At 48.9% G+C, this 70,559-nt stretch overlaps 3 protein-coding genes across 3 annotated transcripts; all 3 read right to left on the reverse strand.

Annotated features, from left to right (window-relative positions):
• Positions 1-25,297: 25,297 nt before the first annotated feature.
• GOT1L1 (glutamic-oxaloacetic transaminase 1 like 1) lies at positions 25,298-32,845 on the reverse strand. The gene is made up of 9 exons (XM_034759541.1): positions 32,734-32,845; positions 31,066-31,247; positions 29,396-29,519; positions 28,638-28,750; positions 28,434-28,526; positions 28,177-28,327; positions 27,042-27,207; positions 26,037-26,179; positions 25,298-25,473 (listed from the first exon to the last, which is right to left on the reverse strand). Exons 1-9 carry the CDS (start codon positions 32,843-32,845, stop codon positions 25,298-25,300), a joined length of 1,260 nt encoding a protein of 419 aa, XP_034615432.1.
• Positions 32,846-33,556: 711 nt separating this feature from the next.
• LOC117871777 (nucleoplasmin-like) lies at positions 33,557-41,387 on the reverse strand. The gene is made up of 7 exons (XM_034759542.1): positions 41,306-41,387; positions 40,836-40,942; positions 39,532-39,614; positions 38,726-38,845; positions 36,729-36,822; positions 36,019-36,101; positions 33,557-33,619 (listed from the first exon to the last, which is right to left on the reverse strand). The coding sequence occupies exons 2-7, from the start codon at positions 40,900-40,902 to the stop codon at positions 33,557-33,559; spliced, it is 510 nt and encodes a 169-aa protein (XP_034615433.1). The 5' UTR covers positions 40,903-40,942; positions 41,306-41,387.
• A 3,874-nt stretch (positions 41,388-45,261) lies between these two features.
• On the reverse strand, positions 45,262-53,637 carry ADRB3 (adrenoceptor beta 3). The gene is made up of 3 exons (XM_034761965.1): positions 52,166-53,637; positions 49,626-49,692; positions 45,262-48,056 (listed from the first exon to the last, which is right to left on the reverse strand). Exons 1-2 carry the CDS (start codon positions 53,467-53,469, stop codon positions 49,659-49,661), a joined length of 1,338 nt encoding a protein of 445 aa, XP_034617856.1. The 5' UTR covers positions 53,470-53,637; the 3' UTR covers positions 45,262-48,056; positions 49,626-49,658.
• Between the last annotated feature and the right edge of the window lie 16,922 nt (positions 53,638-70,559).

Genomic DNA, 70,559 nt, shown 5'->3' on the forward strand with positions numbered 1-70,559 from the left:
CGCTTGCAGGTAACACTGGCTCAGAAGCTAAGCGTTGTGTCGAGAAAACTTCCGAGCCTGCAGAGGTTATATACACCGGAGGAGCTGAGATCAGGACCTGATTCCATGTCTGCTTCGCTGTTGCATTTTGATGTGTTCAATGTTTCTCAATCACAATGATTTCTTGTTGACTGTTTTCCTGACCCATGCCAGGGCAGTTGCCTAAAGTGTTCTATTGGTTTTATTTTTGCAAAGTGCTTTTGTTCGGGACTTCCTCCTGTCTGCCCGAGCTATTATGCTAAGGCTCTACACAGTGAGTGATCAACTGTTTCTATGGTAACCCCTGGGGCAGCGATACCACAGGGATGGAGAAGGGGATCATGCCTAGAGGTGAGAGAAGACAAGAGACTGAAGGAAAAGGAACAGACAAAAATTGAGGGAGAGGAGAAGTGCAAAGAGAAAACTGGGGAAGGTATTGACAAGAGAGGCCAAAAAAAAGCAAGAGTCCCTTGAAAGTGGGTATTACTGGGGGCAGAGAGTGGAGGAATTTCAAAGAGGTAAAGAAATGGTTAGTGGGCTCCCTTTCTAGTTCCAAGAAACCTGACTGCTGCAGCTTTCAAGAAAGATAATTGGTGTTGAGATTATTTAAAATCCTGGTCCAGGAACATTCTGTGCAGAAATAAACCAGGTGCCGAATATTCAGATACATTTTGTTTCGTTAGCCCCATGGACTTGTTTGTGGAGACACATGCCTCAGGCCGGGCAGAGGCACAGAGAAGTCTCTTCTCCAAATTCTCCAGAACTTCCGAGCCTCCAGACCTGGGCTGGAAATGGGAATGCTTCTTAGCATCCAGACGCAGAATGCAGGCTTGCTCCTAGTGAAGCCAATGGGAGTTTTGCCTGAGAATGAACGAACGGATCGAAAATTAAGGGCCTGATCATCTTCCTTTGACTCACATGCAAAGAGGGCCCCTCTGTGTGCAGACTTCACCCCTTTTATATGGAAAATGGGGGAGTTGTCTTTGTGATAGCATCCCCCTTCACCAGACCACCCATGTCTGGAGATTGAGGCATCTTCCATGACACCCAGTATTACTTCTCTGGAAGGTAATGCACACTGCAGCAGGTCTCCAAGGCTGGTCTCTGCTGGGGAAGCCAATGGATCTTGACTCCTGAGGAGCAAGACTCTGGGGCCCCAGTGTGAGCCCAGAGCCTCTGGCAGACAGCCCTGGAGTCTGGCATCCCGGCCTGTTCTGGGTGGTTACACCTTTCCCCAGGATAGGGCAGTTGGCTGGAAATTCACTCTCACTGAGTTCTCCTCCCCATCCCGCTGAGAGGAGGGCTGTGTGAGAAGTTGTCAGGATGATCAGAGGAATGGAAAACCTGTCATATGAAAGGAGACTCGAGGAGCTCAGGTTGTTTAGCCTGACCAAACGAAGGCTGAGGGGGGATATGATTGCTCTCTTTAAATATATCAGAGGGATAAATACCAGGGAGGGAGAGGAATTATTCCAGCTCAGTACTAATGTGGACACGAGAATGAATGGATATAAACTGGCCGTGGGGAAGTTTAGGCTTGAAATTAGACGAAGGTTTCTGACCGTCAGAGGGGTGAAATATTGGAATAGCCTTCCGAGGGAAACGGTGGGGGCGAAGGACCTGTCTGGTTTTAAGATTAAGCTAGATAAGTTTATGGAGGGAATGGTTTAATGGGATAATATGATTTTAGTCAAAGGAACAGCGTGCCATGGCAGGTAAATAGTATAATGGCTAATGAGGGTGAGGCTGGGGAATCTTGCCTACGTGCTCGGGGTTTTACTGATCGCCATATTTGGGGTCGGGAAGGAATTTTCCTCCAGGGTGGATTGGCAGAGGCCCTGGAGGTTTTTCGCCTTCCTCCGCAGCATGGGGCAGAGATCACTAGCTGGAGGATTCTCTGCTAATTGAAGTCTCTAAACCACAGGATTTGGGGACTTCAACAGCAGAGTAAAGGGAAAGGGTAGGGACGGCTTTGTGGCCTGCATCATGCGGGAGGTCAGACCAGATGATCATAATGGTCCCTTCTGACCTTAAATTCTATGAGTCTATGAGTCCCCAATAGCCTATGTCCCTACTACCAGTTTTGCTTCAGCATCCAATAACTCAAAGGCCCTGTATGGGAACCGAATGGAGCTTACCACACAGCCAATGAACCCCCTGAGCTGGAGGTGTGTGAAGTTGTTCTGAACTCTGTGGTTCCTGCCCTGGGATCTACATTAAAACGGGAGTCAAACATTTCCCCATTCCCCCCCCACCCCAGCCAAAACTATTAGCCAAACTTGACCTGACTCTGCATTTTTGGTGGATTGAATGAAAAATTGAATGAAAATCTCCCCCCCAGCTCTAGTCCAACCCTATCTGTTTAACTCTGATCAGTTCTGCTCTTGGGCAGGGCTACATGGGAACACAGCAGGGGGGGATATCTTGGCAAACTGAAGGAGGCAGCATCACAGTCAGACCCTCTTGCATGGAAATTCCTGGGAATTGCACCAGCTCCGGTGATACAGCAAATGGTTAATTACATGAGATGACGTCCCTCTCAGGAGTAACTAAACACTTACGTTAATTGCTGCAATTATAACCCCTTTAAGTGGTAGCTACGTGGAAATAATATTAAAAGAGTCTGAATGGTTGGTAGGGTGCAAGGCAGAGGAGCGTGTTGCTTGCAAACTGACTGATAGACCACAATAAGTCAGGCAACAGCTGGAGCTGAGAGGCAAAGAGAGACTCAGTTTGTGTGTTCGCTCTGCAGCTGCGAGCAGTGAGAAGCAGCCTGCAGCACCCTAGTTGTGGGTGGCTCATTCCCCCTCCCCCTTGAAAGAGGTGAAATGGCAACTTAAAACCCAACCACACCCACACAGCTAAACAACATAGACCCGGTTACCCAGACAGGCATGCGAGGGAAGGTGCAGGGGAGAGAGTGGACATGATGGCTTGTTTTCAGAGCAATGTCCCATGCAACATTGTGCTGCAGACTCAGGAAATAAAGACCCATGAGGGTCTGTTCTAGGGTGACCAGACGTCCCAATTGTTTAGGGACAGTCCCAATATTTGGGGCTTTGTTTTATATAGGCACCTATTACCCCCCACCCCCGTCCCGATTTTTCACACTTGCTGCCTGGTCACCCTAGTCTGCTCCCATCCCACTGAATTCAATGGGATTTTCCCACTGATGTTAATAGGAGCAGGACTGAGTCTGGAGCTGTACAAATAGAACCTCCCCGAGCATTTGTTATTTGAATCAGATTCGTTGCCTAACTCAAAGGCAGTCCATATCAGGGGCACCTTGGGCTACTTTTCTTAGTGCGCCAGTTTTTTAAGAATGGCAAATGCTGATTTACCCCGAACTCAGCGCTGTATCAATGGCTCGGCTAGCACCGCAGAAGGCAGATGTTATCATTATAGGAGGAGTTGGGAGTTTTCTCCAACCTGCCCCACACCCCAAGCACTAGCTCTCATAGGGATTCCTGTTCCACTACACCAGTCATTACATGGAGAGAGCTTCAGAGGCTGGAAGGGGATTTTTGGGATTCCCGCATAATGTGTGAACAATAGCAGGTGCTCCGGTGGATTATAATAGAGCTGGTTGCCAGAGCTGAGTAACTTGAGACATCTGGATAATCTTTGAGAAAGATCATTGAAACAGGGCCAAATTCTCCTCAGTTAGGCCCATGTAAATGCAAGGAAAGACAATGAAGTGATTCTAAATTTACACCCGGGTAACCCAGAGCACAAGTGGTCCCTTAATCTTGGTTTTTAACCACTTGTCCCCAGAACATCCAGGTCAATGCTCCTGTATCCTTACCGTATTGTGTGCGACTCCAAGGGATCTCATACGCCAAGTGAAGGCAGGGATGGTTAGAAGTGAACCCAGAACCTGCCAAGGCAAGCCCAGGCTTTGTGGGAAATGGACTTTGAATCAATGCCCTGGCGCAGTGCTGATGGGAACCCATGCTACTGGACGTGGGACCTTTCAGAGGAGACACAAAGCCAAAGCTCTGGTCACAAGTGGTTATTCCAGATCACCTGGTACATTCAGGTGGGGGTAGGGATGTTAACTGGTCTCTGCCAAATTCTGTCTTCCTAAATTTCTTCTGCAGTTGCCAGTGGGATACATTATTCTCCGTTGCTTACCATCCTTTACTGCTGTGTTCTGTTAACCAGGTGCCAGCCTAGAGGCAGCTGAATTTCAAGGGCGAGTGAAATGATACACATTAGGATGGGGGGATATGTATATTGAAAGACAGGGTTTCCTGCAAGGGCAGAGATGGAAGCCACATACTAGCCCAAAGGAAAGATTATGTCCTTTCCAGCACATCCATAAATATTAAAAACTCCTTCTTTAACTGGTTCAGCAGCTTTCTGTCTTTTCCCCATTCATTACTGCTAATGTTTTGACTCTCATTCCCATTTCTAAGACTGCAGAATCTTAAACAAGCTGGTAAATACTAGAGTGAGGAGTCCAGGAAAGCAAAAGAGATGCTAATTTTGGAGAACAAAAAAGAACATGAAAAGCATCTTCCTGGATGCCTGTCCCTGCATCTGGGGAACTTTGCTGAAATAGCAAATTATCAAGCACCTGAAGAAGAAAGGGGCTGGCTGGAGTGGAGCAGCAGCCATGTGCTGCCTCATGCAACTCTCCCAGAATCCACAGTCCCTTTAAAAATCTGGCCGCAAGTGTTTTCCTACAGGCCACTCAGAAGGGAACAGTTGTGCCTGGAAGCAGCAGCCTGTGGAGACCTGTCGAAGGGCAACTTTTAAACAACAGCCACATGCTGGGGACCAAAATAGCTTGAGAGCACAAGACTGTCCAGTTTGCTCTACAAGGCCATACAACACTGCACTGGAACAGGGCTGTTCTGGAAATCCTCCCAGTTACTACAGGACCTACAGAAAAACACATTCGGCCTCCATTGGCTCCTAAGCCCCAACCTCTGGGTCTTTCATTAACCATGACTGTTGGAAACCGTCTATGCACGGTATAAGTTATCCATCCATTTATCTATCGTATTTACCTGGCTCCCCATCACAGTAGCATTGGAGCACCTCCCAATCTATAATGTATTTATCCTCACAACACCCCTGGGAAGCAGGGCAGTGCTATTATCCCCATTTTACAGAGGGGAACTGGGGCACAGAGACTAAGTGACTTGCCTGGGGTCACACAGGAACTCTGTGGTAGAGCAGGGAATAGAACCCAGGTCTCAGGCTTGGACCCATTCTTCCTCTCCATTCGATTGAGCAAGCTCAGCTGTGAGGAATGGAGAAGAGTAAACGGCACCAGGAAACTCAGATTTTCTTGGAAGAGACAGGACAACAATCCTGCACTAAAAGGGGAGCTCAGGTGAAGATGATGAAGCAAAGCTAGGCATGCAGAACAAACAGATGAGGTCATTTTTGATCAGATCACCACAAGATGCCACCACTCCTGAGTGAGAACTCCTAGCCCCACCAAGGAAGAATATCCTGACAGTCATTCACTTCCCGGTGTTTTTAAGAGAAGCCCATTTTTACCAGGATTTCCCCACTCTTCCCTTCCTCTTGCCATTTCATAGACAAAACATCTTCCCCTGGGGTGGTGATCTCCTGTGTTTCTGGGAGACAGGCAGCCACACCTCTCAGTCTGGCTCTGCTATATCTTGGCCTTATGGTGCCAGCCCTTTGGTCAGTGATGAGGGTGACCAGATGTCCCGATTTTATAGGGACAGTTCCAATTTTTTTTTTCTTCTTTTATAGGATCCTATTACCCCCCCCATCCCCATCCTGATTTTTCACACTTGCTGTCTGGTCACCCTATCAGTGAAGGCTGACCCTGAAGCCTTCCATTCCAAGCAGCCAGTCCTCATTCATGCCAGACAAAGCCATGCTCGCCTTTGGCATGAAAAGACTTCCTAGACTATGGAGTGATTAGTTTCAGCCTCCCGGCATGGCTGAGGATTTGGGTCCGGGGAGAGGCCAGTAATGGGAGCCCAGCAACCTATGCAGATTTGCTGTGCTTCCCAGGTGTTGTATTCTGTTGGGTTACTCGCCTGGGATGTGTCCACATGGAAGCTACGCGATGTTTTCCCCCCAGACTTTGAACACAGCATTAGATGGAATATTTAATGGGATGGCCCTGACAGCAGGTGATCCCTCCCACGTTTTTACATGGAATGCCACTTCACCACAAGGGATTAACTGACAGCGATAGTGGAGCTAGTGTTGCGGATCAGAAGATATTAGAAAAGAAGCTAACGGAGCCACTGTCTTGTAGGGAAATAAAGGTCTCTCTTCGCCCTTGCAGAAAAAATAAGGCAAAAAGCTGTTCAATAACAGCACGAACAATGCTGTATGTCTAGACAATGCAGCCATCGCCTTGGGATCCGGGCATTGTTCATCTAGCCTTCAGTTCTCAAGAGGGGTTTCTCCGCTGAGAGTGGCGCTCTTATGAAGAGGGAACTGCAGTACTCAGCCCTGCTGCCGTCTTCTCTCTCCTCCCCTAATTATTGTTTTTGCTGAGCACCAAGCTGGTGTATAGACCAAAGGGCTCTGCCTACCTCACTTTACTTTGTGAGTAGTTACATTGCTTTCCATGGGGCTTCTCAAGAAGTAAAACATTACTCGTTGTGAGTAAGGCTGGCAGAATTGAGCCTTAGTAGACAAAAACAAACATAGGCGGCCTGTTCCAACTAGGGTGACCAGCAGGGCCGGCTCTAGGCACCAGCAAAACAAGCTGGTGCTTGGGGAGGCACATTTTTAGGGGCGGCATGGCCAGCGCCAGAAAAAAGGTGCCCCGGCCGCCCTAGCTCACCTCCGCTGCTGCTGCCACGGCACGCGAAACAGCTGATTCGCGTGCCGCTACTCGCCCTCCCTCCCAGGCTCTCAAACCTGGGAGGGAGGGGGAGATCCCGAGCGGCCGTTTCGCGCGCCGCTGCTCCCCCTCCCTCCCAGACTTGAGAGCCTGGGAGGGAGGGGGAGAAGCGGTGCCCCGCCGCGGCCACTCGGAGTTTCCCCCTCCCTCCCAGGCTCTCAAACCTGGGAGGTAGGGGGAGATCCCGAGCGGCCGTTTCGCGTGCCGCTGCTCCCCCTCCCTCCCAGACTTGAGAGCCTGGGGGGAGGAGGCAGGGCTGGGGATTTGGGGAAGGGGCGGAGTTGAGGCGGGGCCGGGGTAATTAAAGAACGGGGGGTGGGGGGGCAGGGCGGCCAAAATTGTTTTTGCTTTGGGCGGCAAAAATCCTAGAGCCGGCCCTGGTGACCAGACAGCAAATGTGAAAAATTGGGACAGGAGGTGCGGGGTAATAGGAGCCTATATAAGAAAAAGACCCAAACCTCAAGACTGTCCCTATAAAATCAGGACATCTGGTCACCCTAGTTTCAACTCCCATTAAAGGCCATGGACAGATTCCCCCAACATCACTGCAGGTTAAAGCAGGCCCAGAGTGCACACACAGCTACTGACACTCCTTGCTAGCATGGGGCTTGTATGAAGGGGATCTCTCTGCAGAGCAAAATCTTGCATTGTAAGCAGCACCCAGATTGGCTGAGTCAGCAACACATAGCACTGGGTGGTGCTATTCATTAGAGGTCAATGGGAAATTTTTGTCCAAGTTAGGAATGGGGGAACTCTAAGTAAGGAACTCAGGATCTGGCGGACAGGGAGAGGGAGGGAGAGATTGCTGTGCTGAGCAGCTGAAATTTCAAATGAAACTTACTAGCCTCACTGCCCTCCCAGCAAGTGACAGCTGGAATAAAGTTATACAAATCCTCCCTCTCGTTTTCAAGATTGATGTGTCACTCCTACTTGTTGGCATGTCTCAAGTACACGATACAGAACAGTGTCTTCATGCTTATCAGAACTGATCGTACTAACCACTGGAAGAATTTATGCACTAAGCAACATTTCATAGAGCTGTGACCACAGCTGCCTTGCCAGTCATCCCAAGTTATTGTGCTTCCCCGGGCTTGTCTAGCAGAGACACACAGACCTGATGCTTTTTTACAGCAGAGCTAAGGTTTAGGTTTCTTCTCCCGATGGCCTGGTTGAATCCAGCTGTTTAAAAAGCACCAAAGGTAAACAGAAACAGACTCTCCAAATAATATCTTGTGCATGGGATAGGATGGCAAAGGGGATATGCAGCTTTTTTTCCATTTCTTAGTCAGCCAGCTACTGACAGTCCTTCCTAACCAATGACTAACATTGAATGTCAGGGTTGGAAGGGACCTCAGAGGTCATCTAGTCCAACCCCCTGCTCAAAGCAGGACCAATCCCCAGACAGATTTTTGTCCCAGATCCCTAAATGGCTCCCTCAAGGATTGAACTCATAACCCTGGGTTTAGCAAGCCAATGCTCAAACCCCTGAGCTACCCCTCCCCCCAATATGAGGTTGGCTGAGTCAGCAACAAAACCCAGGGGCCTTGGAGACTGCATTGCTAATGGAATCTTCCAGCACAGCAAGGGAGGGGCATGGTTTGATATGGGGACCCCAGGAGGAATTTACCTGCTTCTGCCCATTCTGTGCTGATGCTAGGGAGACAGGACAGGACTGCCTATCTCCAGCACTGTTCATCCGCTCTAGAGCCAAGTAGAAACAAGCCTGCTGTCAATAGCAGCCTGGCAACAGGTTGCTGAGGGCAACCACCTGCACTCCTGGAGCTGCCCTGGCGATAGGAATTTGGAGTGGAGTAAGATTGTACGGTAATAATGCTGCTGCCCTTCACTGTTCCATGAACACACTGCACTGTGGCTGCCACTTCCTACACCCATAATGCTCACTCAGCAGGCAATGAAGGAACATTTGTCAATACAGGTGGACACAGGTCAGTTGCCTGAGAGATTATACATGGCTACTATGCAGTGGCCATGTTGTTAATGGGCAGCTGTAGGGTAAATCCGCCACTGGCCTAATCCCAGACTGATTGCAGTAGAGTTGTGCCAGAAACAGAAGCCACCTCGCATGCATTACCCCTCAGTATCTGTGCAATCAGCCTGAGTCAGTCCTACACAATTATGGGTCATTAGCTCATGAGGAGACAGGCCAGGTTTATAGAAGGGACAGTAAAAGGGGACTAAGGGCTCTGTACATTTCAACCCCGCACAGCCCATTAGAGAACCTTTGAACACTCAGAAGCTTTCGAGCAGGGAGATAAAACCATCATTAGACTGGCTTAGGTCTGACCTGTCCCAACTCCGATCATGGAAGCAGATTTGTTTACTCTGTCTTTGTTCACGCTATAGCAGCCAAAAGCACTCCGGGCCTTTTATCCCCTGGTTTTACTGCAGGTCAGAGCAGCCCGAAGCCAGTTCTGATGAGATTTCAGTAACCTGCATGGAGGTCTCAGATCAGCCCCACACCAGTCTGCATTTAGAGTGCAGCAGCACCCAGAGACACTGGGCAGGACCAGGCCCCGCTTGCACTAGGTGCTGCCCAAACACACAGGCAGGAACATCTCTGGACACAGAGAATTTACAAACTGATGGAAGACAAGATACAGCCCACTGCCCGGGAGTGTAACAGCTTGTAAGAGGGGCAGGGGCAGGGAGCAGTAATACAATTACATAGCTCAGCTATGAGCACAGAAGGACAGCTCTAAGCTTCCTAATGGGTTGTTTCATTTCTGATTTAGCTTGCATGACCAGGAGAGGATTCCATTTTCTTGGAACAAGTCTCTCCCCCCACCAGGTTGTGGTGTAAAACAGAGGTTTCATGCTAGCCTTTTACGGACAAGCAAATGCACCAGCCAAAGCAAACAACTAAAACTGGCTCACTTCTGCCAAACTCCAGCAAGGATTAAGAACATCACAGCAATGGATGCACCTTCAGAACCTAAATAGGCCATTCCATTGGGTCACTAGCATGCCCAACAGAGTACTAGAGAGGCAGGCAGCACTTAAAACACCACTGTGACTCCTACATGCAGAAATAACAGCAGCTACAGCCCCAGGCTACTACCTAGAAGCAAACCAGGCCCCTTGCCGCACCAACCCTATGTACTGTGTGTGGGAAGGAGTGGTTCATTCCCTACAGCTGGTCCAGCCCTGAATCCTCCCACTGCCCTCAGCTGTGCTCTTTCTCCAGCTACAGAGGCAGGGTTAACCCCTTCCCTGCCAGCCTTTGGACAGAGCCTTTGCATCTGGTCACAGCCTCCATGTGTAAAAGTGGGCACAGCCCCAGTGTGAAAAAGTGCAGCGAGCATGTGCAGGGCCCCCTGTCATGCCCTAGGGGATTGAGAATGTTGCAGGGGAAACTCCAATGTATTGCCTTGCGCAGCAATCACAGATAAGCTCCCAGGGACCTGGGGTCAGACCCCAATCTCATTGAAATCGGTGTCTATGTGGAGTCCTTCCAGGCACAGCCAGTGGGACGTCTCCCTGTTTCTAATGGAGCTACTCCTGATTTACTCGGGTGTGAAAACAAAACAGAATTAGACTTGATGGGCTAGCCTATCTTCTGGCTTACCAGGGCAAGCAAGAGGAGAGGTTAGCCAGAGCCAGACAGACTAGCTAAGGTAATGAAAATAGATAATCATTTGTGTACATGTCTGCACAGTTTTACCTCCAGGATTTTCCCCCCTGTGCTTCCTGAGACTGCGGGTGATTTCATCTTCCAGCACAAAGGGCTGCATTGGATGAACCCCTTCAGGCAGCAGTTGTCCTAATATTGTGAGGAGGTCATTAGAGGAGGTTTTGGAACAAATTGATAAAATAAACAGTAATAAGTCTCCAGGACCTGATGGTGTTCACCCAAGAGTTCTGAAGGAACTCAAATGTGAAATTGCAGAACTACTAACTGTAGTCTAAACAACGAGGAGTCCTTGTGGCACCTTAGAGACTAACAAATTTATAGTCTAACAAAACTAACAAAACTGTAGTCGGTAACCTATTGTTTAAATCAGCTTCTGTACCAAATGACTGGAGGATAGCTAATGTGATGCCAATTTTTAAAAAGGACTCCAGAGGTGACCCTGTCAATTACAGGCTGGTAATGCCTAACTTCAGTTCTGAGCAAACTGGTTGAAACTATAGTAAAGAACAAAATTGTCAGACAGATAGATTAACATAATTTGTTGGGGACGAGTCAACATGGTTTTTGTAAAGGGAAATCATGCCTCACCAATCCACTAGAATTCTTTGAGGGGGTCAACAAGCATGTGGACAAAGGGGATCCGGTGGATATAGTGTACTTAGATTTTCAGAAAACCTTTGACAAGGTTCCTCACCAAAGGCTCTTAAGCAAAGTAAGCTGTCACAGGATAAGAGGGAAGGTTCTCTCATGGGTCGGTAACTGGTTAAAAGATAGGAAACAAAGGATAGGAGTAAATGGTCCATTTTCAGCATGGAGAGAGGTAAATACTGGTGTCCCCCAGGGGTCTGTACTGGGCCCAGTCCTATTTAACATATTCATAAATTATCTGGAAAAAGGGGTAAACAGTGAGGTGGCAAAATTTGCAGATGATACAAAACTACTCAAGATAGTTAAGTCCGTAGCAGACTGCAAAGAGCTACAAAAGGATCTCATAAAACTGGTTGGCTGGGCAACAAAATGGCAGATGAAATTCAATGTTGATAAATGAAAGTAATGCACATTGGAAAACATAATCCCAACTCTACATATAAAATGGTGGGGTCTAAGTGAAGGCTGTCCATAGGCCGCAGGGAAGGACTCTGGGGCCCTCTGCCCACTCCTGCCTTAGCCACATGCAACTGGCATTGGTGGCATCTGGAATTAAGTGGGGACAGTGGGAGCGAGTTCACATGGCAAGTTGCTTGCTCTGGTTTCCCAAAACTTTCAGCTGAAACATTAGTATTCATTCATAGCCCTCCAGTGAGGCATTTCACATGGGTTTATTTGCATAGTAACGAGAAAGCCCCCATTTCTCCCCCAGACACATCTCCAAAGCAGAATCTCCATATGATGTGGGCGACAAGGAACGTGCCCATGGGACAGGGGGGTTGTTTGACCCTCGGTGAAAGGCAGCACACTCAGTGGAGGAAAACCAGTCACATCGCTGGTTAGTTACCAGCAAAGCAGCCTCAGAGGCAAACACAACATGAATTATTTGTTGCAATGTTGCTACCAGTTTCCTTCTCCTTTCATTTTTATTTTCACCCCTGTAACTTCATCAAAGTGCCAGTTTGTGCACAGAGTTATTTGCCTTCTAATGAGTTCCAGTACTGACTATTTCAAAGCTTTGTTAAAGCCCAGTCAAGAGTGTTAAAGGCTGCTATGAGTAACTAAAGGACCCATATTTGGCAGCACCTACGCATCTGTGTACAGTAGTGCCAAGGGAAACCACTGAGACAAGCTTTGTGGCTGAATAGGGACCATCTCTCAGATGAAATGTAAAATGGATGCCCTGGGAGCACACTAAAGAGCCAGTGGTAGCACTGTTGCCAAAGATGGAATTTTGGAACAACCCAGTTCTTACAATGACATTCAACCTCCCAAAATATATCGTGGTTCTATTTGGATACATCAGTACAAAAAGGCTGTTGCTTTCCGTTCCAGAGGTAGTGGCATTTCAGTGGTGGGTGATATCTGTACTGATAGATACATAGATCAATGGGTGTGTGTGGGGATAGATAGATAGATAGATAGATAGATTCAGCAAGAGGAGAGGGAGTGCAGGGTGGATTGTGAGCCTTGTAATTAACATTGGTAAAGTGATTGTTGATGCTAGGATGAAAGACATGCTCAAAGGACAAAGTATTAATATTCTCCCAGGACCAGGATATATAGTGTAATGACCATGAGTAACATTCAAATTCAATCAAATCTCATACTTCACAGCATCCACTCATCAGTGCAGGTATCAGGCAGGAATTCCCTCCCTCATAAGCAATGTTGCAAAATTGTTGTGGTACATTCTGGGTAACAAGACCACATGGGTGTGTGGGGAACACGGGAAATGTCTGTATTATTTTTATGAAAAGTATACACGGGGCTCAGTTTCCCCATTCACTTTTCTATTGTTACCCACTGGGTGCAATGCTGATGAGTTAGGTAAAAAATGTGTATATAGCCTTTGCTTTCTCATTCCAACCAAAAAACGGCCCTCAATCCTGTATCCCTAATAAATGCTGTCTTGTTTTTAAGAGGCTGCCCTACATCTCTGCAAACATCTGCCAGTTGCAGAGCTGCCAAAAGGGGAAGTCTCCAACAGGGGTCCAAGCTCCTTTGGATCCAGCCAAAGGAGCCCTGGTGAGAAGAAGAGGTGCTGAAGCCAGGGACTCAGTCTCAGAGTAGCGTAGCTGAGCGTCTTCCCTTTGAGCAAAGTGCAGGCCCAGATCTTGCTTTCCTGCATTTGTGAAAAGCAACCAACCACTGGCTATTTATGGCCTGTGTGTGCTTGTTACACAACTCTGGCCCATTAGGGACTTATTATGGGGCTCGTTTGATTCCATCTCCTGCCTCTCATTAGGGATTACTGGAAAATCAAAGGAGAATTTAGCTTGTTTTAGTTTATTTTAGTCTGAGATTACAAGAAAATATATTCAGTGCCTCCCTGCCCTCACCCCATCCCCACTCTGTCTGGGGACTCAATGTGCCTCTTTAAAGAGTTGCTACTAATATCATGTGTCTAATGGATTCAGGCAATTATTCTCAAGTAGGAGCTTTAATTACATTATTTTTGTCACTGCTCATTCGGAAGACCCCTTTGCTATATTTTTCCCTTGCCTGTCATATGGTGCTGAAACATAACTTACGGTAATTTTGCTCAGATAAACAGGCAATTGTCAGTGCAATTAGTCTCGGAACAAAATTATTGTCAACAAGACTGTTTGCAACCTAATTGCTGAAATGAGTTTATAGTGGGTACAACATTTTAAAGCGGCCCCATTCTGATTAACCCTCCAGCTGCTGTAGCTTCTAAGGGCCCCATCACCATAGTATCTGGGCAACTCTCAGCTACATATGGCTTTGTCCTCACAAACACCCCCATGAGACTAGGAGTATTAGCCCCATTGTACAGATGGAGAAACTGACACAGAGAGGTGACATGAGATCATATGGGGAGTCTGCAGCAGTGCGGGAGACTGGACACAGATCTCTGAGTTCCATGCTGGTACTGCAACCACATGATCTTGCTTCCTCCTTCTGCTGTCCCCTTTGACATGGCAGCGCCGGCATCCTCTGGCACCTTGCAGCTGACTTGCAGAGAGGCTGAGCTCCACCCACCAGGTTGCTAGGTAGTCCGGCAATCAGCACAGGTCATTCCCCTGGGGCGTGAGCATGGCCTGTGTAGTGTGCTGGGTACAGGGGCCAGCACTGGATGCAGTTTTCCCCAGCACATCTGCCAGGCAGCAGTTAAAGCACCAACATGACTCCTGCTGTCACAGAGTGCAGTATCTAAAGGCCTTTATGTCTCGCTCCTGCCTGTCCCTCCCCTATGAAGTCACCAAGTGCAGAGAAGAGAAACTAGCTCAGCTGGAGCATCTCCCAAGGGGTAATCATGGCTAAGGCTGCAATTTAGTCACGGAGGTCACGGGACTCATGGAATCCGTGACTGCAGCCAGCACAGGCTGGGAGGTGCAGGGTCCCCTGCCGCTTGCAGAGGCACGGAGCTGCGGAGTACCCCCCCCCCCCCCAGCTCCCAGCCACCGCAGGCGGCAGGGGGATCCGCCGCTCCCATCCACCGTACGCAGTAGGAGGGATCCCCAGAGCTCCCGGCCATTGCAGGAGGCAGGGGACCCCCCACAGCTTGGAACTGCCAGGATGGGGGACCCTGGAGCTTTCCCCCCCTGCAGCTGCCCAGGCATTCCATTTTGTCCTGGGTATTTTTAGTAAAAGTCAAGGACAGGTCACAGGCTGCCGTGAATTTTTCATTATTGCCCAGGACCTGTCCGTGACTTTTACTAAAAATATCCATAACAAAACCTTAGCCTTAATCACGGCACATCCTGAAGGCACCTGCACAGGGTAGGCCCACTGCTTAGTGAAGAGGGAGAAACAGTATCAGGAAACTTGGAAATGGCAGAGATGCTTAATGACTTCTTTGTTTCGGTCTTCACCGAGAAGTCTGAAGGAATGCCTAACATAGTGAATGCTAATGGGAAGGGGGTAGGTTTAGCAGATAAAATAAAAAAAGAACAAGTTAAAAACCACTTAGAAAAGTTAGATGCCTGCAAGTCACCAGGGCCTGATGAAATGCATCCTAGAATACTCAAGGAGCTAATAGAGGAGGTATCTGAGCCTCTAGCTATTATCTTTGGAAAATCATGGGAGACAGGAGAGATTCCAGAAGACTGGAAGAGGGCATATATAGTGCCCATCTATAAAAAGGGAAATAAAAACAACGCAGGAAACTACAGACCAGTTAGTTTAACTTCTGTGCCAGGGAAGATAATGGAGCAAGTAATTAAGGAAATCATCTGCAAACACTTGGAAGGTGGTAAGGTGATAGGGAACAGCCAGCATGGATTTGTGAAGAACAAATCATGTCAAACCAATCTGATAGCTTTCTTTGATAGGATAACGAGCCTTGTGGATAAGGGTGAAGCTGTGGATGTGGTATACCTAGACTTTAGTAAGGCTTACGGTCTCGCATGATATTCTTATCAATAAACTAGGCAAATACAATTTAGATGGGGCTACTATAAGGTGGGTGCATAACTGGCTGGATAACCGTACTCAGAGAGTTGTTATTAATGGTTCCCAATCCTGCTGGAAAGGCATAACGAGTGGGGTACCGCAGGGGTCTGTTTTGGGACCAGCTCTGTTCAATATCTTCATCAACGACTTAGATATTGGCATAGAAAGTATACTTATTAAGTTTGCGGATGATACCAAACTGGGAGGGATTGCAACTGCTTTGGAGGACAGGGTCATAATTCAAAATGATCTGGACAAATTGGAGAAATGGTCTGAGTTAAACAGGATGAAGTTTAACAAAAACAAATGCAAAGTGCTCCACTTAGGAAGAAAAAATCAGTTTCACACATACAGAATGGGAAGAGACTGTCTAGGAAGGAGTACGGCAGAAAGGGATCTAGGGGTTATAGTGGATCACAAGCTAAATATGAGTCAACAGTGTGATGCTGTTGCAAAAAAAGCAAACATGATTCTGGGATGTATTAACAGGTGTGTTGTGAGCAAGACACGAGAAGTCATTCTTCCACTCTACTCTGCTCTGATTAGGCCTCAGCTGGAGTATTGTGTCCAGTTCTGGGCACCGCATTTTAAAAAAGATGTGGAGAAATTGGAAAGGGTCCAGAGAAGAGCAACAAGAATGATTAAAGGTCTTGAGAACATGACCTATGAAGGAAGGCTGAAAGAATTGGGTTTGTTTAGTTTGGAAAAGAGAAGACTGAGAGGGGACATGGTAGCAGTTTTCAGGTATTTAAAAGGGTGTCATAAAAAGGAGGTTTCAGAGTAGCAGCCATGTTAGTCTGTATCCGCAAAAAGAATAGGAGTACTTGTGGCACCTTAGAGACTAACAAATTTATTAGAGCATAAGCTTTCTTAGCCTCTAAGGATAGAACCAGAAGCAATGGGTTTAAACTGCAGCAAGGGAGGTCTAGGTTGGACATTAGGAAAAAGTTCCTAACTGTCAGGGTGGTTAAAGACTGGAATAAATTGCCTAGGGAGGTTGTGGAATCTCCATCTCTGGAGATATTTAAGAGTAGGTTAGATAAATGTCTATCAGGGATGGTCTAGACAGTATTTGGTCCTGTCATGTGGGCAGGGGACTCGATGACCTCTCGAGGTCCCTTCCCGTCCTAGAATCTATGAATCTATATCCAAAGTAAGTGACTCATCTCACATATTTTTCTTCCAATGGATCAAAGGGGGCAGGCTGAGGAGTGCACAGACATGAAGGCTCTGACATAGCAGAGGTCTGGGAGGGAGGCTTCTGAAACCAAGATGAAAGCATCGTTCCTCTGTGCATCACCCAATAAAGGCTGATGGACCAATAATATAACAAGATAGAGGGAAATGTGGTATAATGGTGCTTGTGCATAGACATAACCAGAACAGAGGCACAAAGGGGCATTCATCCTCCTCTTCGTGTCCAGCTGTGGTCAGCCACAGGACTCATGCATTGTAATTCCTGGTCTCTCCCCTTTCCTCCTGGCTTTTTCATTGTTTGGACTCTTGTCATGTTGCCATGTCCCCTGCCATCCTCCCCCTTGGCTGTCTGCAGATCGCTGGCCTTGCAGAGCTCCTTCTGCAGCATCAGGAGTGGAATGGACCAGTGCAGAAGAGGTGGCTGTCCTCCCTGCTCCGTGGCCTGGGCCGGATGCATGTAGCATGTCCCCTCGGTCTATGGGTTTAGGGACAGGGTCTAACTTTGGCCTGGTCTACACTAGGAGTTTATGTCGAATTTAGCAGCATTAAATCGAATTAACTCTGCACCCGTCCACACAACAAAGCTATTTAGTTCGACACAGAGGTCTCTTAAATTCAACTTCTGTACTCCTCCCCAATGAGGGGAGTAGCGCTAAATTCGACATGGCCAGGTCAAATTAGGGTAGGTGTGGATGGAAATCGACGCTAATAGCTCCGGAGCTATCCCACAGTGCACCACTCTGTTGACGCTCTGGACAGCAGTCCAAGCTCGGATCTTTCCCGGGGACAGCCGCGAGGGGGTGGGACAGGGGCAGAGTTCATGCTTGCCGGATTGCTGGCAGCAGGAACTGGCCAACGCTAGGAGCATTGCTTTGAACGTCAAAGTAGGGCAGTGCTATTATTCAAGTTTTAAGGTGCCACAAGTCTACGGCTTACCATGTCAGCCTGCTACCCAAATTCCGCTGTCCTGTTCCGCTTCTGTGATCTGCACTGCAAGACCCCAGGGACTGAATGCAAAGGCCGAAAATTTGACCTTGTCCTGAGTGCGCATGTGATAGGTGCTGTGAATGGTCTTGTTCACAGAGAAAGACTATTTTCTTTGTTCACCAAAAAATTTATCTTTCTGAGGAATTCACTCCCTTTTTCCCATCCCACAGCTGTGACTGTCTCCCAACCTACCCGGTCATCAGACTCCCAGAGGCTGGCGCAGATTAGGCGTAGAAAGAAAAGGACACGGGACGACATGTTCTCAGAACTTATGGACTGCTCCCGAGCCGAAGCAACCCTGCAGACTCAGTGGAGGGAGAACATGTCCCAATACCAGCGAGCACACAGCGAACGGGAGGAGAAGTGGTGGCAGGAAGACCAGCAGGCGACTCAAACGCTGCTTGGACTAATGAGGGAGCAAACGGACACGCTCCGGCGCCTTGTGAATGTTCTGCAGGACCGGAGGCAGGAGGACAGAGCCCCGCTGCAGTCTATTTGTAACCACCATCCCCCGCCACAAAGTCCCATACCCCCCGTCACCCAAAGTACCAAGAAGGAGGGGCGGCAGAGTCCGTGAAAACTGTCACTCTACCCCTGCAGACTGCTCAAGTGGCAGAAGGCTGTCATTCCCCAAAATTTGATAAGTCCTTTCCTTCCCGCCTCACCCAAGCCCCCATCCCAGTTTCATCCCCTAACTGTCTAGTTGCTAATAAAAAATACGTTTCTGTTAATTACTGTTTCCATCATGTTTCTTTAGAGGACAGTCTGTTTGAAGGGGGGGAAGGGGGTTGGTACAGACACGGGGGCAGGTTCAGCAGCAGGTCACACACACAGTGCAGTCACTAGGCACCCTGGTCAGTCTGGGAGGTGGTTTTCATTTTCTGTGGGGGGGGGCTATGTGACTTTGTGGCGGGGAGGGCTGTGAGAGATCTTATGCAGCGGTCCTTAGCTTGGATCACAGAGCCACGCAGCAGCGGATCTGTAACCGTCCTCCCCCTGCCACAAAGTCACATAGCCCCCACACACAGAGTCCCGAACAGGAGGGGTGGCAGACTCCGTTGAAACAATCAGTCCACCAGTGCAGACCACTGTAGAAGCAGGAGCCTGTCATTCCTCGAGTTTAGAAGTGTCCTTTGCATCACTACACTACACCCGCTCCCCACCATAGTCTGCGTCCCAGTTTCAACACTTTACCGCGAAAACAGTAATAAAGAAAACGTCGTTCATTAACAAATTTTCAGTGATTTTATTTTTAAACATGGGTTGGAAGGGGCTGAACGGGGTGAATGGGGTATGAAACTGGAGAGGATAGTGAACATTCACTGGGTAAAGAAACGGGGGCAGGTTCAGCTTCTCTGTAAAAAAACTAAATAGTCACAGGTTACCCTGCTCACTCAGGAACTTTGCTTTCAAAGCCTCCCGGATGCACAGCGCGTCCCGCTGGGCTCTTCTAATCGCACGGCTGTCTGGCTGGGCGTAATCAGCATCCAGGTGACTTGCCTCAACCTCCCACCCCGCCATAAAGGTCTCCCCCTTGCTCTCACAGAGATTGTGGAGCACACAGCAAGCTGCTATAACAATGGGGATATTGGTTTCGCTGAGATCACAGCGAGTCAGTAAGCTTCTCCATCTCCCCTTGAGACGGCCAAAAGCACACTCCACCACCATTCTGCACTTGCTCAGACGGTAGTTGAAGAGTTCCTTTTCACTGTCCAGGGCGCCTGTATAGGGCTTCATGAGCCAGGGCATTAGTGGGTAGGCTGGGTCCCCGAGGATGACTATAGGCATCTCCACATCCCCAACAGTTATTTTGTGGTCCGGGAAGTAAATACCTTCCTGCAGCCGTCTAAACAGACCAGAGTTCCTGAAAACACAAGCATCATGAACCTTGCCCGGCCATCTGACGTTGATGTTGGTAAAACGTCACCTATGGTCCCACCAGTGCTTGCAGCACCATTGAAAAGTAGCCCTTTCGGTTAATGCACTGGCTGGCCTGGTGGTCCGGTCCCAGGATAGGGATGTGAGTTCCATTTATAGCCCCACCGCAGTTTGGGAATCCCATCGCGGCGAAGCCATCTATGATGACCTCCACGTTTCCCAGGGTCACTACCTTTGACAGCAGTACATCAACGATTGCGTTGGCTACTTGCATCACAACAACCCCCATGGTAGATTTGCCCACGCCAAAGTGGTTCGCGACTGACTGGTAGCTGTCTGGCGTTGCAAGTTTCCAGAGGACTATGGCCACTCGCTTCTGGACAGTCAGGGCTGCTCGCATCCGGGTGTCCTTGCGCTTCAGGGCAGGGTACAGCAACTCACAAAGTTCAAGGAAAGTTCCCTTCCGCATGCAAAAGTTTCTCAGCCACTGGGATTCATCCCAGACCTGCAGCACTATGCAGTCCCACCAGTCCGTGCTTGTTTCACGTGCCCAGAATCGCCGTTCCATGGCATCAACATGACCCAGTGCCACCATGATGTCCATGGCGCGGGGTCCCGTGCTTTGTGACAGGTCTGTGCCACTCTCAGACTTCATGTCCTCATCGCGCTGCAGTAGCCTCCTCGCCCGATTTCTCAGCATCTGCCTCTGGAAAATGTGGCTGATAAGGTGCGAGGTGTCAACAACAGCCATAACTGCAGCGATGGTCGAAGCGGGCTCCATGCTCGCAGTGCTATGGCATCCGCGCTGTCACTCAGCAGAAAAGTGCGCGAACTGATTGCCCGCCAGCGCTTTCAGGGAGGGAGGGTGGGAGTGACGGTTGGATGACGACAGTTACCCAAAACCACCCTTGACACATTTTTTTCCCCAGCAGGCATTGAGGGCTCGACCCAGAATTCCAGTGGGCAGCGGAGACTGCGGGAACTGTGGGATAGCTGCCCACAGTGCACCGCTTCCAATGTCGACGCTTGCCCCGTTAGTGTGGACTCACACAGTCGAATTCTTATCCTTAGTGTGGATACACACGTTCGACTTTGTAATATCGATTCCACATATTCGATTTAAGTGAAATCGAACTACTCTCGTAGTGTAGACATACCCTTTGTCTTTATGAAGAGATCTGTAGAGATTAATGGTGATGAAACCAACAGGGCTTCATAGCGGTCACTGTAAAACCCCACAGGACCTGAATTTCTGCAGCCTGTGCCTTGTGTGGTCATTTATACCTGTGCAAAGGAAGCGTGATCTGAGCTCCTGTTCTGATCTGGGAGCATGTTACACCCGCGCTGCCCCTACTTTGCACTGGCGCATGTGACTGCACAAGGTGCAGGGCAGGGGAAAATCAGTTCCATAGGCTTTAAGAGAGAATAAGCTCCTTGGTACGTGTGTTTGACCCATCCTGTGCCATGCTATAGCCCGGACGGCATCCTCCGATCAGATCTACAGGGTGGTTTCCAGCACACAACTCTCTAGGGCTCTCCCAGAGGGTGCTGACAGGCACACCATGGCAAATCTAGGGTAACCATTGCCGTCTCCGGAGTTACTCTGCATTCTCACCAGTGCAGCCAAGAGCAGAATTTAGCCTAGTGACTAAGGGTACGTCTACACAGCAACCTGAGAGGTGCAACCTTGCTGCTGCGGCGTCACTGCTGCTCTTATGCAAGCGAGCTAGATCGAAGCTAGCGTGGGTATATATACGCCTCTGAGTGTAGTGTAGTGCAGTGATATCTGAGTGCAGTGACACCTATGAGTGCAGTGTAGACCGGTCCTTAGAGTTGGGCAATTTTGTATTCCCTCCCCAAACCTCCTGAAAAATCCAGGCATCCTGGAAGTGGTCCTTTGACTGGCACAATCTTGCCATCTCTCCAGCTACCTGTGATGCGCTGACGAGGAGCATTCGTGCCTGCACCAGGCCAGAGCATGTAGCTACCTGCTGTGATTGCCCCACGGGTTTGGAATTTCTTCTCTCCCAGGCTCTCCTCCTCTTGTATCTGCCCATCAATGCCTGGCTGTCAGCAGGCGTTCCCGCCTCATGCTGAATCACAGATTGACAGGGTCAGAGGAGATGCCAGTTAGCTAGTGTGACTTATGCACCTGACATGGAAGACGGCAACAAACCCTAAATCACACCTGTTCTGAATACGCAGAGCGCATAGGCTCGGACGGGAGGCATTTCCATCAGCTGAGTGAGCATTTCAGCCTGTATTATGTAAATGTTTCCCATAAAGAACCGCTAGTCATTTCGTATGGGAGCCGGGGGAGAGCAGCCGCTGGTGTTTGATCGATAGGGTCCTGAACGCAGGAACAGAGCCATGGCCGTTAGTACAGAATGGATCTGGGTTGCAGGACGTGGCATCTCCTAACCTGCTCTGGATCATCAGCACTTGAAGCATGAGGTCCCCTTGCCTGACAAATACAGCCACACTGAGGGCTACAGTGCCCGCTGGAAACATGGTTCTAGAATCATAGAATATCCGGGTTGGAAGGGACCCCAGAAGGTCATCTAGTCCAACCCCCTGCTCAAAGCAGGACCAATCCCCAACTACCTCACATGTAGACAGGACCTCACCTCTATTCCAGCCAGGCTACAGCCCCGCTCAAGCTGCCTCCTTCTTATCAAGTGAATTTAGTTCTGGGGGGAAGTGCTGGCCTGAGGGCCCTGGGGACCAGGCCTCTCTTGATCTCCAAAAAGGGCACATCATGGGCAGTGGTAGTGCAGGCAGTGCACTCTCCCCAGCCTCACCTTCACTGTTCCCCTCCTGCCTTGGCAGAAGGCCCTCTAGAGCTGAGTGAACAAGAAGGGGACATAAAAGTTTCCAAATGTGCTCCATGCCATGACCTCCCCCTGGCAGTTGTAGAATATCCCCCACAAGTGCCCCCTAATGCTCAGGGTTTATTGGCTTAATGGACTTTCCTTAAATCTCCCTGTCCCCACAAACGCTCGTCTGCCTCTCTTACTTTCATTTCTTTTCTTTTCCTCTCTCCAAAAAAAGTCTTTTGGTATCTTCTCTTTTGTGGTTCAGCATCTGAGGGTGCCATTGTCCGACACATGTGACAGCCGGCCCATCTGACGTTATGGATGGGCTAGACAATGCACATGAGAGCAGACACATGGGAGGTCAGCCGTGGGAGAGCAGACACACATGAAATCACGTGTAAAGGCAGACATGATAGAAGACTAGAGCTGGTGAGAAAATGGAATTTCCATCCTGGGAGAAATTGTGACATTTTGAAAATTTTTGCAGAATGGAAAGTCCAAAAAACAAACAAACAAACCCCACCCCCAATTTGGAAACATCAAAATTACATTATTGAAACATTTTGTCCCAATAAATAGAACATAATGAATAGCTGCACTGCATATAGCATGAGACCATGCCCAAGAGCAGGTTTGCTGAGCACTCTGGAGAGGGCCTCACACAGCAGAAGATGACTAGTGCAACCAGGATTCATTGCAGGGAAGAGATGCGTAACAAGCAGAGGGGACAGTGACCTGAGCTTCAGGTGTGGAAGACTATGAGCCTCCAGCCCTGAGGGTTTGAATCTCAGCTCCCAGGAGTTCCCTGAAGTTTATTGTGGAGTTAGAGTGACTCCTGCCCTCACTTTCCTTTGATGGAGTCTCCAGCGACCTGTGCCTCGGCAGGAGGCAGATTGCAGCAAATTGAGGCTCCTGCTTTGCCTTTGTGCAGTGTGGTGGCAGGGCCATTCACTCCTGCTCTGTCTCTCCCGCACTTTTCCTCTGGCTTCAGGCCAAAGCAATTTGTTGCCTTGAAATTACCTTCAGCGGAAGTCATTACAACCAAAGGCAGGGCTGTGTAATCAGACTCAGATGAGATTCCTCACCAGCAGGCTTTGGGATGGAGGGAGGGAAGCTGGGCCCAGGGAATGGTTACAGACCCACAGTAACAATGCAGCTGGCAGTGCACCGGGCACCCAAGCCAGGCTGGGAACACCCACACCACACTGGCTCCAGTGGGGTGCCTGGTGCTTTGGAAAACTGAGAAGCTGAGTGACGGTTGGCCCCAGCCGCAAGACTCTCATGAACCTCAGTGGGCTGCGGATGAGTCCTTCACATCCACTGCAGCCAGTCACGCACGTTTCATCACGACTTCTTGTCGGCAGCAAAACTGCTTTTCGACAACATGGAGATTCGGGCTTTGTTTTCAACCCCATTTTTTGGGCAGAAAAACCTGGAATATTTTGACAAATATTCTTGCCAGTGTCAAATATTCATTTTTGTCTAATTGCAAACACAGCAGGGAGGAGCAGAGCATTCTTTGCTTTTCATTCTCCTAGTGGTGCTTCCTGATTAGTGCTATCTGGTAATGCTCATTTGCTTCTCAGGGGGTTGATCTGAAACTACTGGTCTCTCTCGTGGCATATTCTGCACAGGTCTTGTGATAGACACTCTGTGCGGGTGGAGGGAGCTAGGCTAGCAGCTCCTGGAGGCTGAAGCCACAGAACACGGGCAGAGGAAGAGCAAGTGTAATCCATGCTAGGGGAGTGTGGGTCTTTGCCCCACTAAGGAGAGAGGTTAATGAGCACCGAGCTGGAGAGCCAACAGCTAGGGCTCTGATGCGTGTAGTGTTCAGCCTCCTTGGTGCCGTGCTCTAGGATGATGGGTGGGAGATACAACCTTTAGCTAGCAAGGGGCAGAGAGCACTTGTTCACGGAGCAACCTCCTGGCCAAGTGGGTCATCAGAAACCCCACCTACAGTGGGAGTTTGTCCCCCTCACTGGGACATTCTGTAGGCTGGCCGAGGGGGCTGATGAAAACGCCTGCTGCAGGGCATCGGTACAGCTGAGGATTCTGCAGAAAAGGCCAGGCCTCAGGTCTCGTCTGGTCTCACCCGCAAGTCCTCAGCGAGGGAAGAGGACCCATCCAGCCGCACTCTCTGAACAGCTGTGGGGACTGGTGGGGAGGCTGGGCTGCTTCCTGAGGAGCCAGTCTCTGCGCTGCCTTTGCTAATCACAAGGCAGCGGCACTTCCCAGCAAGACATTAATCATCACTAATAACCCTATCCAGCAGTAATTGCTACCTTTTGGAGTGCAGCTGGAAGTGCCTGAATTACCTCTCCTCTCCTGTGCATCCTCCTGGCTCCATGCTCTTCGCCAGCTGACTGGGCAAGAAAAGCAGAGATTCCTTTTGGTTTGGGGATTAGCATGGGGGGCTGCAGTGAACAAAGGGCCAGAATAATTCAGGTGCAGGCGGGCAGAGCTGCCCAGGGAGCCCGAGCACAGGAGGAGGGATGGAGTAACAAACCAGCCCCTCATTACACCCATCCACTGACCCAGGGCGCAGGACCCAGGCTCTTTTCTCAGGCCTGGCACTGAGCTGCTGGGTGACCCTGGGTAAGTCACTTCCCGTCTCAGTATCTCTGGTCCCCCTGTTAATGCCTGGGAACTTCTCTGAGAGGCGGGGTCAGAAGGGCTGGAACAAGGCAAAGAGCCAATATTCTCACTCTTGTCTTTATTCAGTCAGCATAGCTCCCCTGGGAGCAGAGCCAAGGCAGGCACTGTGCTCCCAGGGCTGCGCACCAAGCGCTTTCAGTACCGAAAACCATCGCGGCTGTGCGAGGCACGACTCTCTCACTCCGTCTCTGCCCAGTTCAGGCCTTGTGCTCTGCCCACTGTGCTGCTTACAGCCTCGTTGATGCTCTGAGCCACGTAGTCCAGGTTGTGCGAGTTGATGCTGCAGACACTGACCTGGCCGCTCCCGAGAAGATAGATGTGTTTGTGCTTCTCTAGGAAAGCCACCTGGGACGCTAGCAAAAGACACAAGCCTCATTAGTCGCCTACGATCCCGAGCCCAGAGCAGGGGTGTGGCCGAGTGACCCAAGAACAGGCCGGGAGACAGGAGTCAAGGGGTTCTAGGCAAGGCCCGGTGCCTCAGTTTCCCAGTCTGTTAAATGGGACTAGAGCAAAAGAACCATCCAATGAAGTGGGTTTTTAGCCCACAAAAGCTTATGCTCAAATAAATTTGTTAGTCACTAAGGTGCCACAAGTACTCCTCGTTGTTTTTGCGGATACAGACTAACACGGCTGCTACTCTGAAAGCACTCAAGGAGTGCGGCAGTTCAAATCACTCAAAGGTATTACCTCTCCCATACCCCCCAATCACAAGGTGACAGAAGGGCAAAAGATGGACTGACTTGTGACCCACCAGGAGCAAGGACAGGCTGCTGCCCAGCTTCTTAGGATGAAAGGCCTTTCCCAGTGCCCTGGCTCACTGCCACAGCAGGGACTGGAGGAGTGCAAGGTTCACACTGTTGCCCAGGACTCTGGCTTTCCAGGCGCAGCGCGGAGGAGGGGCAGGACGGGTACTTACGGAGCAGCCCGGTGAAGCTGCGTGTCCCTGACTGGGCCGTGAGGTGCTCCCAGCAGCCAGGCGTACCCAGGATCCGCAGCTTCTCCTTCAGCTTCTCCCGGATCAGCATGATCTTTTCCGCCAGCATCCGGAGACTTTGCTTCCTGCAGGGTGCAGTGGGAGGGTTACGGGGATCTCACTTCCCCTTCCAAGGGGCTAATGGCTTCACTGGGCTGGGGGGCCCTTCCTGAGCTCCCCAACCCCATCTCACACGACCTATCCAGGTCTGGCTGCTCTGGGTAGACAGCAATGATTGCATGCCCCTTTTAGTCGCAGAAGGGGTTTGTCACAGGGTGACTGGCCCCTGCAAGAAAGGAAGCAGGGTTCAGGCACCCAGACTGATTACCTGCAGCCCAATGGGGCTTAAGGAAGGTACCTGGGTCTTATAAAGGGGGAGACAGCTGCAGAGGAGGAGGCATCTGCCTGCAGACCCTGCAGGAAGTAAGAAGGCCCCTGGAGGGCCCTGTGGCAGCAGGGAGAAGGTGCCAGGAGGGAAGCCTGGGCTTGAGGCACGAGATGGCAGAAGGAAGGCAGACACTCCAGGAGGAGGGGCTGGCCAGCTGGGCACTGGGATGAATGTCTGAGTTCTATTTTGAAAGACTTTGTGCAGGATGTAATAAACTGGACCCCAGAAGGGGGCATGCTTTGAATATCTGAACTGTGTGGGCTTTTTAATGGAGCCCGAGTGATGGGGAAACTGAGGCAGATTTCATCAGCACCATACTTGGCCAGAGGGGGCACTGCAGGTCAGGCATGCCCTTTGAGGGGGTTTCCCCCAGTGTCTCCTCCCCCGCACACCAGAGCTGGCTGCAATTTGCAAAGCATTGTAGGCTGCTCCAGAATGAAAGGGGCCCTGTGCGCGCCTAAGTCTGTAACCCTCGTGTCCTGCCGGAAAGTGTGAACCACGTGTGGATTATCTGGCCTGGCGCACACAGCGCCGCAGCAGTCGCTCACTCTCCCCCTTACCACTTGTTCAGCAGGGCCGGGTTGTTCAGCACCGTGGCGATGACCCGGGCTCCCAAACTGGCAGGAGTGGCCCACGTCCCCATCACTTGCTTCTGCAGCTGGGAGCGGATTCCCACCAGCGTCTCGTTGTCCCTCGCCACCACGATCAGGTTCCCCACCCGCTCATCTGCCCAGGCGACAAGAGCAGCGTGGCAGGACGGACGGATGCCCCCTACATGCAAAGGGCCCCTCTCTGGCCCCAGAGCCAGCCCTACCCCAGCCTTTGCCCTTCCCATCCCCAACTCCTCCAGCCAGTGGACACCACCCCACCAGCCCTGCTGTGGGGAGAGAGCCAGTTCATTCCGTTTTGTTCCCTGCAGTCTCCAGGTGTCCTTTCCACTGCCTGCAGCGACACCTGGTGCCTGCTCGGGGTCCGGCATTGCCTTTGGGCAGGTACCCATCTACCAGGGCTAGTTGTATTCTAGCTACAATGAGCAGTGAGAACGCTGCCGCCTGGGTTGCAAGGCCCACCCTGACCTGCTCGGGGGTGCACTGGCTTGTGCAGCCGGCCGGGGTACGTCGCCATCCGCTGCCGTCCACCCTCCTGGCTGCGTTGTAGAACCGAACGAGGCTGGCCTCTTGTCTCACAGGGGCCCCTGCTGGCGTCACCCTGAGGGGCAGGAGACGCAAGCCCGCTGGGACCATCCCGGCCTCAGAGAGCTTTTAGCAGGTGCCTGAAGCCACAGGAGGAGAGTGGCGGGGAGAAGCCCCCCAAATTAAACACCCTGCTTCAGAAAGTCAAGGCTTCCCTTCTGCCTCCCCTCCAGGGCCAGCGCAACCCATTAGGCGACCTAGGTGGTCGCCCAGGGTGCTGCGATTTGGGGGGTGGCGACCGCGGCGGGACCTTCCGCCTAGGGTGATCAGATAGCGAGTGTGAAAAATCGGGTCGGGGGTGGGGAGTAATAGGAGCCTATATAAGAAAAAGACCCAAAAATCGGGACTGTCCCTATAAAATCAGGACATCTGGTCACCCTACTTCCGCCACATCTGTGGGGGGCGGCATTTCAGGGCAGCGGAAAAGCTGGCGGCGCTCCTGCTCCCCTCCCAGCTCTCCCCAGGACCTTTTGCACGTGCGGCAGTGAGCCCAGGGACTCACCGTATAAGCCGAAGGTTTTCGAGAAGGATTGGGCGCAGAAGAGCTCAAACCCTTGGGCCACAAAGTGTCGCAGAGCCCAGGCGTCTCTGTCCAGGTCTCCAGAGGCCAGCCCCTGAGCCGGGACATCAAAGAAGGGGAAAAGGCGCTTCCTCTGGGGACACAGCAGGGAACGGAGCACACAGTGAGACACTGTCCAGCGTGGCAGGCAGGGCCAGTGGCGACAGGAGCTGGAGAAAAGCCCCTGCTCTCAGACTTACCCCCATGACCCTGGCAACTTCTTCCCACTGCTTGGGAGTCAGGCCGGTTTCCTCGGGAGCATGCAGCACAACTATGGAGCAGTCCGGGGCACTCTGAAAGCAAGAGAGTGGCTGAGCTGCCAGCATGGGCTGCCCACTGTGAGACATGAATAGACTTGGGTTTAGGACAAGAGGCACCTGGCAAAGCTCCAGCCAGCTCCATACCTCCAGCACTTCCAGGAATTCTTTTATGGCTACAGCCAGCCTCCCGGTGTCCCAGTAATGGTATGGCCGGATCTCTGTAAAGCCAGCATCTTGGAATATACACCGGAGGCTGTCTGCGGGGACATAAACCAGGCAGGTGAGCAGGGGTGTAGCGGACAGGAATTGGGTACTAGCCCTGGAAATAGCTGATGAGCTCTCTCATGGTGCTCACTGTTAGAAGCTGTTACCCGGGACTCAGCGGTGCCCCGGTGATTTCTTCATAGTGTCATTCTCATGTGAAGAGCTAATGCCCCCAGGGGCTTCATTCAAACTGCTGGTGAGCAAGGCGGAGAAAAGCAATAGCTGTGGGAAAAGCAGAGGGATCCCAGCCCAATTCCTAATGCTGAGCAGAATTCCTGTACACACCAAAATATCACCTGCTCCCAGGCTTAAAACAGCTGGGAGAGCAGTGCCCCTTGGGGATCGTCCGAGCTACACCCCGCGTCTCGGGGGTTACAAACCACCACTAACCCACCAGCAGGCTCAGCAGAGAGGCATGGGGCTGCCCGCGCTGTACCTGGTCGTTAGACACATTGAGAGTTCTGTTGCGTTTCAGAGCTGCTGTTGCACAATTAAACGCCATTTGGTTTTCCTTTGTAACACGACTACCCTGTGCTCACCCTGTTACCGAACTGGCCTTTCCCATGCAAGGTGCTGCCGCCTCCCTGTATCACATATAGAGCAATACTGAAACCAGCGCTCAAGCACACATCACTTACCCCACTGCGACAAGGCAATATAAACCGCTATGGGACTCGGACTACTTGTGTTGTACCAGCGCCGGAGGAATTCGGCTCCAATTCGAACAGCTCCCGTCCCTCCTACTGTGTGAACGCCACCTGCCTGACTTACATGGAGACAAGAGAGCATCATCTTTAACATCAACTGCCTGTTAGACCAATGTCTCAGGGCTGCTGCATCTCTAGTAAACTAGAACATGGTCCCCTCAGAACATGGAAATACCTGCAAGAGATGAGCTATAAAGACAGCATCTGAGAGGATGCAGTGCTGCGCAGGGCTTGGAAGAATATCCCTTTGTACATAGGCCCCCTGTCCCACACATTCAAACTAGCCTACTCTGGACACTACGTCCACCTCACACAGTACACAGAACCATGTTTCTGCAATTCGTCAGGGACAATGTACATCCTCCACCAGGAAGCCAAACTAGACAGAAAAGCCCTACCCTGGCTGGCAGCTTCTGTCCTTAGAGCATCTCTCACCCCGAGGCCCCTTCACAAAGGAGGCAGACAGCAGAAAGGGGAAAAAAATAGTTTCACAAAAATTGCCATGATTTTCAATGTTATTTTTCCTCTCCATTGGGAGTGAGATTTTCCAATCAGAACTGTTTTTGTAGGAATCTGTGTGGTTTTCGAATTGTGTCAATGGGCCTAGAGTCTAGGAGAGGTGTTTTTAAAACTGTAGATAACTCAGAATAATCATTTTTATGCACCACTGAAACACAGAGACCTTTTCCTTAGCAAGGTCAGTCTGGTAGTGCCTGAAAGCCCCATTGTGCTAGGTGCAAGAGACAGACCTGCCTCTGCAGACCTTACAGTCTACACAGATACAGCAGGATTACTGGCCCATTTTACAGATGGGGAACTAAGGCACAGAATGATGCAATAACTTTTCACAGGTAGTTGTGGCAGAGCTGGGAATCAAAGCCAGATCGCTGGAGGACCAGGCCAGCATCACCACCAGAAGGCCAGCCTTCAAGGATGATAGCTAAGTAGACCACAGTTAGGAAGTGGACATTCTGTCCAACCGCATACTGGCACTCCCCTCTCCCCAGGTCTTACAAAACGAGCCTTGGGGTCTTTAAAGTCCATGGAAAGCCACCTGGAGATGACAGCTCAGTGGATATTTTCCTGGAGGCAACTTGGCTATTGGCTAGACTGAGGGCTTAGGAATCAGGAAACCAACAGTTGTATTAAAGGGTTGCATCTGGGTTACTGGGGTTGGTGTCTGAGGCACAGGTATGCAGCTAGTAGTGGGAACAGGCAATGCTCACTGGCAGATTTGTTGCCATGGTCTATGGTAGCTCCAGACAGATCTGCCATTGCACAGTATAACTGCACCTAGTCTAGGGAGCTGTAGGGTTGTAATCATATTGGTTACTCACTGACAATTAGAGTGGTACAAAAGCTGTGTGTGGACTGGCCCTAACAGAGAGGGGACAGGGATAGATGGGCCAGGCTGGTTCCTAAAGGCTTGATTAAGTTACCGTTAGAAGCACTGAGCAGGGGCTCAGAAGGTGTAATGCGGGCCCCATGGGGTTTGCCTGCCTATTGAGGGTAGGGGAGAGCTGTATGGTTTCTCTTGCGGGTGGGGTGTCTTTCCAAACTCAGAGATTTCAGCATCCAGCAGCAGCTTGCAGAGTCCATACCCTGTTCTCAATCACAGCACAGCTCTGCCTGCCAAGCGCCAGCTCGGTAGCTGCCCTGGTGAACTCGGGGAACCCAAGCACCGGGAGGTACTCGTGGTCCAGGGTTGGGTCATTGGCGATCTGCAGCAGGGTCTGTCTCACGGTTGGGCAGACCCACGCTTTGCCCATTTCAGTGTGGCAGTCTGCAAGAAGAAAGAACAGGCCAAGCTGTCCACGGGTGACATGTGCATCACTGTCCCTTCTAATGGCCAGGCCCTGGCAGGAGAACAGCCTCCTGCTGCTACTGCCAGTTACCAAGGACTGTGTGGCACAAAAAGCCCTGGTTCAAACTGCTGGTGACCTACATAGGGATACAAGGGTCCATATCATCTGTGCTACAACCCAGCTCCCAACCTCAGCACCCATGGTGTCACCTTTGTCCCAGCCACACACTGTTTGCTAGTTTTTTTTAAGAAATCTTTTCCTTTAAGTACAATTCTATGTGACACAACTGCTGCTGGGAGGTGCATGTCTGCAGCACTGAAGACTCGTGGCCTTTGTGTAGCCCCCGAGAAGGTACCCAGACAGCAGCAGTTCCAGCTTCTCTTTTTCCCAGAGATGCACTTGGGGACCTCAACCCCCAACCTGCAGGTACCATGCTTTGTGTGCCCAGGCACCTATGGCTAATGCCTGATCCCACTAGTGGCCAACCGGCAGTGGCTGCAGAGACAGCAGGACAAGGTACCCACAGCAGAAGACATGACCAGCAGCAGGGGCTTGGTGGCTCCTCACGTGCAGGACTCCACAGCTCTACAAGCAATAACTTATTTCATTGCATCTTTAAGGGGGCTTTTTCTTTAACAGGAGAAAACCAGCTGTTACCACTCTATCTGCCAGAGACATTTGCAATCCTTACAGCCTGGCCGGAGTCAGACAAGGAGCTGTACAAGAAGTCACCTTCCTAGACTGCCTCTCTGCCCCATCTGTACCTTTGCTTCATCACTGCTGACTTCACGCTGTACTGTTGTGCTGAGCATGAGTTGGGGTCTATTTCACTTCATGCCTCCTCTTTACTGTCATTATGTCTGGTGATGGTGAGAAGGGTGACACCCCCTGGGGAGGTTTGTCACCTTGGTTGTTAACATACCATGCATGAAATCTTGAACCCCCTTAAAGTCAACAGCAAAACTCCCACTGATTTCAACAGGGCAAGGTTTTCACCCCTTTTGTTTGGTAAAGTGAGCAAACGTGATTCAGTCCTAGCAAAGAGAAAAACCCAGTCTCCCATGACAGGACTTATTTCCAACTCTGAGGGGCAGGAGCTCTTACTCAGGGTCTGTCTACACTGTGAGCTGGGGGTGTAATTCCTAGCTCTCAAGCTAACAGGTTAAAAAAAGGATGTGGCCACAGCAGCATGAGGAGCTAGTTGGCCCAAGCATGTACCCCGCTGAGATGAGGGGCAGCTCACGTCTGCTGCTGGTCACACTGCTGTGCACAGCAGCTTGATCAGAGCTAGCACGGTTATGCCTCCTTGAGCTGGAATTTACAATGCCCTTGGAAGAGGCGTGGAGCTGTGAATGCTGACCACAGACCCCCATTTTAGGCTCCCCTGCAGTCAGACGACATCCTGTCCTTGGTGGAGAAAAGAGTGCAGCACAGAGTGTGTGGCACCCAACCAGCAGGACCTACCCCTGTGGTCAAGGTACACCTTGTCAGGGGATGGATCCTCCCGGTACGCATCCAGGAGCCAGTCCACTTCCCTGGTGAGTGGGACATCGAGGAAGAGAGAGAGAGCAGCCATAGCCCAGCATAGGCAGGAGGACCCTGCAGGGTTCACTCTGCTCCTTCACTTGCACCCAAAGGACCTCTCAGCTGCCCCCAGGAGATCCCAGGCTCTGCCAGGCAATGGAATGTTAGCACAGGAGTTGCCCAGGAAACAGCTGCCCGGTGAGCGTTCCGGGTGCGATCCTGGTGCTGAGGGCCCATCGTTAGGTACCTCTGTGATCCACCGATCTGCTCGTCTGCTGCCTCAACTCACGCAGCACCGTTTTTCCCTTTGGGCACGTGCGCCGCTGCAGCCTGCTAGGCGCCAGACTCCTGCCTCCCACCCCAGCCCCAGAGCGAGTCACAAGCCAGGAAAATGGGTGTTCGTCTGCCTGCATGGCATGCAGGGGCCCAATCCAGCAGGCAAGCTCAGAGGCCACCTACTGGATCGGGGCCCTCAGACAAGTTCACACGAAACAGCTGGGGGAGGGAGGAGGCACAGCTCCCTATAACTGTTAGTATGGGTGAGTCCCCTATCCACCAGGCTATAGGAGACCCCCAGTTCAAGTCCCCCCTTCTCCTGAAGGGATTTGAATGGGCTCTGTCACCTTTCAAGTGAGTGTCCCATCCACTGGCCTCTGGACTATTCTGAATGGGGAAGCAGATATTTAAAAAAGTGCAAGTTCGGAGGAGAGGCATTAGGCAGCTGAAGTATTGACAGTGCATTTAAGTCACAGTGGCTATGGTATCATTGGAAATTGGGCCTGGCCATGAAGAAAGGCATATAAAGCAGGAATGCTGCTGAGTGCCCCTGGAACAGAAGGGAGAGGGGGTGATAACAGAGCATCAGGGTCTCCTTTCAACATTGAGCAGTGGGAAGTGAGAAACTTTCTTCCCTGCTGGACCCAGCTCCTCCTGCTCCCCTACCGGAGATGCAGCATGAAGTTCTTGCAGTTTAGGGAGGATTCTACCCCATCCCAACTGCACCTAGTGCCTTTCAGATCCCATCCTCCTCACGGGGGGGAGGGATAGCTCAGGGGTTTAAGCATTGGCCTGTTGTGAGTTCAATCCTTGAGGGGGCCACCTAGTGATCTGGAGCAAAATCAGTACTTGGTCTTGCTAGTGAAGGCAGGGGGCTGGACTCAATGACTGTTTGGGGTCCCTTGCAGGTCTATGAGATAAAATATACGGAGATATACCTATTATGAAGGATGCAGTCTCCTTGCTGCTGACTAAGGGAAGGTCCAGGCAAAGGTTACTGGGCAGGACACGTTCCAGAACAGAGCCATTTAGGGAACAAAGGAAGTTTAATGAGGGAAAGAAGAGACCACTGGAGGTGAGGAGATACAGCAGTTTTACCGCAGCAGAATTAAACCATGCCAGGGCGCTACAGCCTGGCTTAGAGTCTGAAGTTTTCCAGGGGCAGAGTCCTGCTGGTACACTCCACACACACTGCAGCAGGGGGCTGGACAGCTTCAGCAGACCTGTCCTGGGAGGAAAGCAGAGCATTAAGGCAGAACTCGCTCTTCAGCAGGGCCATGGCACGCGAGGCAGCTCAGAAACAAGGCAGGCAAAGGAGAATGATGCATCCAGGCCTCTAGCCGCACACCTCCCAAAATGGGAGAGCTAGAAAAGGAGCGTTGGAGTGGGTGCCTGCCCAGACCAATGCAGGAGAGCCTCCTGTCATGCTGGGCTCTTTCCCCCACCCTCACCATTTAACACCTCCTCTAGAACCTGCCCTGATTGAAGGGCCAGATTCTCAGGAGGAGCTCAGTGCCCAATGCATGCGCGCTTTGCTGAGTCCTTTTGGAAAGACAGCCGCTTATTTTGAGGAATAAATGGGAGCTTTGGAAAAGTCAGGCATGGCTCTTCTAACACTCCAATCAGCACCCAAAGGAAGCCAGCAGCTGGTAGGACAAAGTAGCTGGAGCATTCCAAAACGGTGAGCCATTCCAGTGGAGTGACTAGCTGTGGCCTGTTGTTTAGAGGGTACGAAGGGACACAACTAGGAGGTAAGGGGAAATGCAGAGCATTCCCCTGCCACAATGAGCTGTCTCCTAAGCCCAGTGCTGGATGTCCAGTCATTTGGGATCATTAAGAAGTGGACTGGACACAGCATAAGAAGCTGTTGTAGGAATAATCCTGTATTGGCCCTTCCCCAATCTTAGATTTCCATGAATGACTGGAAAAAGAACAGGAGTACTTGTGGCACCTTAGAGACTAACAAATTTATTAGAGCATAAGCTTTCGTGGACTACAGCCCACTTCTTCGGATGCATATAGAATGGAACATATATTGAGGAGAGATATATATATATATATATATATACACACACACACACACACACACACACACACACACAGAGAGAGAGAGAGAGAGAGAGAGAGAGCGCGAGCATGAACAGGTGGGAGTTGTCTTACCAATTCTGAGAGGCCAATTAAGTAAGAGGAAAAAAAACTTTTGATATCAACCTATCTGTACTGGGCTCGCTTGATTATCACTTCAAAAGTTTTTTTTCCTCTTACTTAATTGGCCTCTCAGAATTGGTAAGACAACTCCCACCTGTTCATGCTCTCTCTGTGTGTGTGTATATATCTCCTCAATATATGTTCCATTCTATATGCATCCGAAGAAGTGGGCTGTAGTCCACGAAAGCTTATGCTCTAATAAATTTGTTAGTCTCTAAGGTGCCATAAGTACTCCTGTTCTTTTTGCGGATACAGACTAACACGGCTGCTACTCTGAAACCTGTCATGAATGACTGGCACATCCTGACCCATGGATCTATTGCTGCCATAGTAGAAAGGTGTTAAACACACTGGAGAGGGGCTTGACTGGACCATTACGCCTGGAGCAAACATTTCAGAGACCTAACAGCAAGCAACCAAACAGGAAAGAGACCAAAGAGGTTAGCCATCTAAACGCAACATATTGCCCAACATTAGAAGCTGTTGCTGGAGCAGAGGTCTGTCATTTTGATTATCTGTCCATGGAATCCAAGAGATTTACAGCTTCTCCTTAGTGTTGCATGAAAAAAGAAAAAAAAAAGTGTTGATCAGAGTGTCACAGATTGGAATGAGAACCAACAACAAGTTCTTGGAAAGAGGTTAAAACTACTTTGAAAAGCTGAGAGACTTAATGTTTTCCTCTTATTTACACCAAATAAGAAACAAACCATATGTAAGTTGGCTAGAATTAAATTTAGTTACTGTATCTTCTTCCACAACAGCTGAAGAGAACGACTCCTCTGCTAGCCATCCTCCTCTGGCTTCATATTCTGCATCATCTTCCACTGGAAAGAAGGGCGAATTGCAAGGTTACAGGCAACAAAACCCTCCACCACCAATGTCCGTTGTTTCTTTGGCTTCTACCATGCACAGCACACTAAAGTACTTCAGGTCATTCACAAAAAGCAGATGAATGTAGAGGATCCCCCATTATGCACACAAGGAGACCTTAGGTTTGGTTGCAACAGTTGCAGATCAAGCAATACATGGTGTACCCCCCGTAGAGAACCACACTGAAAATTCTGTGCCAGGAAGCTGGACAGTGGAGGAAGAGGAAAAGGGAAAGCTACAGCCAAGGAAAGAGGATAGCAGTGGAAGAGTGGGGAGAGCTGCAGACTTTCATGGATCATTTCCCTTTCATGGTACCTCCAGAGCACTTTACAAAGATGAACAGATCAAGTCTCAACATCTCTGCTAGGCCATTCTTCTCTCTGCATCGCAGATTATGAAGCTCAGGGAGACACAGTGACTTGCCCAAGACCACAGACCAAGTCAGTGTCAGAGGTGAGACTAGATTCCAGGAGGCCGGGCTCCCAGTGCTGTGATTTGACTCCCCAAACAAACACTCCCTCCATTTAAGCAGTGCTGTCGCTTCAGTTCATTACAGATACCAGAGGACCAGTTTTACTCACAGATTAGATGTTGTCCATTGAGATAAACTGGCCCAGTTCCAGACTTTAATTCAAAGGCAACAGGAGGGATAAATTCAAAGCCATCAAGACTGATCTGAAACAAAACAATTTAAAAAAAATCCAGAATCACTGAAATATTAAGAAAGAAAGAAGCCGGCTAGAGAGCGACACTTGAAGCATACAGCCAGGGTTGCCCGGGGGAGGAGGGGGGCAGAGGCCAACTGGGGCAATTTGCCACAGGGCCCCCCCCATAAGAATATAGCATTCTATAGTATTGCAACTTTTTTTAATGGAAGGGGCCCCCAAAATTGCTTTGCCCCAAGCCCCCTGAATCCTCTGGGTCGCCCTGCGTACAGCCTCCCTGTGAGTGGAAGCAAAGCCAGCTGATGGGGGCATTCCAGAGCAGATGGACTTTGCATGGACCCCCCCCATCCTCACTACACATTCTTTAAGGAGCACCTGCAGATGCTTAAGCCAAGCTCTGCCCTCAGTTACACCCACAGCTGCACAGACATCAGTGGGGTTGCACAGGTGTAACCAAGGGCAAAGTTTGGAGGCAGACCCCCCGTTCCCCACTGACACACACAGTACGTTAGGTGCGGATGGCATGCAGCTGATGCCCTGATGCCACAGACAAGTCACTAAAAATGCACAGCACAGACACTACGCTTTCAGCACCCTGCAGATACTGGATCAGGCTCAGAGTTCATTTTCCTGGCTGAGTTAGTCAATGTGTTAATTTTTGTCTTCATAAGAAGACAGATAAGTTACACGTATTTGACTCGTCACGGGCAGATATGGAGAGCAGTGCAGGAAGACGTGCGATTGCAGGCCTGCTTTTTCTCTTGGCCGGGGGAGCTGCACTAGAAGGTGTTCTCTGAATTCCAGTGCATCTCGTTAGCATAAGGACTCTGGTCCATGGGTGGCAGCTTGTAGCAGGTGTGTATTCAGAGCAGTTCCTAAACAATCAAGTAATTTTTTGCACAGAGATGTTTTAATTCCAAAGACAATATTACCTTTCACTGAACTTTGTGCTTAGTTCCAAGCATCTGCTTGGTACCTAGGGTCTCGTTAGACAGCAAAATGTCTATAGCTCCTTACTCCCATCATGGGTTGGGAAAATCTCTAGCGATTTACAAATACAACCCAGCCAGCCAACTACAATACATCCGATTTCAGTGGCTGACCAGAAAAGCAAAGCAGGACAAGGGAATGGGAGATAGTAACTCTGCTCTTCTTGGGACTTTTTTTGAACGTTAGCCCAGGCCTGTGTTATATCAGAACCAGCATTGCCTTTGTGTCCATGAGTAAAATGAAAACAGATGTTTCTAGTCCAGATCAGGCTGTGTCCTATTTACAGGGATGCAGTTTTTAATTTGAAGCTTTGATTTGTCTCTGGACTTCTCTCTTTCTACTCTCTGGGTGGTTTTAAATCCTGAGGCCAGAAGAGACTATTTGTGAGCCTCTGGTCTGATCTCCTGCATAACAGACCAAAGATTGTCTCTGCCATGCATGTTGGGCTGCACAATGGGAGAGGAGCATTCACAAATTAACCTGCACAGCAACTTTGTGGGACAAGCAACTTCTTTGCTTTGCACAGGGGGAAAGCTTGCTCAGAGCCTGACTTTCAGAGGTGGCAGCTCCCATAGGATGCTCAGTCCCAAAGGTGGACTAAGTGACTTGACCATGGCTACAGAGAATCACCATTAGAGCTGAGATGCACCTGGCTCCTAGCCTGAGTGCTAACCACCAGGCCCCACTGGCTCTCAGTCACTATAGCTGGGTTGTTAACATTTCGTCTGAGGTTGGATGGGCCATAACGTGTACAGTGGAATGGCTATGCCGGGCAACGGAGAGAGAAACAACCCACTCGTTCATCCGAGAGGGCACATGCACACACTAATTCCCCCAGATTAGTTGCTTGCCAGGCAGAGATCGTTCTGGGGTTGCCTTGTCAATCTCTTGGCTTCACACAGCAGGTTTCCCTGAGGAGTTACCATGGGTAGGACAGAGAGCCTCAGTGAAGCGATGGGCACTGCCCTGTTGTCACCGTAGGTGTTTTTTGAAGCTACTGCCACCACGTGCGGTTCGTCCTTGGCCTCTGCACTGAGACAGATCTACAGCAGCGGAACAAAACGGATCCTCATGAGCTGGGTTTGCTGCGGACTAATCCCCATGCAGAGAGCCACACCCAGGCAGCGTTTAAAGTTGTTATTTAAATGTTTGCTTGGGATTTGGGGGCTGATTAAAGATGCCAGAACAACAGTCCCGGGGGCTGACACCCTCTCTTCAGCCTGGGCAGTGGGAGCAAGTCTCCCCCAGGATTGTTCCCTCCCCAGGGTGCTTTCATCCTGACCTGAAGAGACCCAGGAAAGGAAAACATGGTCTGTGTTCAGAGCCTAGCACCTTTGCTGGGCTTGGGGTCAAGGCCATGAATGCTTGAGAGGTCAGCAGAGCTCCCCACCCAGCGCTGCTCCTTTCAGAGTGACCCTAAAGCCACGTCTACATGGGAGAGTGCCACCAGTTTAACCCAAGGTAGGAATTTCAACCAATGTTGTTAAACTGATGCAACCAAGCCCCGGGTGACCTCTCCAATCTCAGTATGAGAGTGACTTCTTAGTTTAGCTAAATTGGCTGGGAACCAGCTTAAATTAAACCAAAATAAGCCCCTCAATCTGAAACTGGAGCATCCACTCAGGGGTTTGCACCAGTTTAAGTAAGTTGATTTAACCAAACTGGTGCAAGTTGGTGTGCTGATAAGCCCTATCTGTCAGAGGGATCCCCGACAAGTTACGTTGCTTACTGTTTTCAGTAAGACCAGGTGTTCCAAGAAGTCGTCTTCTTCCATCACCACACACCTCCTGGTGCTGGTGTTCAGCTCGCAGCCTATGGGAAAAACACTGCTGGATTTGTGGGGGCATTGCTGCCCCAAACAAACCCTGCAAGATGCAAGAAGAAAAATTGCAGCTGCCAATGGAAATTCTAGAGCAAAGAAATCCCTCTAGTCCCAGAATGCACACATGCCACAGGTTGGAGACATACACAGGCATTTCCCATAGGCAGAAACTTTAAGGCCAGAAGGAACCATTGTGATCATCTAGCCTGACCTCCTGCAGAACACAGACCAGAGAAATCCACCCAATAACCCCTGCCTCCAGCACAATGGTCTGGCTGGACTGGAGCCTCTCAGCAAATATTTTGTTGTGTGGCGTGAGGTTCGCCTCTAACTCTGCTCTGAAAGGTTATTGACTCCTTATGGGGCTGTACTCCCAATACCCCCAACTTGCAAAATAGAAGCTGAGGCATTGGAAATATTCAGTAGCTCTTTGTATTCTGCTCCCGAGCAGTTGCAATCCTAATGGATCTTCATACATGGAAATGCCAATCAAGAGCTTAATGAGGACACCATGTGTCCAGTGCTTTGGTTTTCTTCATTTCATTCAGCCCAAGCCAAAGAAAACAAGTAGGATTTAAGAAGCTGGAATGAAATTAGCAGCACTGATCCTGGGAAGCTAAGTGCTCCAGATGCCAGAAGCGCTGTACAGCAGTTAGAGGCAGGGCTAAATCTGAATCCTCAGGAGGCCAGTACAGTTCAAGGAGCAGCTAAGCATGTACTTAGACAGTAAGTCAACAAGAGACACCAAGCCAATACTGCACACTGCTTGGAGACTTGAAGAAAGGAAATGCGGTGGGGGGACGACTTATAGTGGTAGCATGACTGCACATGCACTGCTCACGCCTAATCACAGGGGTTGGCTCTCTCTTCTTCAGCACAGATGGGTAGTTTGCTCAGAGGCTAGCAGGGAAGGCATGTCCCACTCTGATCACAAAGCAGCATAGTAGGGCCCAGGCCCCGCTTAGAAGAGGGAAATGCAGTCTATGCCATTATATGGAAATTATCCACTGCCCTTAGGGTGGGGAAAATTAACACCCATCCCTTTTATTACATCATCCCATAGCAGTATTTCTGCAACCCCTTCACAAGGAACCCCACCTGCTGCCCATCAGCCCCTCTCCCCTTTTGCTAGCAGATACCAGCCACACAAACGGCTCGGCAAACCCAGGGAACATGTTATCTTGCTCACCGCTCAGCAATGGTCTCCTTACCCCACAAGACAGCAATGGGTTTCTCTTCTTCAGAACGTGGACTAGAGAGCAGGAGAGATGAACTCATTCTGCTCAAGAACTGACTCCACCTGGGCAACAAACAGATCCTAGAGGAATAAACATGGTAAAGGGAGCAAAATGCATCTTTTTTGTTACCAAACCAAGAGCAGGGAGGAAAGCAATAAGAAAAATAAGCAACTGAACCTCTTTGAGTTTACTGTATTGCACTGAAGTTACAGAGCCAGTGAGGAGTAGCACAGAGACTTTTTTTTTTCATATTAGAATGTTTTTAGAGAGTAGTTTTCTTATGCTTCTGTAATAAAGATTCAGCTTGAGACACTCTTCTTGCCATTTTATGTTTTTCTAATAATAAAATCCCCTCCTGCTCCCCACTCCAATCACCTTGGTCAGGATGAACAAGTAGTTTGCTCTGCCTGGGCTAGTAAAGTTTTCATGATGATTTTACAAACCTGAATTAAGCAGGGAGATATGAAAAGTAAGGACACTGAAGAGAACAACTCCTCCCTTCCACAGGCCAGACTGGTAATGGAGATCTTCAGGAGAACTAAAGGCAACAGATTTAACAGAACAGGTTGGGTTCACTCTCTTAACATGGACTCATTCGAACTGCCCAGCATTTCTGAAGCCTCTAGAATACTGCTCAGCACTTACACTGCACTTTATACCCTCCCAGCATGATGCTAGCCATAGCTAGTGAATCTAAGTTACTTTAACTGACCAGGGGGGAAGCCCAGTTCAGGTGCTGGGAGTTCAACTACCAAAGGAAGAGAAAATCTAGGACAAATTGAGAATATCAGACACATATAATCACATGGATTTCATCCCCTGACATTAAGTCAGAATTAGGATGGAAAGCATTCTCTAAACCCTGAGTTTGTAAAAGGCTTGCTCCATCAATATGCTCACAATCAAGATTAACTCCCCTCCTAAGCTGTAAACTAAGGGCAGGAAAGAGCTAGGTTGTCCTGAGCCAATTACAAATGAAGGGTAGATGAGATGGGGAGCTATCCAAACAGAAGAGCAACAGGAAATGCAGATGAAAGCCACACCCTCTGTGAGTGCACCTGTCTGAGGGTGAAATTAATCATACATAGCTCACCAGCATTTCTTGCTCTAGTGCAGCAGGGAGGAGATTCTCACCATATCAGGGTGATGATTGATAACTAGCAAAAATTAATTAAAATCAGAGACTTTAGGGCAGTAGGGTGACCATATTTCCCAAAGGGAAAATGGAACACTGTGTGGGGTTTGCCCAAGCCCTCCCCCAAGAGCTCCCCACCCCCACGTGGGACTCCCCTGAGCCCAGCATGCCCTCCTCCCCCACGAGGCTGGGGTCGCTGCTTGCCTGAATCTTGCCTGCCCCCTACCTCCCCCGCTGTTGCCACTCACCCACACACACACCACTTTTTGACAAAAGTGGGCATTTGTCCCATTTGCCTTTGCCAATTGATCAATAAAATATGCCAAGAAAGAAACAATGACAATAAAAAAAAAACACCCCTCATTATCCACATAAGAATTCACAGATCAGTCCAGCTGGTTCTCTATTAAAACTCCCCTGTTGGGTGTGATGGCATTCTTCCCTTGTGCCAGTAGGTGGTGCTGGGAATCTCTGCATTGCTTTCTTAAAAGGGGAGACATTGCTTTTTGAGGCCTACACTAACTATAGAATCATAAAAATGAAGGGCTCAGACCTCAAGAGGTTACCTAGTCCATCCCCCTGCATAGAGCAGGACCAAGTAAACCTAGCCCATCCCTGACAGATGTCTGTCTCACCTGTTCTTAAAAACCTCCAATGAGGGGATTCCACAATCTCCCTCAGTAACTGATTCCAACACTTCATTATCTTTGGAGTTAGCAAGTTTTTCCTAAACTCTAACCTCAATCTCCTTGCTGCAGATTAAGCTGAGTGCTACTTGACCTACCCTTGGTAGACATGGAGACCAGGCAAAATACAGCCCCACAGAAGCTACCAACAATGTCTTGAATGACAAACGTTGTCCAGCTAATGCCTTCTGAACACCTGCTAGAAGCAGCATGCTAAAGAACCTCCCTGCTGAACTCCCTTATCTAGCTCTCCCCTTTTTTATTAATTGCTATGAACATTTGTATGGCAAGAGGATTTTTATTGATAACAAGCTCATTGTTTTTCAGGGCAGGCTCACCCCACAGTAACTCCAAACTCTCCATGCTTTGATTGTTGGAGCCTGCAGGATTTTTGGCAAGTTTCGTTTTTAAGGGTCTCCTTTCATCTTGGCCCCAGCAGTAGAAGAGAGCTTATAACCCCACTTCCATGCATATTGGCCAAGGTTTCTTCTGCTGATTCAACAGCTGCTCCTCAGGCTTTTCCCCCATCTGATGTCTCAGATAATCTTTTGTTTGTGGCATTGCTTCCAGTTGCTGTGGAAATCATTATAACTGCCTGTTCTCGCAAGGGTTTATTGTGCTTGGGCTGATCTGAGGTCCCAGGAGAAGGAAAACTCTGGCACAACTTTAACAAACTGCCTGGCCAGGCCTGACGTTCTGGGTTTGACATCAATCACATATGCTCTGTGTGGGTCTGCGCTACCAACCCTGGCTAACGAAGGCAAAGTAAGCATTAATCTGGGGTCTCAAGCACAAGTTTAAGCACTTGTCAAAATCTTTAAGCCTGATGGGAAACAGTGGTCTCTGACCTGGAAGTACATCCATGCACACTGCTCTGTTGATTTCATGTGAGCCCAAGGATGCTGCTCTCTAGTGCAAAGCATGGATCTCTCTAGACTGCTTTACTACAGAGCCTCCTGGAGTTGCAACCACTGCTCATGGAAATCTCTCTGGGCCAAAAGGGGCTGCCTGCCCTGAAGGGTGAATTCCATTGAATAACACTGAGTTCCTGGAAAAAGCTTCTCCTTTACTGCAAAATGGGGAGCTGGTTTCAAAGGTATAAATGAGTTAGGTGCCCAATTCCCACTGAAAGCCGATGAGGGCTCGTCTACACTTGAAATGCTACTGCAGCACTGCTGTCATGCTTTAATGTAGACACTACCTACTGGAGGGGTTCTCTCTTTGGCGTAGGTACTCCACCTCCCCAAGAGGGGTAGCTAGGTTGACAGAAGAATTCTCACCTCAGAACGATATAGTTATGCCACTGTAAATTCCCAGTGTAAACCAGCCCTGAGAGTTGGGTGTTGAACTGCCCTTTATGCCTTGGAAAATCTCCCTTTTCCAGGGCTGGCACTCGTGTCCTCTTGCACTGGACTGCTATACTCATCACCTCTGTGCTTACCTATTGACTCCCACATCTGATATCAGTGAAGCCACTTTAGGAGACAGAAATAGGGCTACTTCAGTGGAATCTGACCATTGGAGCTACGTTGTTCCCAAAACGTAGACTGCTCCAAAGCCAGCTCTGAGAAGAACCGCAGACGGTTCTTCCTGTATAAAAGAAATCCCTCAATACTCACATGTTTTTAGGTATATATATTTATTTACAAGTGACTGTTGGGAATTTTTGAAGGCTTATTTCACATGAGGGGAAAATGACAATCACCATCATATTTACAACCAAAAACTTCCCGGAGAAAGATATAACAAACTAGCAGGGTATATGCACACCACCATAAATACAAGGGCATATTTGTACATAATACTATTTACATTGGATAATGTGTACAATGTCTATGTAGCTCTCATGCAGGATGGAGTCCAGGGGTTTGATTCTCATTTAGACTAAGACCACTTTTCACCACTCCGGCAGTGTAAAGGAACCTTCAAGTGAGAGTAAATTAGCCACTCTCAGGCGCCTTTCCATGATTCCAGCGTTGTACCATGGCCGAAGTAAGACTCAGGCCCCAAATGCATACCCTGCTACTGCTTCAGAGAGCTACAGACCTTCCAGCACTGTGATTCTGGCATGTACAGTAGAACCTCAGAGTTACGAACACCTCAGGAATGGAAGTTGTTCGTAAGTCTGAAATGTTTGTAATTCTGAACAAAACATTAGGGTTGTTCTTTCAAAAATTTGCAACTGAACATTGACTTCATACAGCTTTGAAACTTTACTATGCAGAAGAAAAATGCTGCTTTCCCTTTATTTCTTTAGTAGTTTACGTTTAACACGGCGCTGTACTGTATTTGCTTATTTTAGCTCTGGCTAGGTCTACACTACCCGCCTGAATCGGCGGGTAGAAATCGACCTCTCGGGGATCGATTTCCGCGACAATCGATCCCCGAATCGACATTCTTACTCCACCAGCGGAGGTGGTAGTAAGCGCCGTCGACAGAAAGCCGCAGAAGTCGATTTTGCCGCCGTCCTCACAACGGGGTAAGTCGGCTGCGATACGTCTTTCAGCTACGCTATTCACGTAGCTGAATTTGCGTATCTTAAATCGACTCCCCCCTGTAGTGTAGATGTACCCTCTGCTGCTCCCTGATTGTGTACTTCCAGTTCCAAATGAGGTGTGTGGTTGACAAGTCTGTTCGCAACTCTGAGGTTCTACTGGATTCACATTCAGGTGTATGGTCAGTATCTGTCCGGCTATTCACGGAGACCTGCAATCACCGTTCGGGGATTGGGCCTGAAGACAGAGCTAGGATTCAGCTTCTCTGCCTTAGGGCCTGCACCTGTGGCCTCCATGGAAGCTGGAATAGGCCCTGGTGCCCTGATTTTCAGAACTGCTGAGTATCTGCAGCTCCCACTCAACTGGCTGGGAGTTGCGGGCACGCAGAGCCTCTAAAGAAAGGCCCTTCGGCCCAGCTCCACAAAGGTATTTAGGCTCCTAACTCCCATTGGTTTCAGTAGAAGTTAGGTGACTAAATCCCTTTGGGGATCTGAGCCTTAGAGGTTGCAAGACCCATCTCAGAAACCAAGAGTAATATGTGGAGCCCTATTGGCCCAATCCTACAAGGTGCTCTCTCCCAGGTGCTCCTGCCTTGCAGGGTCCAGCCCCAGGTGCACAGAACATAATGTAGTTACCACTTTATTGTGGGGTTGTTTCAGGGGCCCAGAGATTAGCTGGACTGTTGTTTCCTGTCCAAGTTTATATCTCCCTTGCTGAGTGTATACTAGCAAGAATAATACCTTTCATCCTGGAGAATCCTAAAACGTTTTGTTAACCATATAGACATAGCACAGCTAAAGTGCAGCTGCCTCTGGAGTGGAGTGCTACAGCCAACAGGTACATATCACACTGCACAGATGGAGGAGGTGGAGGAGTCTGGCCAACCTCTGACTCTCACAAAAAGTGCCAAGGGAAGTTTTATGCCCAGGCAGAGCAAAGAGAATCTTGTCTTGTAAGGGTTCATCTAAAAAAACCTCCATGGAATTCTATGTATCCCCTTTGGCAGGTGTAGGACTAGACCTCCCTTGCAAGATTCACACATGACGTTCTAGGAAGTTCAGGCATTTCGAACCTGATGCTAACACCATGCTGCTCTCCCCTCCAGCACTGGTTGTAGCAAAGTGTTGGTGTTTTTTAACCATCTACAGCCGATCCGATTTACGAATCAGTTTCCTCTGTGACATAAGAATATTGTTTAAAATATTTGAATTAGCATTTTTGTCCACATCCTTCCTGTGCTCAGAGCATCCCCACCTATTCAGAACTCATTTTCTCCTGACGCTAAGGGACAGATCCTATATTTAGGTGCCCAACTCCCATTGAAATTAATGGGAGTTAAGCACCTAAGTACCTTTGAAGAGCTGGGGGTAAATTTTTAATGACTTCCCATGTCCCCTCCTCTAGTTTTCTCTTGTTTGCATTACTATTTGCTAAATGTATTACTGCAGGCTCACTCTGCAGTGTAGACAGACCTTTAAAGGCCTGAATGCTACAATTAAAAACTCCTGGTGGCCCGTGCTGGCTGACTCAGGTTAAGGCGCTATTTAATTGCGGTGTAGACGTTCGGGCTCCGGCTGCAGCCTTAGCTCGGGGACCCTCCCACCTTGCAGGGTCCTAGAGCCCGGGCTCCAGTCTGCGCCTGCACTTCTACACCCTGAGCCCCAACCGCATGAGTCAGGTCAGCTGGCCTGGGCCAGCGGCGGGTTTGTAATTGGAGTGTAGACACACCTTGTATTTTTCCCCAGGCCTAGCTCTGATTTTGCCCAAACTAGCAGCGATTCGGAGATTGAAATTGGACAGAAGATTGTGGAAAGGTCTCTTGTTTGTGAGAGGCCTTTTCTTCCCTTCCACCTGGGCCCCTGCAATGGGCTCAGCCATGTTCTGTGCACACATCTTCAGCAATATTTGCATCAGAAAAGGAAAATAAAAGTTCCATCAACGGTTCAGTCACATTTGTTGCACCAAGTTAATGCTTCTAGGCAATAAATGTTCACACAGTCCATTACCTCAGCATCCTGGGCCCGATTCTGCCCAGCCTCACACCTTGTGTAGTCATTTACCCCTGTGTAGTCTTCTTTAGTAGCATTTTACAGCCACTGTGCAGAGTTGTAAATGACAGCACAAAGCACAGGGAGAATCAGGCCCAGTGTATCAAAACCCCAGCACTTTCAGTGCCACATCCGATGTGAATCCATGTCTGGCGACCAAAGTCAAACTCCAGCTGCATTCTGAAGTACTGCTTCTGAGGTAGTAATTTCTCTTGCAATCTATACAGGAAACATCTTCATGTCTTCTTCCCTTGGAGCATCTTTGGAGATTACACATACTGTTCACATTTAGGTCGGTCAGTTCTTCATCTAACTAGTGTCCTGAGCAGTACTGGAATTCAGCTGCCTAGCCCTGGAGAGGGAGGTCTCTTATATTGAGTCCAACTTCACATCACAAGAGGTGCTGAGGCTGTTTCTAGACCTGACTCTAGCCAGCCATCACAAGAGATATTGAAGTCATAGTAAGCTATCTAGGCTTCGCCCTCTGGGACCCTGGTATAATTCCAACACTTGGCAAGGGCTCTTACTGAAAACAACTAATGACAGCAAAAGGCCACCTCTTTCCTACACTTTTGCCATGCATACAGGAAAAATTGTTTTAAGAGATGCCTCCCCCGTGTAACACTTTTCTTTAAGGCACAGTTTCCTCTACACTATGTCCAAGCCTGGTGAAACAGGCAGGAAATTAAGGTATGTGCGTTCAAAATACCTGAGTCAACATCAAAAGTAAAAAGACTATGGATCTACATGTCTAATTCCTTTTTTTCAGGTGGATAGTAGCTGACACACAAGCCAAGATCAACAGCCCAGTAGAGGGCTTTGACACATTCCTGGAAGAAAGGAAGAGAAAGAATTGACTGTAGTTTGAAAGGAAAATAGTGAATGAATTCTTAACAAAAATCATCTATAATCAAAACCATTCTCAAGATGTCAGCATCCTAGTCCTTGACGTAACAAAGCTCTTAAACACATGCTTAACTTTAAGCCCGTGCTTAAGTCCCATTGAAATTCAAATAAATGCATCATGTGGAAACAAAAGCATATACAATATAGTAACTCAAGCGTGTTAGTAATATATAGAGTAACATAGCAATCACTGGGACTACTCACGCACTTAAAGTTAAGCATGTTCTTAAGTGCTTTGTTGGATCAGGATCCATACCTTACACAGGAGCATGAAGAGCTGTATTGACACAATGGGGACTGTCACTTCCAATGAGCCTAGGTGATTTGTAGCTGCTGCTAAAATAGGATGGGCAAACCTCAAATGGCTTGGCACCTTGGTTTCTGCACTTCTATTCTGGAAATCTAATGAGAGCAGGTTTTTCCCGAAAGCTTCCTGGTACTTCCCAACTTCAGATGGGCCAAGATACCTTTCTATATTCTGGTGACATTTCACTATCTCTGCTCTCAGCCCAGACACACGCCAGGAGACACAGGGGGCAGCACAAACAAATCAACCAAAAAAGTGAAGAGAATTTCTTCAAGTCTCAGAACAGTTTCTTCTCCAGGTCACTTTTGGGGCAAAGGTTTGGGGTGGTTTGCCTGAGAGCTAAGGGAATCAATAATGATCAAATAAGAAGCCCTCTGTACCTTCAACTATTAGTGTAACATTTGGACTGAATGATCTTCAAGGTTCTGAAATGTTTGGATCTGATGGTTTTTTCCTAGTTTCCAGCCGGGAATACAAGCAGAGGTCCCAGCACTCTCCTGGGGAAGTCTGTTCTAAAGCCCCATTTTACACACTCAGGCAGTTTGGAGAAAGAAGCATGGGAATTTTTTGACATTATCCAAACCCAAACTGTGAACTCCAGACATTCCCCAGTTACCGGTGCTCGTTTTATCCAAACTGACTTACAGAAATAAACACTTCTACAGTGCCTCCCATCCCAAAGGGTGCCAAAGAATTTTGGCCCAGAGCCTCAAAGGTATTAAGGCTCCTAACTTCCACAGATTTCAGTGAAGTTAGGCAGCTAAATAACTTTGAGGATCTAGGCCTTTGCCCATCCCTTCTTATTTTCTCTATTATCTGTATGTACTAAGCATTATTAGATAATGGTGTGATAATTCCACATGAAAGTGTAAAGCAGTGACCATGGATTAGAATGATATCTCACGAGGATAAACAACTTCAAAAGGAAATTCAGGGCTGTGGCTTCCTCATCTAAATCATGTTTAAAGATGTAAAATTCCATTCACACAGCTTAAATTGGTGATCGGATTTTCAGACCAGCTCAGCACATTGGGTGTATGTTTGGTACTGAGCTCTATTGAAAACCTGATGCTGAGTGCAGGTGCTGAGCACCTGGAAATCTAGTTCTGAGCCCTTCTGAAAATTTGACGCTGCTAGTTGCTGGAATATCACAACATTTTCCAGGTGATTAAAAATCTATACTTACATTCTTCTCTTTTTCCTTCCCTTTCAAGCACATTCAAGGACCTGCTTTTGCTTCATTGCAGGTAAATCTTTAAAAAAAAAAGACAATAAATTAATAATCAGATCTTTTAGAGGTAATTTCTATCATTTACTTGCACGTGTTTATAATGGCCACATCAAGGGAATAGCCAGACAAACAAGTATGGTGCGTGGTGTCATTTGCTTAAAGATGCAAAAGAGCCTAGGTGGAATCCTAAAGTCAGTGGAAGTTTTGCCACTGATTTTAATGGGACCAAGATTTCACCCCTGTCTTGAAGACCCTGAGAAATTGTATCTGGTGTGATGTGTTCTTCAGAGTAACTCTGCTTCATTTGGGCACATTTATGCTCCAAAACAGACACACCATTTCTTCAAACTAACAAGCACTCAGCTTTCTTTTACCTATTAAATCTATCACAGCTACAGTCTCTCTGCTTTACTCACTTGCGCCATGCATGAAACTGACTGCTTCCATGAGAAATTAATCGGGGAGTATGTAATGGATTAATCCCTCCTTAAAACCCACTTCTGTGAGGATTCTGCATTATGGCTTCACTCATCTCTTCACTCACAGTGCCTCTATGCCTTCGTGCCCTTGAAATGATGCCCCTTGTATTTCAGTTGTCTGATTCACACTGCAAAGTCTTCCAGCAGGTGCCTTGTATTTCTCGGCTCTTTCCCAAAGCACTGCATTCCCTGGTGGTGCACTGCCAATGCAAGACGGAGTCCCGAAGCGCCCAATCAGTCCATACACAGGGAGATCTCCCATTACAGCCCACTGCAGTTCTGCTTTGCTAAGGACTAAATAGAGTAATCAACATTTCCTGAATTTCGAATCAGGCAAAACATGCCATTGAAAGTTCTGTTGTTGATCAACAACCCTCCTACCACCTATTTTTTTTTTCACTTAAAAAAATCATTGACAAGTGTCGTGTGCGTGTGTGGGGAGCAGGTTGGCTGTCTATAAAGTTGCTTGAAAACATTTGACAATTGAAACATTTTGATGAAATTTCAAAATGTTGCAAACCCAGTAAAAGTTTTCCAGAAAATCCCATGGAAACATTTTAAACCAGTTCTAGGACTCAGTCCGGACTTCATGGTTTGTCCTGGAAATAAATAGTATTATTAATAAATAATAAAAGTAATTATGAATTGTCAACAATCCCTATGAGCTTATGCTTTCAAAGCACCTGTGGTTTTTTAGGTCACTGATCAGAAATGGATAGCTAGCCTGTGAATGGCAGTGCACACCCAGAGAACAGGGTGCTTTGGAAAACAGGCGGAAAACACAACCCTCACACCAGAGTGAAACTAAAAGCTTATTCCAGCGATAGCTCCAGAACTGAGCAAAGATACAATCAAAGTTCCTGTTCTCTGCAAGAAGTTACTGGATGTTATTTATGTATAAAAGAGACCAAACTCCAATTTCTTCTGTTCTTCCTGAAGGAAAATCCCGATTTTTGTGTGTTTACACAGCTAATTTCACTTTTAGTAAAGCTTGTTGGAGAAACACAGAAAAATGTGATTTTTTTTTATCATCACTGACATTTTATTTACCTGATAAATCTCCCAAAAGCTCTAATTTTAAGATAAGATGGGGGCATTCAAAATCTTGAAACAATTAGGCTACATTAGATTAGATTAGACTGAAAAACAATGACTAAGCAAATCAAACTGAAAGCAGGGAAATATAGATCAAATGCAGGGATTTTAAAGACAGGTACTTTAGAAAAGCCCGCTAAGTACCATTTGCCTTTGAAACCTTTACAAATCGGGCCTTCATTCCCTTCCAGATATTAGCTAATGTCAGGGATTTCCCATACCAAATTAAATTTGGAAGTGACTAACTGGACTTAGATGTGGTTTTCCCAAGGTGTCTCTTTCCAAAGAACAAGTTCACTATAACAGCACCAGTTGCTGGCCCAGGCATCTCTGCCAGCTCATCTGTTGCTGGCAGAAAACACCCTTTTCCACCGATGGCTAAACCATCTCCTGGACAGCCTGCAGTTTGCATTGTCTGAGCAGACACTTGGATTAGCTGGGGAAAGGCATCCCCAGTGTGAAATGGAAATCTCAGCCTGCTTTAACACAGCCAGTGACACTGCGCTGGTCTGGAAGGGTGGCAGACCCTCTACAACCATGGCTTTGCAGCCAGAGTGACTGCTTACACCAGGGGTCAGACAACAGGCCAAATCTGGACCCATCAGAGGCTTTTGAACAGACCCCGAAATCTTTTTATTTACTTATTATCATTGCAGGGTTTTTTTTTATTTTCTCTGGAGTCTAGATCTTGACTATACCTTGTCCAAGAAATTTGGACCTTGACAAAAAATAACCCTGGCTAGCCCTGGCTTAAACTCTTCCAGAAGTGGAGCCAGTTCTGTCTGAACCCCCACCCCCCAACACACACACTGCCCTGCTCCAAGCCTCAGCTCCCAGTACTTTGCACTGACCTCTTGCGAACCCAGGGGCTCGCCCCGGCCCAGCTCTAACCTTCCCCCCTTTGCAGGCTCTGATACCTACTCTTCCAGCTGCAGACACAGCGTGGTCTGGGTGCCCTGCAGCTGGGCCTCCCTAAGGGGGCGCTGGGCATTGCCATGCCCATTGCTTTGGCGGTAAGAGAGATTGGTCTCCTCAGTCCTGCTACTGGAGCGGCTGCTGCTGATGCTGGTTCCCCCATCCTCCTCCTCCGCCTGCCCGGGCTGCTGCCCCTGCGCCACGGGCTTGCTGTCCGCCGGGGAGGCCTCCTGGGAAGCGAAGGCGCAGGGGCACCGGCGGAGGTCCCTGGAGACGGCGTGCAGCCGGCGGTCCGCGCTCCGCGGGCAGCAGAGCAGCTTCTTGAAGGCGCTCCTGAAGTCGGGGCTGCGGCAGTAGATGATGGGGTTGAAGGCGGAGTTGACGTAGCCCAGCCAGTTGAGGAAGAGGAAGACCTGGCCGGGGATGAGGGACCTGTAGAAGACCTTGACGATGTTGGCCACGAAGAAGGGCAGCCAGCAGAGGGTGAAGGTGCCCATGATGATGCCCAGGGTCTTGAGCGCCTTGTGCTCCTTCATGGCCATGAGGCGGGATGGTCTCCTCCGGCGGGGGCCCTTGGCGCCAGGGCTGGGGGGGCCCTGGAGGAAGCGGACCTTGTCCCGCTCGATAAGGCAGATCTGCCGGCTGGCCACGGCGAAGACCCGCGCGTAGACAAAGAGCATGACCAGCAGCGGCACGTAGAAGGAGATGATGGAGGAGAGGATGGCGTAGGGCATGTTGGTGACGAAGTCGCAGCACCTCGGGTTCTGGTAGCAGAGCAGCGCCTCCTTGTCCGCCCCGTCCCGCCACCAGTGGTTCATGATGGGCAGGAAGGAGACGAAGGCGGAGATGGCCCAGACCAGGCACACCACGGCCCGCGCCCGCCCCTTGGTCACCAGCGCCTCGTACTGCAGCGGCGAGGTGATGGCCAGGTACCGGTCCACGGCAATGGCGCACAGGGTCTCGATGCTGGCCGTGACGCACAGCACGTCCAGCGAGGTCCACAGCTCGCACACCGTGGTGCTGTAGGGCCAGTGGCCGCTGAGCACGATGGTGGCCCCCGGCGGCACCACCAGCAAGCCCATAATCAGGTCGGCGCAGGCCAGCGAGGTGACGAACACGTTGGTCATGGTCTGCAGGCGCGGCGTCTTGGCGATGGCCAGGATCACCAGCAGGTTGCCGGCTGCGATCACCAGCACCATGAGGCCCAGGGCGGCCCCGACGGCCCACTGCTGGCTCAGGCTGCCGGCTCCCGTGCAGTTGGTGGCTGCGTCCCCCCTGGAGGTGGCGTTGCTGTCGGGCCAAGGAGCCATCTCAGCTGGGGAGCTCCGTGCGCCCCTGACTCCGCGCGCCCCTGTCTCCGCGCCTCTCTCGCTCCGCGGGGCGCCAGCTTTTAAGGGCAAACTCCCCGCAGCGCTCGGAGTTTCGGCTCCATACAGGGTGTGTGAGAGGCTTCTTGAGCCTGTGCCATCTCCCCGGGAGCTCTGAAAAGGCTGCAGCAGGGGATGGGCTTCCCCCACCCCTACACACACCCCGGTGGCACTGCTCAGAGGAGGAGCCCTTAAAGGGACAGGACGCAGCTGGGCTGCCCCACTCGTAGGATCGTTGGAAAAAAGAAAAGCAGCCGGGAACACGTTCTCTCTTTCCGGGTCTGTTCCCTTCCCTCCTTTCTCTGCCGCCCCCGCGGGGATTTTAAATATTGGAGTCCAACATTTGTCCCTTCCTTCCCCTGCACCTTCTCCTGGGGCTGAGAATTTAACTCTCCTGCTCCTGCGCCCCTTCCTCGCTCCACAGCCCCGTGCCTTTCCTCTGCTGCCCCGCTGTTTGCCCACTGCAGAGAGGACACTTTCAGGCAGGAGAAGAACCCGTGTGCCAGCACAAGAGCAGGCTCTCTCCTCGGGCACTTTGCGCCTGGCAGGTCTGCTCAGCACCACAACAGTCGCAAAACAAGCAAACTCCCTCTCCCTGGTGGGTTACCCCTGCAGCTAAAGCCCATCACATAAACTACAGCCGTCTGCCGGTCAAACACACAGATACACTCCCCCTCCCCCACTAACGCTCCCGCCTTGTCAACCCAAATCGCACATCTAGAGAAGAGGGAACAACCCAAGGATGCCAGGCACAGACACTGGGACGGAGGTGACACGAATCCCCTCTAGTCTGCGGAAAGCATCAGTTTCCTCCTGCGCTCCATCGAACGCAAATCGGCTGAGCGCAAACCCACGCCAAGGCGAAAAGGTGGGAGTCAGGGACAGCAGAATGCTCCCCGGAGAGCGACACTTCTCATTGCATCGGAAGAAAGCTCGTCTGTCTTTCTCCCGTCTCCCCGGCGCTCACATGCAGCTAGGGAGCGGTTTTCACACACAGCCTTGTGGGCACCGAGAGGGCATTGCGCCTCATCTCTCGTCCCACTGTCCATGGCGTTTGGACACGTACACGGCCTCCTTTATGCACTGCCAGCTCCACTGACAGACAAACGGGCCCATGAACCTCTTTTCTCTGCCTCTGCCGACTTGGCCGGGCGCTAGAGCTTCGCGGGGAAGGTCTGAGAAGGAGAATAACAGCAGAGTTCAGGACAAAACTGCACCCGTTACGCACGTCCGAGGGGCGCGGCGGGGGAGCGAATTGTTCCTCCCAGGTGTGCAAAGCAGGGCCGGCTCCAGGCACCAGCTTGGCAAGCAGGTGCTTGGGGCGGCTGCTCGGGAGAGGGGCGGCACCTCCAGCTATTCCGCGGCAATTTAGGAGACGGTCCCTCACTCCCACTGGGAGCGAAAGACTTTCTGCTGAATTGTCACCGCAGATCGCGATGGCGGCTTTTTGTTGTTGTTGTTGTTTTTTTGGCTGCTTGGGACGGCCAAAACCCTGGAGCCGGCCCTGGTGCAAAGGGAAGGAGGCAGAGGCCGGCTGGGACGAGGACCGTTCGCTTCTCTGCCGACTGGGGGGCTTTTCACTTGGTAGGAATTAAACTATTCCAGGAGTTACGCTGAGATGTAGCCACAGGCCGCGTTATAAAGGGGCGGGGGCTGGCTGCTAGAGACACGCGTCTGCGTTTATATTTTAACCTTGCGGGAAACGAAACGCTCCTTCATTCCCAGGCGGGCAGCGGCATCTCTTAGGCTGCTCAGCCCCGGGGAATGGCCTGTTCTCTTCCCGGGGCGCCCGCTCCAGATCAGCGCTCTCTGCCTCGGCCGGTTCCCTGCTCTTCCCCACACACGGACTGGCCCTAGGTGTGGCGGTCACCACCCCGGGAATGTGTCCATTTGTTCCTGCGGAAGGCCTGCTCCCTCTGGTGCAGATGTTTCCATGCAGGGTCAGGAGCGCTGTGCGGCTGGCAGTCAGGGGTGCAGGCCACGGCTGGTCCTGAGTCAAGGGCGGCAGGACTGGACCCCTGTATTCATCATTGTGCACTCGCTGGCTCTCATGTAAAGCCCAACCAAGTCAAGGGGGAAGGGACTTTCCATTGAGTTCAATGTGCTTTGGAGCAGATGCATCCCTCCCCTCCATAGTGTACCAAAGGACAGCATCTGCTGCTGGAGACTACCAAAGTTATGGGCGGGGAGGCTTTGGGGACATTCTGGAGCTTTCCTCGCCCTTCTCCACAGTCCCTTTCCAGGCTCCACCCTACCCTGGCCTGCTAACCCAGGATCTCCCATCTCAGCCCAGGGCCACACTGGCCGAGGTGTATGAGAGCGCTCGCCTTCTGGTGCTGGGACCCATCCCGCTACCCACATGGCCTGTGCACAGTAACTATGATGGGACAGGATATGGACATCATAGGCTATACCCCAAACCTCTACGGGCAGGAGCTGGCTCCTTGGCACCTCCAGCTACTCAATGAAACAGAAGCACAAAAATAGGAAAGCCCCAAAAATAAGAAGCAAGAAACATTTGAGGACCACTAGCCCCTGGTTTCTTCTCCCAGCAAGGTGCAATCTACCTGGCCTTTGGAGGCTGGTTTTGGGGGTGTCATTTGGAGTACTGAATGTTATCAGATCCCCTGCTCGGGTAAATTGGCATAGTTCCATAATTTATATTAGCTGAGGATCTGGTCCCTGGCCTCAGAATTTCTCTCAGTTTAGTTGTTTTTGTTACCAGACACTCCAGGGTGCAATCCCTGCGTGGGCACTCTGGGCTCGATCCGTGGCCATTGTACTTTAATGTAGCACCTCTGGCTTGGAGACTTACACCAGCAGGGATCTGGACAGTTTTCTCTCAAGAGGTGTGCTGAAGGATGCTGCATCTCAGCAGCATCCTAACGGTCAGGGTGCCATTATCCGGTGCAGATTACTTACTCAGGTATTAATTTGCTAGGAACATTGCTCCGTCTGAGCTGCTCAAAGCTGTCCCACGCATGCTCATGCTTTGGCAGCTGGGACAAGTACAATCAAACCTCAGTTACAAACCCCTCAGGAATGGAGGTTGTTCATAACTCTGAAATGTTCACAAAATGTTATGGTTGTTCTTTCAAAAGTTTACAACTGAACATTGACTTAATACAGCTTTGAAACTTTACTATGCAGAAGAAAAATGCTGCTTTCGCTTTGTTTTTTTAGTAGTTTATGTTTAACACAGTGCTGTAGTGTATTTGCTTTATTTTATTTTATTTTTTTGTCTCTGCTGCTGCTTGATTGCGTACTTCCATTTCCAAATGAGGCATGTGGTTGACTGGTCAGTTCATAACTCTGGTGTTCCTAACTCTGAGGTTCTATTGTATGCCTACCCAGCAATAAGAGGCCCACAGCATGGAGTCTCAGAGCCGGGATCAACTGACTTGGGTTGGCGTGGGGCTAAAAATAGCAGTGTAGATATCCAGGCTTGGGCTGGAGCCGGGGCTGTGAAATCTGGTGCATGGGGAGGGTCTCAGAGCCCAGGCTCCAGGCCAAGCCCAAACATCTCCACTGCTATTTTTAGCCCTGCATCCCAAGCCCCTTAAGCCCAAGTCTCTTTCCAGCCAGGCTCTGAGACTTGGTGCCGGGGTTTTCTCTTTGCAGTGTAGACGTTCCAGCCTTTATCCAGCAAAGCACTTCAGCACGTGTGTTTGGCGAATCCCCCTGCCCTTGCTCCCAGTGCAGTCGTTCCCCGAGGCAGGGTGGCCAGGAAACACAAACATGCTGATCAGAACTAGTCCAAAAAGGGGGATATTTTGCAAAAAAAATTGTCACATTTTTCTTTTCTTTTGAAATTAAAACATTCAGCATTTCAAATAGTCACAATTTTGAAATTCAATATATATATTTTTTTTACCAGTTCTGTTGCTGGTTGGAAATCAAGAGTGAAAATTGCAAATATTTTGCCCAACATGTTTTTTCATTTCAAATTTTTCAGTTTCATCGACATTTTGAAAAATTCCAACCAGTTCGGATTCTGATTGCTTAGCACTTGAGACACTCACTTTTCACTAATGTAAATGACTATACCGGGTGCAGAAAAAATGGAGAAGTAGTCTCGAAGCATGTGAGTAGTTCCATTGAAATAAAAGGGCCACTCGTGCTTAAAGCTAGGTATGTGTTTAAGAACTTTGCCAGATACATGCCTAAGGTTCTGTTCCTCCTATGAAACACTCCTGGTTAGTTTCCTGAGTGGGTAGGTTTTGCACTGCTGTTCATGCAGATACCAGAATTTAGAAGACACAAGCCCTCCACCTATGGTAATCTGAAGATTCAGCAAGTAGGAATAATGTGACACCCGATAAGCAAAAACTACTCACTATTCATAATAAATTATTCATTTAACAGTTTTTTCCCCTCAAATCATGAATTATCCACAAACAGACTTTGATTTTTATAACTGGTTTTGTTTTTCAGTATAGTCATAGGAACATTTGAGTCAGACACATTTCAGTCCTTGGGTTTTTTTCTCAAATTATTTGCTTCAGTTGAATCTTGGACTTACTATTCATGGCGTGGTTGGCCATTTAAGTCCCTGCAAGTTGCTTCTGCTTTCTGATTGGATAAATGAAACATACACAGGACAAGAGAAATCAAAGCATTTTCAAAGTAGATGTGCAAACAATTCTAGACTGAACCTTCTGGTGAACAAGTTCAGAAGACTTTCACTCTCTGCAAACCAAAAGCACTTGTAGGAATGCTCATGGGAAATAAAACTGAAGGCATCCGACTTAGTGGATGAGACACTGGAATGGGAATCAGGAGATTTGGATTCGACTCCTGGATTTGACCTGGGTGATTGGAGGCAACTTACTTTATGGCTCCGTGCCTCTGTTTCACCTCCCATTCTGTGTCTATCTTGTCTATTTGGAGTGTGGTGAGTTCGTCAGGACAGGGACTGTTTGTCACTATGTGTTTGTGCAGCACCCAGCACGGGCCCTGTTCTCATGTGCTGTAATTTAAATAATAAAAAAAGGATTGCAAAAAGGAATCCTTGTTTTGTATCTGTACAAATGTTCCCAAACATATTCTCACAGCTCTAATGCTAGCTGCTTGTTTTCTCCTGCGACTTCCTGCTGCCAGTGATTTCACCCTCCCTCTGTTTAGTCCAACAGTAGCAAAACAGAGATGCTGGCACATTTTGAGTGCTCTATAATAAAAGCTCTCCTTAGTCCTGATTTCAGACTCAGGTGCCACATGCTTTGAGTTAACACCCCCCGGTATCATTAACACTCTCACCTTCTCCTGTGCTCAGTTTTAGCAGCTGAGCAACTTCTTTTTGCACAGAGTTCTTCATTCCCCTTTGAGATCGTCCCGCTCAGATGGGATTAAGGAAACTGTTTCTTGTGGCGTCAGCAAATATCTGTGGTTGGTCTAACCCCAGTTCCACTGAACCCAGATAAGATCATCATTTCCACGTTGCTGCCTTTAGGGTTGCACACGCATCCTCACGAAAGCTCTTGCGGGTACTTAAGAGACCAAAGCTAGCTACAAATCAACCCAAGAACTGCTTGAATGCTGACTTCATTGTGGATCATCTTTAGCAATATTAGCACGTGATAAATGGAGTGTGTCTGGGATGTATTCTTGCATGTATGTATTCAATACCAGATGTTTCAGTCTGAACAAAAGCTTTGGATCCTAATGTCTTACAGTGTAATCTTCCTCCATCCGCTATGCAACACAGGGGAACTATCGATATCATCTCATGGTTTCCTTGCACTCCCGTCTATCTGTATCCAGCTGTTGTTTCTTGTCTTATGCTTAGATTGGAAGGTCTTTGGGGCAGGGACCCTTTTTGTTCTGTGTTTGTACAGCACCCAGCACAGTGGGGTCCTATCCATGACTGGTGCTCCTACGTACCACAGTAATACAAATAAACTAAGAATAATAATCTCAGTGCTGTAATATGACAGCAATTAGCCTTTTAAACACACACACACACACACACGCACGCACTAGAGGTGGTTGGACCATTTCTGGCTAAACATTTCTTTGCAGAAAAAAAAATACTGTTGTGTTGAAGCTGAAATGTTTCAGAGGGATGTATCAGTTTCCATAAAGTTCTTCATCGAGAAGATTTCTGAAGTCTCAAGTCACTGACAAAGAGAGAGAGAGAGAGACCCGAATCCAATACCTGACCTTTACAACACAATTCCATTTTGCAAAGTATTTTAAAGATCTCATCTCATTCCAATGCAAAATGAAAACAAGTTTTGGCCCCGCAAAAGTTGTCGTGAAATGCAATTGTTGTTCTCCAGCCGGCTGTATAAATACTGTGTGGGAGAGGCAATTAAATAATATTTTCCAAGGTGCAGAGAAAGATGCAAACTGGATATTCAAAGCACAGTCTGTTGCTTATCTTTACCACTTAAATTGTGTATTTGTCCTTGTCCTTCATAGAGATGAAATAATTTGCATGAGAGATCAGAATCCTACCGCTGCTTCTACAACAGTTGTCACTAAAGGGTCTCACCCACTTTACCCAGGTGGGTTGGTATCTTCATCTCAGACTTGTAGCTGGAGAACCTGAAGCACTACTGGGCAATGACTTGCCCAAGGTCCCAGAATGCATGGGAGAGCAAGGAGCAGAATCCAGATTCCACCCCTTGAGCCCCACTCTATCTCAGCCCCCAGGTAGAGGATGTATCAGAAATGATGCTGATCAGAACAGATGTGCCACATCTGATTGTAGCCTGATGGCTGGCCAGTACGTCCTATACCCCGTAATGATGATGGTTGGTTTTATAGCTTAGCCTGGTAACTTACTAATGCAACGTTTCAATTCTGTTGCAATTGTCAGGAATGCTCCCATATGTGCAACTTTGGCACAGTGCAGGACTGGCTGCCATCCAGGCAGATCTATAAACATTTAATACCCTTGTAGGCTTGTCTGGAGTGAAAAACAATGTAAAAGACTCTTTATGTTTTCAGTTTGAGAGGTGGAGGGGAAAAGAAAATCATCAAAGTAGCCCCTGGAAATACAGAGCCCAGGATCTGGTCACCCCAAGAGGGAAAAGGTCCACAGGGCAGTGCTTAATTTGTGCCAGGGCCGAGCCCCAGCACCTCTGGGCCTGGCACGTCAGTATCAAAGTAAAAAAAATTGCTTGAGCCGCAGCACCTCTGTGCTTGAGCCCTGGCACCTCTTGCATTACAGATTAAGCAGTACCACAGGGTCACCTGCAGAGCTCCCTTCTCCTTCTCCCCTCTATGGAGGGTTTCCAGCCCCTTGCAGAGCTGACCCCTGGCTGTGTTGGGACCCCAGACCTTTCCTGTTGCTGCCTTGCCTCTCCTCCTCCCCCATCAGAACAGCTCCTGCAGGAGCCCTGCTGCTTCTGGACCTTCCCGGCTCTCAGAAGGTGCAGAGAGGGGCCTCAGAGCGGTGGGAAGCACCATGAACTCCCACATGTACTGCCACCCAGAGATCTGCCCTGGCTGTAGAGCGCCCTGCTATCTTTCCTCCTGCCCTTACATGCCATGTGTCAAGGGAGGAAAGAGCATGCGATTGAGTCCCGGCTCTCCACTCTCTCCCATCTTTGCTCCCCTCTGCCTGTGGAAGTGGGTGCGGATTGTAGAGGGGGTACATCTGGTGCTATCCATTTGGAAATGTTTTTCCAAACAAGCCAGTGCCCTGGGTTTGGGTTCTCTGTCCCCTGCAGTTACTAGAGACTGAAGGGCCTCCCCCCAACATGCCAGCACGCTGCCTCCACAGGGTTAAAGGAGGAAGCACAGAGATCAGAGGGAAGAGAGGCTGCTAATGGTTTCACAGCTCATTTTACAGTTTAATGAGTGCTTCTGGGCAGAGAGTGCCCACCCAGCAATGAAATGGGACCCAGGAAAACAATCCCGAGCTTGACATTCATCTTAGTGTAAATAATGAGATAAAAGCAGAGGCAGCTGTTTGGTCTGAGAGGCTCAGGCAATTCCTGGAGACACACATGAAACCCAGCGTCTCCTGCCATCTTTGCCAATAAACTAACTTGACCCTGGAGGAGTAAATAATCTCCAAAGTGTTGAAGCTGGTTCCCCTTAACTAGTAGTCTGAGCTCCACTCCCCAGAGATGACAAGTTTTCTACCAAGTTCCCCGCAGGGACTCTCAGGCTCTGTAAGAGATAATATTGTTAGATATCATTATCCAGTCACTGCATAGTTAAGTAGCTCACATTGTATGCTCATGGGCTAAGATGGCATCCAAATGCATTGCAAAGTTCCTCTTGGGTAGAAGTGCCTGAAAAAACAGTAACCAGTGTTGCAACTAGAGTTCTACTTTGTACCCGCATTTCATAAATTACTTTAGAGATGGAACTGGACTAACAGAGAATTGCTGTTTTGGCTGATTAGACTAGATAACCACTTGGAATTTCTTTTCTGTATTTAATAAAAGCACTTTGATGAAATCATCTAACTGGATACTTGGAAATTTCACAATAAAGTATGTTACTAGCTAGCGCAGAGCTGCCTGGGAGCTAGTGGGAAGCATGCACCTGAGTTGCTAAAAAAATGGGGTTTATAATGAATAATGAGCAGTCTGAAAGTTCCATTTAGTGTCTAGTGATTTTATGCTTTTAAGGCTGCAGGTTTTGGTCTCAGCTGATGAGTGACACTAAAATCCACAGGCTGAAATGAACAGAAAGCATTGCCCTGCTAGTATCTATGCATCTGAGTTGCAAAGGATGCTGCATGGCCCTGGGGACTGAACATGAGACGTGGCGCTCAGTGACCGGTTCAGGTCAGTTGGCAGTGCCCAAGCCGTGTTACTGTCTGATGCTACTCAGTGACTTACGTGAAATGTGTTTGCGATCTGGGCCCAACTCCACCACAGTTGGCCCTTTCTGAAGTCACAGCAAAGAGACTGAGAACTGAACAGGCCATGGAGACTGAAGTCCCTTCTCACTCCAGAGGTGGCATCTCTAAGGGTCTGTCTACACTGCCATCAGATAGGTGATTGCAGCCTGGGTAGATGTACCTGAGCTAGTCTGATCTAGGGAGCACGTATACCAACAGCTGAGAAGCTGAGGGCTGCAAGTGAAGGGTGTCCAAGCCTGCCTAGGACCCTGGGTCAGTACTCAGGCAGGTAGCCTAAGCTACCCTGGCTCCACTGCTGTCGGCATCCACGCTATGGATCAAAGCTAGCTTAGGTGCGTCTGCACGTGCTGAGTCACACCCTGTGAGTGCAGTGTTTGGAGACATGCCCTGTCAGGACTGAGGCACTTTAGCAGGGCACAGTGGGGCAGCTTGCCTGGCTGCCCTTGTTTTATGCATACAAGGGTCTTCTATCTCCAGAGCCATCCATCCTGCTCCATAAAATTCATTACAGTTTGAAATCAAAACCTATATAGAAAACTGGAGCCCCCTGCAGTTATAGTTGGACAAGGAAGTCCTGTTCCTCAGCCAGGGGCGTTACACTGGGACTGTGCTGAAAAGTACCTGGAGAGCAGCTTCCCATGTGCTTCCGCTTCGTAGTCCCATTTATCACACCGACAGTCTCCACAAGCATTTCAGTCAAACTTGTTTCCTATTTTGCTGAGATGGGAGCCAAAGATTCCACGGTGTGGGGCCAGCTGGCCAAGGAGCTGCCAGCATCCCCATTACAGAGCCTTAGAGTTCTGGTTGTGGTTTTCCCATGTCTCCCAAAACATCGTCTGAGGAGATTTTTCTTTTCCAGGCAGGAATTGGTCTATAAGCGGATCAAGCCCTTGTGTCTGATTCTCCCAAGAATGCCTTGGCAGCGGCCTTTCCAGAGTTTGTTTTCTCCGACACGTCACAGCAGGGCGGGACTGTATTTTCCTCACAGTAAGTTTTCTAAATGCACCCTGCCAGTTCTGGCCAGTTATTATCTGTTTGTATGACAGTAGTGTCCAGAGGACCCAATTGGGATCAGGACCCCATTGTGCAAGGTGCTGTACAAACACACTGGAGGAGACAGTGCTTGAAGAGCCGACAATCTAAGTAAGCGATAGAGATGAAGGATGATTATCCCCAGGAAGCAAGGTGCAGACAGAATAAGTGACTTCACCACAGGCACCCAAGTAGCTGTGGGGGAAACGGAGAATTGAACCCCGATCTCCTGCATCCCAGCACAGTGTCATTCACCAGACCAGCCCACCTCTACTAGTATTTTCCTCTCTTCACATTTCGCTGTGCACACCAGAGCAGGTCATTCCTTCAGCCTGCTCTTTGACTTTCTGTAGCAGTGGCATTCACCCTTTGAGAACCACTTCGTCAGCACAAAGCCACAAATCCATCATGGCACAGCCAGAGAAGATGCTGTGATCTGTGGCATAAAGACATTTTCCCAGGGTTTTTTTAAACACATTCACTTGACCTATTGTCCATCATTCCCCACCAAGCCTTTCTCTGGGATTGGCTAGTAGGGCTCCTGCCTTTCTATATTCATTGGATAATGGTGTTTGCACTTCTAGTAAGGGGAGTAAGCAAGACAGAAATGTTATACAGGCAGGCAGCATGATGGGTCCCATGCCAGAAGACCAGTCCCATGATATGAGCAGTTAGGGGTGTCTATAGCGTTAGTTGGGAAAAGATATCTTCTCACAGAAAATAAAATTGACAATGTGTTTTTGTTTTTTGTTAAAAAAAGATCATTTTGGATTAAAATGGGCATTTTCCCAAAAGCTAAAAACAACTCCGCTTTGTCAAAAGAGATTTCCATAAAAAACAAAACTTTAGATCGGAAGTTTTCAGCCAGCACCAGTGAGCCAGGGGACTAGTTCTGTCACTGAAAGTCCTGTTGTTGGGATAGCTTCAGGATGATTGTCCCTTCCCTTCAGAAACTCCCTTTCATAAAACCACAAGGAAAGCCAGTATTGTCCAGTCCCTTATTTTAAAAGCATCTTGCTGAGCTACCCCTACAAGTATGTAGCATACACCGTCACCACATCGCTCACCATCAGCTGTCTCCCTAGGTAAGGAAGTGGGCACAGGGCTGGAGTAAGCAGACCTGAGACGCACTCAGCATATGCAGATGTAGGACGTTCCCATTGCCAGTCCCAGAGCCTAGCAATGCCATGAGCTCAAGCTCCTCAGGTTATTTTTTAGTCTATTTCAAATACACTAACTGTCTTTTCTATATATTTTACAATGGCTTCACATTCCTTTCCATGATACCTAGTTACTCTACCTGCTTGCAACAAACCCTGTTAGAGACAACATATTCCACTTCCCATACAGATTCTGCTGCTCCATACTTCTGGCGGGGAAAATTATTAACCACGGAAACTAGTTTCTTGCTCCTCATTGGAAAGCAATGATACTGTAAGTGTAACCAGATGCTGGTTTGCTGCAAATGCCAGTGTCTCTTGTCAAGCGCTGTGGAATTTTGGATCTCCACAGCACTCTTTCCTGTTCAGCAAGTACCATACAACTGTCCGCCAGCCTAATCGAGTGTTTCCTTCTTCATGCTTGTTCTGCGTGAGATCATGGCACCTTAATTCCTCATCGCAGGCTCTGGAAAACTAAGCAGAGTTGGGCCTGGTCTATACTTGGATGGAAGCCTAAGGGTGAATTGTAAGTGGTGCTGTTTTCTGCTGCACAGGCTTTCTCCCTGAGTGAGTATAGTGCTGTCTTTTGGGGGTGAGACATCAAAGCGGGGGCACAGGCAGCTTCCGGTCATTGGGGAACAAATGGCTTTTTCCCCCAAGCAACAAAGGGGTACAGGTTCCTGGGCAAATCTCAGCTCGGGTGCGCCTGTGCAGAATGGCTCCTGTGTGCCGCTCCAGTATCCAGCAGAGCAATTCCTGCAACTTGTCCCAGGACGCCCCTCATGTCTGCGATGGAGCTTGGCATAGAGCTCTGCACTCCCAGACTCCACGCCTGTCTCTGCCTCACCAGACAGGTACATTAGATAAGTATCTCCTACCAAACCCCATTTGTCAGTTTCTGACTCTGTGTGAACAGGACTGAGGGAGATGAGACAGGGAGCAGCTTTGTAGGAGCCGAATGAGCTGAGGTCACTGAACTTGGGACAATGGGCCCTTCTTCTTTGAGGCTGAGATACTAGGTCGAAGTAACTGGAAGCAACACAGGGCTAGCGCTCTAGAACCACTGAGTTGAGTGATAAAGTATGCAGCATCCCCAGGGACCAGTCCATCTGATTTTTAAAAAACAATGTTTTTCCATCAGCATTACAAGGCAACTAGGGACAGCAGGATGTACGGAATGGGAAGCTGATGCAAATGTTTTGTTTACAACATGCTCTAAAGCTAGCCGGTTTGTAAGCAGCCTTTGGCGCAAGTATTACACCCCACTACGGATGTTTGTTTAATGCAAACAAAGAATCGTAGCCTTTATCCCTACCTAGGATATGATTGAGAGTCAAGAATAGCTCCAAAAAAAAGAAGAACAGGAGTACTTGTGGCACCTTAGAGACTAACAAATTTATTAGAGCATAAGCTTTCGTGGACTACAGCCCACTTCTTCGGATGCATATAGAATGGAACATATATTGAGGAGATATATATACACACATACAGAGAGCATAAACAGGTGGGAGTTGTCTTACCAACTCTGAGAGGCCAATTAATTAAGAGAAAAAAAAAAACTTTTGAAGTGATTATCAAGATAGCCCAGTACAGACAGTTTGATAAGAAGTGTGAGCATACTTACAAGGGGAGATAGATTCAATGTTTGTAATGGCTCAGCCATTCCCAGTCCTTATTCAAACCGGAGTTGATTGTGTCTAGTTTGCATATCAATTCCAGCTCAGCAGTCTCTCGTTGGAGTCTGTTTTTGAAGTTTTTCTGTTGTAATATAGCCACCCGCAGGTCTGTCACTGAATGACCAGACAGGTTGAAGTGTTCTCCCACTGGTTTTTGAGTATTTTGATTCCTGATGTCAGATTTGTGTCCATTAATTCTTTTGCGTAGAGACTGTCCGGTTTGGCCAATGTACATGGCAGAGGGGCATTGCTGGCACATGATGGCATACATCAGATTGGTAGATGTGCAGGTGAACGAGCCCCTGATGGTATGGCTGATGTGATTAGGTCCTATGATGATGTCACTTGAATAGATATGTGGACAGAGTTGGCATCGGGGTTTGTTACAAGGATAGGTTCCTGGGTTAGTGGTTTTGTTCAGTGATGTGTGGATACAGACTAACACGGCTACTACTCTGAAAAGAATAGCTCCCTAGCTCAGGGCAGGTGCTAAGGTTACTTTCCAGGAGCCAGCTGCCATGTGCATCTAGCTAAATCCCACATTGCAGTACACAGACTGCAGCGTCTGTCCTGAGGCTGTAGGTCTGTAATTGGATAATGTAAGACAGATACAAGGGGAGAAGCAGCTAGTTACAAACAGGTGATGAGTGTGGCCTAAATGCCCAGAGTAGCAGACAGCACTACACAAGATCTGAGTCACATTTTCAAAAGAATCCAGCAATCATTTAGGCACGAAAATAAGGCAGACCCAAAATAAGGTGCCCCACTAGGAGCTGAGCTCTTGAAAATTTGGTTCTAGTTGTGGGTTCTGAGCACTTGAATAGTTGACCTTCCTATAGACAAATACTGTCTAGATTCTTTGACTGAATTCTGAACAGACCATTTCTGCTTGTGAAAGACCCCTAGAGCAGCGAAATGGGATTGATTTCTGACGGGGGAAAGCTCTCTAGGGAGATCTGACTATTGTCAGAGCGCAGCAATGGGAGAAGTTTGTGGAAGCAAGGTGTGTTCTTTCTACATGAAGAAGGAAACGTGTCAGTACATTATGATAAGCAGAAAGCTTGACTAATTGGCACTGGTGGTGACTGGGAGAGACAAATGTCTGCAAATCCAGGGAAAGTAGCCTCACCGCACATATGTTTTTCATTATAGAAAACACAACAGAAAGATTAGGGTCTAAACACTATAGAGGAACTGGCTGGTGAGATTTCTGACATCACATCTAATAAGGTTGCATTGGATAGAAAAGCAAAGTTTGTCCTGTTTTCTCTGCAAAAACAGAAGGGAAAAATACCAAATCTATTTGCCAGTTGAGAAAACCCAAGTGTTTCATACTGGGGTTGAGACCCAGATGGCCTTTCCCCTCTTGCCAAATGCAAAACAGATGAAAATTCAAATCCTTGGAGCCATGTCTCTGTAGTAGAATATGTCATAAGGCTATTCTCATATGGGCTCTTTACATTAGAACATTTAGAGTGTTACCAAGTGTTGCTAGGAGAGCCCAGGATGGAGCTGGAACGTCATTCAGTTATTCGTGTGTTCTGTGTGCCTGACAGCAGCATCTCTGAATCAGAGGGAGGAAGGGACAGATCCTTCGGTCTGAAAAGGACCTTATGGAAACCTTGAAAACACAAGGTGAAATCCTGGCCCCATTGAAGCAAAATTCCCATTAACTTCAATGAGGCCAGGATTTCACCCACGTTGTTCAAGGTGTTGTTGAGTCCTCTCTGTTTACCCACTGACCAGGGCCCGCACAGGCAGTACCGCCTGTATGTAGCTCAGTGTATTACATGCTGTATAAGACACTCATGTTCCATTTGGCTGGACTGCCTAGCCCCAACATGTTACAGGAAGTTGAAGAAGTTGACAGCATTGTACATGTTCTTTCAGAGCCTGTCAGTAACGATTTAATACACATACTTAGTGCTGTTCCACACAGCTGTGCCAGGAGTCTGACAGTGATAGAGTGAAGAGAAAGAGCATGCCAAAGGGATATGTGCAGCACACACAACAAGTTAGGATCCCAAATCAGTCACAGATACTTGCAGGCTTTAAAATTTCACTAGCCTCAGAGGCTCGCTGTGACCCTCCACATAGCCCTTCTCTCTCTAGAGGCAAGGGTCACAGCCTACTGAGCCATTTTCATCATAAGCCAGCAAGGGAGGTGAGGAGAAGCAGCCCTCCCTTGTACAGCCTCTGTTGTCTCCCAATCTCAGTGATTAATTGGGGGGCAAAGCGGGGAACCCGGGGCCCGCCCTCTACCCCAAGCTCCAACCCAGCTATGGTAGCTGACTTTTTAGAAACAGAACACGTACAATTCCCTGGGCCACTTCCCCACAGCAGCCCCCCACTTCCTCAAGATCCACTTCACCCTTACCTCAGGGTCTCCTTCCTTGTGCCTGATATGGTTTGTACTGCTCAGTCTCCCCAACAGCACAGCTTTCTCCTACACTTCCTGACACACACGCCCACCTGACTAACTGGGAGGCTTTTAACTAGTTTCAGCCAGCCCCTGATTGGCTTCAGGTGTCCCAATCAACCTAGCTGTCCTCCCTGCCTTCTGGAAAGATCTTAATTGGCCCCAGGTGTCTTAATTGACCTGGAGCAGTTGCCATTTGCTTATCCTGGTAACAGGGATTTGTTTAGCTTGGGGTTAATATATATGTTTCCCATTACTTTACTATAGCCGTCTGGCCTTGCATCACACTGTGTACATTGTGTACTCTACCACTGACCTCGATGACCCATGGCCCAGACTCATCACTGCCATCTCCATGCAATTCCCTGGAGCAACACCCACTCAACCCAAAGGTGAACTTGGTACCTTGTTTCGCTTTCTAGTCTTTTGTGCCTGCTGATACAAATTCATTCAAAATATGGGTGACAGCAACATTTAAACGATTAAAAAAATAAAGACTTCAGCATCTCCACTGAAGGTAGGACAAGAAGTAATGGTCTTAATCTGCAGCCAGGGAGATTGAGGTTAGATAATAGGAAAACCGTTAACTCTAAGAATAGCTAGAGCTAGATTAGTCTTCCAAGGGAGATTGTGGAATCGCTGTCATTGAAGGTGTTTAAGAACAGGTTGGACAAACACGTGTCAGGGATGGCCCAGGTTTACTTGGCCCTGCCTCTGTGCAGGGGGCTGGACTGGATCTCGAGATCTCTTTCAGTCCTATATTTCTATAATTCTATGTTGATGTATTAAACAAACAGCACCCTGAAACCTCCAAACCATTAGCATTGACATATGCACTTGTCCATGCTGGAAGTGTTGACTTCATCAGAGCTGGCCAGAGGATGATCATTCTGTTTCACAGCAACTTTTGAGGTTTCAAAATCTGTAGTTGTTTCACACTGGAGCAACACCAAAGCCTTTGAACGTTTTTGCATAATGGAATTGTATTGAAAATGTCCGTTTTCAGATCTTGTTTGCAGTGTTGCTGGAGCCATGTTGGTCCAAGGGTATTAGGGAGACAAGGTGGGTGAGGTAATATCCTTTAATGGACCAACCTCTGTTGGAGAAACAGACAAGCTGTCCCATCTCTGTGTTCACTTGAAAGCTTGTCTCTTTCACCAACCAAAGCTGGTCCAATCCAAGATATTACTTACCCCACCTTGTCTCTCTGTTTTCAGAGTGACAGCCTGAGCTTTTCAATTGGGATTTTCTCTCTCTGGTCAGAAAAGATCAGAGAGCCCTGGACCAAAAAAACTTTGATGAAAACTTCATCAAAACCGATACAGCTCCACCAAACATTTTGGCTTTGATGAAAGAGCATATTTTGATGAAATTTTATTTTGTTTAAAATGACCCAATTGGCCCTAGCCTTCAAACATACATGCAGACACAGCTGCAAAATTCTGCCTCCTTAGTAGGGGAGCAAAGAGAAACGGACCAATCCTGGCGCCAGTGGAGTCACTGGCAAAAATCTCCTTGATCTGAGTGTCATGAGGATGTGTCCCTTTGCGATTACTAATGAAGGCTACAACCATAGGGCATAATATAGCCAGTCCTTCCCCAGTCCAAGAACCTCTCTGTAGCTCTAGGACTGAGTAAGGGTTTGCAGGCCCATACCCAGCCAACGAACATACTGTGCAGTCCTGACAGCACGTGAGGGAAGTTAGTTTGGGCCAGATGTGGATAAACATAGAGCTTTGTCTGTGTGCCGATGTGTCTGTCTGGAGGCTTCCTCCAGGGAGCCAGCAGGGAATTTGCATCTTGTTCCAACAGTTCATTCACCGAGTCTCTCTGACAAATTTACAAGCTGGCTTTTGAGAATGATGCAATCATGAAGCTGCTGGACAAACACTGAGCTTACTCAGTGGGCGGATTCACACATC

Source organism: Trachemys scripta, chromosome 2 (genome assembly GCF_013100865.1).
Source record: "Trachemys scripta elegans isolate TJP31775 chromosome 2, CAS_Tse_1.0, whole genome shotgun sequence".
In the NCBI taxonomy this organism is placed as follows: Eukaryota; Metazoa; Chordata; order Testudines; family Emydidae; genus Trachemys; species Trachemys scripta.

Bases quoted from the DNA above. Each gene is read 5' to 3' on its own strand.
- GOT1L1 (XM_034759541.1), bottom strand. From the start codon at position 32,845: ATGGCTGCTCTCTCTCTCTTCCTCGATGTCCCACTCACCAGGGAAGTG. The intron at 28,527-28,637 runs GTATGGAGCTGG...TCTTGCTTTCAG, and splicing joins AATTCCTGGAAGTGCTGGAG to AGTGCCCCGGACTGCTCCAT. The intron at 28,328-28,433 runs GTAAGTCTGAGA...CTGTGTCCCCAG, and splicing joins AAGTTGCCAGGGTCATGGGG to AGGAAGCGCCTTTTCCCCTT.
- LOC117871777 (XM_034759542.1), bottom strand. From the start codon at position 40,902: ATGAGTTCATCTCTCCTGCTCTCTAGTCCACGTTCTGAAGAAGAGAAA. The intron at 38,846-39,531 runs GTAAGCAACGTA...CCGCTGCTGTAG, and splicing joins ACCTGGTCTTACTGAAAACA to ATCTGTCTCAGTGCAGAGGC. The intron at 33,620-36,018 runs GTAACTAAATTT...CTTCTGTTCCAG, and splicing joins CTGTTGTGGAAGAAGATACA to GGGCACTCAGCAGCATTCCT.
- ADRB3 (XM_034761965.1), bottom strand. From the start codon at position 53,469: ATGGCTCCTTGGCCCGACAGCAACGCCACCTCCAGGGGGGACGCAGCC. The intron at 49,693-52,165 runs GTAGGTATCAGA...TTTTTTTTAAAG, and splicing joins CTGTGTCTGCAGCTGGAAGA to ATTTACCTGCAATGAAGCAA.